The sequence below is a fragment of the Schistocerca cancellata genome, chromosome 6 (genome assembly GCF_023864275.1).
Source record: "Schistocerca cancellata isolate TAMUIC-IGC-003103 chromosome 6, iqSchCanc2.1, whole genome shotgun sequence".
In the NCBI taxonomy this organism is placed as follows: Eukaryota; Metazoa; Arthropoda; class Insecta; order Orthoptera; family Acrididae; genus Schistocerca; species Schistocerca cancellata.
In genome coordinates this window covers 505,679,956-505,752,044 of record NC_064631.1, presented here as the reverse complement: position 1 = coordinate 505,752,044, position 72,089 = coordinate 505,679,956, and the positions used below count along the sequence as shown (strand labels likewise).

Sequence of the window (72,089 nt, the reverse complement as noted above, 5' to 3'; positions counted from 1 at the left end):
CCGCCGATTTGCGGGGGAGGAATGTGGTGTCACCGCCAGACACCACACTTGCTAGGTGGTAGCCTTTAAATCGGCCGTGGTCCGTTAGTATACGTCGGACCCGCGTGTCGCCGCTATCAGTGATTGCAGACCGAGCGCCGCTACACGGCAGGTCTAGTCTAGAGACTCCCTAGCACTCGCCCCAGTTGTGCAGCCGACTTTGCTAGCGATGGTTCACTGTCTACATACGCTCTCATTTGCAGAGACGACAGTTTAGCATAGCCTTCAGCTACGTCATTTGCTACGACCTAGCAAGGCGCCATATTCAGTTACTATAAGCACTATCTTCAAGAATGTATTCTGAACAGATAATATTGTGACTCATGTACCGTCAAGAGCGACGTTCATCATTAATGGATTAAAGTTAAGTATCAAACTAATTATGTCCGCTTTCTGAATTCTCATTCCTTGTCATGTTCCAGACGTCATGTCAGTATAGTTCTCCCCTCCTCACGCCAGCCTGCGTGAGCTAAAACGCGTGCATTTCGGCCTCCACTCGTAACACGGTGTCGGCTCTTCTGCTAACACAAAAGTTTATTCATTGTGCTGAGTTGTGTGTTTCAGAATTATGATATAAAGAACAAACTGGTAGCGCAAACCTATGATGGCGCTCCATCTGGTAGAATAATTGAATGGTCTGCAAGCTAATGTCTTTGAAATTGCCCCAAACTCCTTTAACTCACTGTCTTGCAGGCCGTTTGGATTTAGTTTTCCAGCAGAGCTATTCTCATTTAAAGCCAGTAGGGATTTTTTTCTCCATACGTCAGGGCATTCCCGCTTTCTTCCACCGGTTTTCCAAGTGCACAGCAATTCTCGACAGTATTGTTGTTAAACGCATTCCTTCGAACAGTGGAACGAGACGGAACTGCAACGCCAGAGTAATACCTGCCGTTCACGAAAACCGTCAGGGGTCAATTGAGTTTTTAAATGAAATAATAGACGTTAGTTTATGTGGCCATTTTCCGCAGCAGCTGTTAACATGCTTTATTATAGGTTATCTGTCTTGAGTTGACTGCAATGTAATTAAAAAGAAATACCACAGAAGATGCTTTGTCATTAAAAGCGGAACGCGTCTGGTGTAATTCTTTTTAATTACATTGCAGTCAGCTCAAGACAGATAACCTATCATAACAGAAGTAATAGCAGTTTAGACTCCAGTGCAACAACTACAAGAGAAATATTTGATTTCAAAAATAGCCTCCTAGGCTTTGACTTTTTTCTTCTCTTTGTTTTCAAAAGCATATTTAAAGTCTGAAACGATTTTCATCATTCTTCAGAAATTTAAGAAACTGAGATAAATTGACCGACTTTTTAAATTCTACGATATGCTCGACTAATTCGCAAGCTGAAGCTTCAATGAACAAGCTGAAATGATGGCTGTATACAATGGGAATCACGTCAAAATACAAACCCGTGTACTTTGAGGTACTGTTCGACACTCCTGGAAACAAGATTTTCACATTTTGATAAACTGCTCTTCCTTAAATTAGGTGGTCCATTCAGTTCGCGAGTTATTCTCAGCATTTCCTGTAGACAGTGTCGATGCATTAATACAAACATATGGTGCGTCCTTCAGTCGCTTGCAGCTGCGTGTAGAATGGAGGCTGTTTTGTCATCCTAGCATAAAGAAACAGTTCATTCTGTCAGTTTTGGAGATGTAATCAAAAGAATGACCGAGAGTGAAATGGACCAAATTCTTCCAGAAGCTTTGAAATTATTTTGTATAATTGCTACCAAACCTGCAATGAGCGCTGCAGTTGGAAGGAGTTTTTATTGTCTTAAGCGTGTAAAAACGTATTTCAGGAACAGTATGGGCCTGGATCGCTTATCAACTCTTGCTTGTACCTCAGTCGAGAAACCAGTACTGCGAATACTTGAATGCCTAGACACATGGTAAGATGACGTCATGAAATGATTCGGGAAGAGGGACCACAGAGTTTACTTGTGTTACAACGCTCAAACACACAAGATTGGTTGTAAAAAAATGAGAGACGTTATTATTACACTAGCATTAGTAGTAGAAGTAGTAGTTTAGTAGTTGTCATTGCCTTAGTACTAGGAGCAGCGGTGGTGATGGTGGTGGTGCTGTTGATGGTGGTCGTTAGGTACGCTAGGTGCGCGTACGTTAAATAGGAAGGAAAGGCCATTTTCAGTTATGTTTCACCGAGCGAGGTGCTGCAGTGGTTAGCACACTGGACTCGCATTTGGGAGGACGACGGTTCAAACCCGCGTCCGGCCATCCTGACTTAGGTTTTCCGTGATTGCCTTAAAGTGCTTGGGGCAAACGCCGGGATGGTTCTTCCCCATCTTTCCCTAATCCAATGGGACGATGGCCTTGCTGTATTGTCCCCTCCCCCAAATCAACCAACCAATCCGATATGTTTCCTGGCCTCCCCAGAATTCAGGTCCATGATCCGCCACCGCCTATCACTGAACCGTACCCAGTAACTTTCCTAATCATGACGAAACCTACGTCCTACAACTTAGTGCTTTGCAAACAGATTTCCAAGTTTTTCATATCATTTGTACTTGGCGGAAATGGCTCCAGTGATTCCCAAAACTCAACGAAGATCTCGGTTAAAAAAAAATTTCTGCTGACAACGATGTCATGGACGCTGTCGAATAGCGGTCGTAACTACTGCAGAAAACGTTATTACAGAGTGGGTGGAAGAAGTGCGCTGATATCAACAGGAATCGTTTTCAGTAAAGGCAGTAAGAATTTTCGTTATGTCAATTGGGGAGCCTCGTACCCATTTCCGAGTGCGATAGCAATATTCGCTTTATTGAAAATTATATCGTAGCATGGTGTCTAATAAGTTGTATTTGCACTAGTGGATGTTTCTTTTTGGATCATATATTTTTTGTCGGCTAGTGAATTCCGACTGATCACTAATTTACTGTCACACATATTTACGTTCCACCGAATATTTCTTGCAGTGTCGGAGGTTTCGTTATATTTAATGGATCTTGTTATTTCGACCATTAAAGTAAAGTACAATTTTATTGAGTTTTAAAGAAACCCTCCTGATAATTTTTTACCGAAAGAGAAATAAATGTTATACCATGACAACTGTTATAGATCATTACAAACTTGAAACTTTCCCAGCATATAGATTGTTCCGGCACGTCTTCCAAAATTCATGGAACTGCCGCAGTTCAGGTTAGCAGTTTAAGGCCCCATGAAATATAATCAGCAGCTTTGTAAGTAGACGGAAAAAATGCAGATGTCGTAATGATTAAAACAAATGCAAAAAATAAAATCTGAAGTGCATTATACTGTTTGTGTTGAAAGCTGTTCGCAGGCTACACATAGAATAATATAAAGACGCATAATTCCTTATGAGTCATGAATTAGTGTGATAATGGCAGAATCATGTGATAGAAGTAGTTCGACATAGTCCGTTTCCGACGATTTACATACAGTAAGGACAGTCTAATCGGCCATCTTGTTTGCATCTGACCATTTCCATTGAACTGACGAATGCTGCTAAGAATACTATCGAAGCACTCTGAAGTGTTTATCATCTTATCCATATATACGGATAACACTGTAGTACTGCCAGACAAATTTTCATAATCTATTTGTATATAATGAAGCAGACTGTACGCACTTGTACGTCCAGGATCTCCTCAAAATCCCTGAATTGATTTCAACCAAATTTGGCACACAAACAGCACACGTCACGAGTATCAGTCCTGTGGGGATTAATTTCTCGCCTCTAATATGAGTGGAGATGCAGCAAGCACATTCTTTCAGCCTGCGACGTAGAGGCTGCCCGGCGCGGTGGTCTCCTTGTCTTGTGCTGCAGTAGTACCAGCCCACTTCATCGACCAGTTAGGGAGGGGCTAGGTATGAGGGTGGTCATGGGTGGGGGAATGTTGAGTTTGTTAACCAGTCATGTACATTTCCCCTCTTTGGGTCAGGTTGGCTGCGGTCAAATTGTCATTCTCCAGCCATTACGTTGTAAAATTTTTCAGTTTTAACATAAAACATTTTAGAAGGTGAAATAGACTGACGGAAAAAATCAAAACATCAAAAAGGAGTTGTGCGACGTAAACGTAGACTATGGATGTAGATGTAGAGAGATTAGAGCCCACGCAGAGGCATACCGACATCTCTCTTACCACGAACAATACGGGAGTGGAATAGAAGGGAAAACCGATAGAGGTATTCAAGGTACCCTCGGCCACACACCGTCAGGTGGCTTGCGGGAGTATCGATGTAGATGTAGAAACGAAGTTGGTAGAATTGTTTCTACATCTGAAAGATGACGTTTGTTCAAACTTCACGAATTCGCATAAGAATGTTGCTAGTAGCGCCACTATGAGGATTCAGATCAGGTTTGCTTCAAATACATGCGGTAATGGTTGTGAGCGTTAATAACCTTTGAGACTGCACGTGGTGAATTGGTGTTAGTTAGGAATGTTAGTTACGGTGACAAAGACACCATTATCTCCAACTCACCGAGTTTGAACAATGTCGTGTAATAGGACTAAGAGCCGGCCGTAGTGGCCGAGCGGTTCTAGGCGCTACAGTCTGGAACCGCGCGACCGCTGCGGACGCAGGTTCGAATCCTGCCTCGGGCATGGATGTGTGTGATGTCCCTAGGTTAGTTAGGTTTAAGTAGTTCTTAAGTCCTAGGGGACTGATGACCTCAGAAGTTAAGTCCCATAGTGCTCAGACCCATTTGAACCAGCCAATAGGGCTAAGAGAACCTGGATGTCCCTTCTGCGATACTGCAGAAAGACTTGGCAGGAATGTACATGACTGTTGGAGGTGGTGCTCTGTAGCGTGACTCCACTGACCACAAACAACCACCATTTGCAACTTCAGTGGTGTCAAGCGAGAGTTCATTGGAGGGCACGGTCGAGGTCTGTTGTGTTTTCTGGTGAAAGATGGTTCTGCCTCGGTGCCAGTGATCGTCGTGTGTTGCTTAGAAGGATTGCTTAGAAGGAGGCAATTTGAGGTCCTGCAACCAACCTACATCTATATTTACATCTACGTGATTACTCTGCTATTCACAATAAAGTGCCTGGCAGAGGGTTCGATGAACCACCTTCAAGCTGTCTCTCGTCCGTTCCACTCTATAACGGCACGCGGGGAAAACGAGCCCTGATTTCTCTTATTTTATCGCGAAGATCATTTCTCCCTATGTAGGTGGGTGGCAACAGAATGTTTTCGCAATCGGAGGAGAAAACTGGTGATTGAAATTTCATGAGAAGATCCCGTCGCAACGAAAAATGCATTTGTTTTAATGATTTTCACTCTAATTCACGTATAATGTCTGTAACACTATCTCCCCAATTTCGCGATAATACAAAACGAGCTGCCCTTCTTTGTACTTTTTCGATGTCATCCGTCAGTCCCACCTGATGCGGATCCCACACACCACAGCAAAACTCCAGAATAGGGTGGACAAGCGTAGCGTAAGCAATCTCTTTAGTAGGCCTGTTGCACCTTCTAAGTGTTCTGCCAATTAATCGCAGTCTTTGGTTTGCTCTACTCTCAATATTATCCATGTGATCGTTCCAATTTAGGTCATTTGTAATGGTAATCCCTAAGTATTTAGTTGAATTTACAGCCTTCAGATTTGTGTGACTTATCACGTAATCGAAATTTAGCTGATTTCTTTTAGTACTCATGTGAATAACTTCACACTGATCCTTATTTAGGGTCAATTGCCACTTTTCGCACCATACAGATATTTTATCTAAATCATTTTACAAGTCGTTTTGATCATCTGGTGACTTTACAAGACGGTAATTGTCAGCATCATTTGCAAACAATCTAAGAGGGCTACTCAGCTTGTCTCCTATGTCGTTAATATAGATCAGGAACAATAGAGGGCCTATAACACTTCCTTGGGAACGCCGGATATTACTTCTGTTTTACTCGAAGACTTTCCGTCTATTACTACAAACTGTGACTTTTCTGACAGGAAATCACAAATCCAGTGGCACAACTGAGGCGATACTTCGTAGGCACGCAGTTTGGTTAGAAGACGCTTGTGAGGAACGGTGTCGAAAGCCTTCTGGAAATCTAAAATTATGAAATCAATTTGACATCCCCTGTCGATAGCACTTATTACTTCATGAGTATAAAGAGCTAGTTGTGTTTCACAAGAACGATATTTTCTGAATCCGTGCTGACTATGTGTCAATAAATCGTTTTCTTCTAGGTACTTCATAATGTTCGAATACAGTATATGTTCCAAAACCGTACAGGAAATCGACGTTAGTGATACAGGGCTGCAATTCAGCGGATTACCCCTACTTCCCTTTATGGGTATTGGTGTGACTTGAACAATTTTCCAGTCTTTAGGTACGGATCGTTCTGTGAGCGATTGGTTGTATATAATTGTTAATTGTGGAGCTATTTTATCAGCATACTCTGAGAGGAACCTGACTGGTATACAATCTGGACCGGAGGCCGTGCCTTTATTAGGTGATTTAAGTTGCTTTGTTACACCGCGGATATCTACTTCTATGTTTCTCACCTTGGCAGTTGTTCTTGATTGGAATTCAGAAATATTTGCTTCGTCTTCTTTGGTGAAGGAGTTTCGCAAAACAGTGTTTAATAACTCTGCTCTAGTGGCACTGTCATCAGTGACTTCACCGTTGTTATCGCGCAGAGAAGGTATGCTACACATAGAATGAAATTTTCACTCTACAGTGGAGTGTGCGCTGATATGAAACTTCCTGGCAGATTAAAACTGTGTGCCGGACCGAGCCTCGAACTCGGGACCTTTGCCTTTTGCGGGCAAGTGCTCTACCAACTGAGCTACCCAAGCACGACTCACGTCCCGTCCTCACAGCCTTACTTCTGCCAGTACCTCGTCTCCTATCTTCCAAACTTTACAGAAGCTCTCCTGCGAACCTTGCAGAACTAGCACTCCTGAAAGAAAGGATATTGCGGAGACATGGCTTAGCCACAGCCTGGGGGATGTTTCTAGAATGAAATTTTCACTCTACAGCGGTGTGTGCGCTGAAGGTAGGAGACGAGGTACTGGCAGAGGTAAAGCTGTGAGGACGGGGCGTGAGTCGTGCTTGGGTAGCTCAGTTGGTAGAGCACTTGCCCGCGAAAGGCAAAGGTCCCGAGTTCGAGTCTCGGTCCGGCACACAGTTTTAATGTGTCAGGAAGTTTCTTATGCTAGACATGTTCGACCTACACGTGGAGTTATGGTCTGGTGTGCGATTTCGAGTGACAGCAGGAGCATTGTCGTGGTCATCCCACGCACCCTGTCTGCAAATCTGTCTGTCACCTGGTGATCTGACCTGTTGGGCTGCCGTCTATGAACAGAGTTCCAGGGGGTGTTTTCTAACTGGATAACGCTCTCTCACATACCGCTATTATAACCCGACATGCTCTGCAGAGTGTCAACATGTTGCCTTGATGTGCTCGATGACCAGATGTGTCTGCAATAGAGCATACATGGAGCATCAACGGACGACAACTGCTGCGTCATCGACAGCCAGCATGAACTGCTGTATTGACCAACCAAGTGTACCAGGCATGGAACTCCATTCCACAAACTGACCCCTGGCACCTGCACAACATAATGCAGGTACGTTTGCGCGCATTCAAAAGTCTGGCGGTTACACTGGTTTTTAATGTAGCAGCGTTCCACATTTTCAATGGCTTATCAAGCACTTAGATTACCCTGTGATCTTTTAATGTTAATTACTTAACTATGTTACCTAGACAAATGTATTCTCGAAGAATGTTGTTGTTGTGGTCTTCAGTCCAGAGACTAGTTTGATGCAGCTCTCCATGCTACTCTATCCTGTGCAAGCTTCTTCATCTCCCAGTATCTACTGCAACCTACATCCTTCTGATCTGTTTAGTGTATTCATCTCTTGGTCTCCCTCTACGATTTTTACCCTCCACGCTGCCCTCCAATACCAAATTGGTGATCCCTTGATACCTCAGAATGTGCCCTACCAACCGATCCCTTCTTCTAGACAAGTTGTGTCACAAATTTCCCTTCTCTCCAATTCTATTCAATACCTCCTCATTAGTTATGTGACAATGTTGACTGGAATACTCTCTTTCAAATTCTGAAGGTGGCAGGGGTAAAATACAGGGAGCGAAAAGCTATTTACAATTTGTACAGAAAGCAGATGGCACTTATAAGAGTCGAGGGGCTTACAGGGAAGCAGTGGTTGGGAAGGGAGTGAGACAGGGTTATAGCCTCTCCCCGATGTTATTCAATCTGTATATTGAGCAAGCAGTAAAGGAAACAAAAGAAAAATTCGGAGTAGGAATTAAAATCCATGGAGAGGAAATAAAAACTTTGAGGTTCGTCGATGACATTGTAATTCTGTCAGAGACAGCAAAGGACCTGGAAGAGCAGTTGAACGGAATGGACAGTGTCTTGAAAGGAGGATATCAGATGAATATCAACAAAAGCAAAACTAGGATAATGGAATGTAGTCGAATTAAGTCGGTTGATGCTGAGGGAATTAGATCAGCAAATGAGACACTTAAAGTAGTAAAGGAGTTTTGCTATTTGGGGAGCAAAATAATTGATGATGGTCGAAGTAGAGAGGATAGAAAATGTAGACTGGCAATGGCAAGGAAATTGTTTCTGAAAAAGAGAAATTTGTTAACATCGAGTATAGATTTAAGTGTGAGGAAATCGTTTCTGAAAGTGTTTGTATGTAGTGCACCCATGTATGGAAGTGAAACATGGACGATAACTAGTTTGGACAAGAAGAGAATAGAAGCTTTCGAAATGTGGTGCTACAGAAGAATGCTGAAGATTAGATGGGTAGATCACATAACTAATGAAGTGGTACTGATTAGGATTGGGGAGAAGTTTGTGGCACGACTTGACTAGAAGAAGGGATCGGTTGGTAGGACATGTTCTGAGGCATCAAGGGATCACCAATTTGGTATTGGAGAGCAGCGTGGAGGGTAAATATGGTAGAGGGAGACCAAGAGATGAATACACTAAGCAGATTCAGAAGGATGTAGGTTACAGTAGGTACTGGGAGATGAAGAAGCTTGCACGGGATAGAGTAGCATGGAGAGCTGCATCAAACCAGTCTCAGGACTGAAGACCACAACAACAACAACAACACTATAAGCGAACGAACTGGACGTGTGTCCGCCAGGCACAAATTTCCTTTTTATATATATGTATATATATATATATATATATATATACACTCCTGTGGCAGGTGAGCGCCACAATCAGGACTGCATACGACCGAGGCACACAGGGCCAACACCCGGCATCATGGTGTGGGGAGCGATCTCCTACACTGGCCGTACACCACTGGTGATCGTCGAGGGGACACTGAATAGTGTACGGTACATCCAAACCGTCATCGAACCCATCGTTCTGCCATTCCTAGACCGGCAAGGGAACTTGCTGTTCCAACAGGACAATGCACGTCCGCATGTATCCCGTGCCACCCAACGTGCTCTAGAAGGTGTAAGTCAACTACCCTGGCCAGCAACATCTCCGGATCTGTCCCCCATTGAGCATGTTTGGGACTGGATGAAGCGTCGTCTCACGCGGTCTGCACGTCCAGCACGAACGCTGGTCCAACTGAGGCGCCAGGTGGAAATGGCATGGCAAGCCGTTCCACAGGACTACATCCAGCATCTCTACGATCGTCTCCATGGGAGAATAGCAGCCTGCATTGCTGCGAAAGGTAGATATACACTGTACTAGTGCCGACATTGTGCATGCTCTGTTGCCTGTGTCTATGTGCCTGTGGTTCTGTCAGTGTGATCGTGTGATGTATCTGACCCCAGGAATGTGTCAATGAAGTTTCCCCTTCCTGGGACAATGAATTCACGGTGTTCTTATTTCAATTTCCAGAAGTGTATATATATATATATATATATATATATATATATATATATATATATATATATATATATTCATTTTCTAACTATGCCTATCAGTATTTAGTGCCTTCAGTAGTTAGAATCTTTTATTTAGCTGGAAGTATTGGCGCTCGCTGTATTGCAGTAGTTCAAGTAACGAAGATTTTTGTGAGGTAAGTGAGTCATGAAAGGTATGGTTATTGTTAGTCAGGGCCATTCTTTTGTAGGAATTATTGAAAGTCAGATTGCGTTGTGCTAAAAAATATTGTGTGTCAGTTTAGTGATCAGAAAAAGTAAAGAGAGAACTGTTTGAGTACGTTCAAATAACCTAGAATTTTATCAGTATAGTCATTCATAATTATTCTAAGCGGACGTTTCAAACACTGTAGTACTCAAAAAATGGCTCTGAGCACTATGGGACTCAACTGCTGTGGTCATAAGTCCCCTAGAACTTAGAACTACTTAAACCTAACTAACCTAAGGACAGCACACAACACCCAGCCACTGTAGTACTGCCAGACAAATTTTCATAATCTACACTCCTGGAAATGGAAAAAAGAACACATTGACACCGGTGTGTCAGACCCACCATACTTGCTCCGGACACTGCGAGAGGGCTGTACAAGCAATGATCACACGCACGGCACAGCGGACACACCAGGAACCGCGGTGTTGGCCGTCGAATGGCGCTAGCTGCGCAGCATTTGTGCACCGCCGCCGTCAGTGTCAGCCAGTTTGTCGTGGCATACGGAGCTCCATCGCAGTCTTTAACACTGGTAGCATGCCGCGAAAGCGTGGACGTGAACCGTATGTGCAGTTGACGGACTTTGAGCGAGGGCGTATAGTGCGCATGCGGGAGGTCGGGTGGACGTACCGCCGAATTGCTCAACACGTGGGGCGTGAGGTCTCCACAGTACATCGGTGTTGTCGCCAGTGGTCGGCGGAAGGTGCACGTGACCGTCGACCTGGGACCGGACCGCAGCGACGCACGGATGCACGCCAAGATCGTAGGATCCTACGCAGTGCCGTAGGGGACCGCACCGCCACTTCCCAGCAAATTAGGGACACTGTTGCTCCTGGGGTATCGGCGAGGACCATTCGCAACCGTCTCCATGAAGCTGGGCTACGGTCCCGCACACCGTTAGGCCGTCTTCCGCTCACGCCCCAACATCGTGCAGCCCGCCTCCAGTGATGTCGCGACAGGCGTGAATGGAGGGACGAATGGAGACGTGTCGTCTTCAGCGATGAGAGTCGCTTCTGCCTTGGTGCCAATGATGGTCGTATGCGTGTTTGGCGCCGTGCAGGTGAGCGCCACAATCAGGACTGCATACGACCGAGGCACACAGGGCCAACACCCGGCATCATGGTGTGGGGAGCGATCTCCTACACTGGCCGTACACCACTGGTGATCGTCGAGGGGACACTGAATAGTGTACGGTACATCCAAACCGTCATCGAACCCATCGTTCTACCATTCCTAGACCGGCAAGGGAACTTGCTGTTCCAACAGGACAATGCACGTCCGCATGTATCCCGTGCCACCCAACGTGCTCTAGAAGGTGTAAGTCAACTACCCTGGCCAGCAACATCTCCGGATCTGTCCCCCATTGAGCATGTTTGGGACTGGATGAAGCGTCGTCTCACGCGGTCTGCACGTCCAGCACGAACGCTGGTCCAACTGAGGCGTCAGGTGGAAATGGCATGGCAAGCCGTTCCACAGGACTACATCCAGCATCTCTACGATCGTCTCCATGGGAGATTAGCAGCCTGCATTGCTGCGAAAGGTGGATATACACTGTACTAGTGCCGACATTGTGCATGCTCTGTTGCCTGTGTCTATTTGCCTGTGGTTCTGTCAGTGTGATCATGTGATGTATCTGACCCCAGGAATGTGTCAATAAAGTTTCCCCTTCCTGGGACAATGAATTCACGGTGTTCTTATTTCAATTTCCAGGAGTGTATTTGTATATAATGAAGCAGACTGTACATACTTGTAAGTCCAGGATCTCCTCAAAATCTTTGAATTGATTTCACCCAAATTTGGCTTTGTAATTCTGTCAGAGACAGCAAAGGACCTGGAAGAGCAGTTGAACGGAATGGACAGTGTCTTGATAGGTGGATATAAGATGAACATCAACAAAAGCAAAAGGACAATAATGGAATGTAGTCGAATTAAATCGGGTGACGCTGCGGGAATTAGAAGAGAAATTCCCGAAGAATACTCTACATTTATTATTTCTTGGTGTTGCAGTGTAGTTGTACGTCTGTGTAGGTAGTGATATTTGTGACAAGGTGGTGGTGTCATGATGTACTTTCTCCTTATTACTAATAACTGTGGGTATTACTCGTAGCTGTGGGTAGATATTGGGATGTGAAAAGTATTAAGCTGGATGTTATATGGAACAGAATGTCGGGTCTGTGTGGAAAGTAACTGATAGCTACGGTACTGGTGGTAGTCTCCTCCATTGTTACGTGGCTCAACCATAAATTTCTGGGTCGCTTGTAGTAATCATTTCTTTATTTTATTTTCACTTAAACCTATAACGGTGGTTTTAAATTCTGGTCACATGTATTAGTCCAACACTAAATATTTAAACTATTGTAGCTGTCCACTTGGCGCTGCTTCCTAGCTGTAGGCGCGCCCAGGCCGTTCCGCAGACAGTGCGTGGTGCGTGTGACCAACACCGACCAACACCGACTCAAAGGAAGGCCCCGGCGCTTGTTAGTGACGTCACGTCAGCTAGGCACGGCGAACGCCAGGTCTGTTGCAGGCAGAAACGCCTGGGCGTGCTTATCACTATAAATCTCTTATTTCTGGACAAGATGTTTGGTATTGTTTTGGATTTTGCAGTTTTATTTAGATGAAAGATTTTCTTACTATAGTAAAGCTACAAATGAAGATCACAGTTCTGTATTACTGAATCCTGTCGAAACAAACGTAAATCAACATGAGAAGACGCTTTGCCCCATTGCAAGCTTCGGAAATTTTACATTCAAGTAACTATATTTACTTGATCCATTTTGTTATCGAAACTTACCCCAACCCCCCTACAATGAACTCGTTTCTTTTATTTATTTTCGTTTGACATCGTCACTGTAATTGTGAACGAATTTACATGTGTAAATGTTTAACTGTTGTCAGTCATTAGATTGCAGTCGTTTTCAACGAAAGGAATTCTAAACAGGAAACAAAATAGCTTCATACATCGAAAATACTGCTGAGCTTAAACTTTATTAAACATGCACATTAGAAAAGATAAATATTCCCCTCTTGCAACTGAAAGGAGACACTTTATAAGATAAAAAAAAATTTTATTTGATAAAACAAGTATCTCTCTTTTGCCTCTTCTTCTGTCCCCCACCCCCTCCCCCAACGTGTACAATCGCAAGATATTTCATTAACATTCAGTGCTCCTCACCCCATAGTCAACCAAGATACCTAAAGAAGAGCACAAATATGTTCACAGTTACTTGTAAAAGCAACCCAGTACAATGGTAACTTCCTCAGATTTACAGATAAGGTAAAGAAGCACGAATTCTGTTGCTGCTGGACCATGAAGTTGTTTTTGTATGTCAATCCTTAAAACAGGTGGAAATTTAAGCTCAGGAGTACACTATTTGTTAAGAAGTGTAATGAATTGCACAATTAATTGAGTGCAGAAATCTCTCAGAACAATGTGTGTTGGTCAACTACCGCCAATAGTTTCACATTTTCCTGTGTCAGGGAGGGAGACACCACCATTATGAGTATGCCTGCAACAGACATGGCGTTCGCCGTGCCTAGCTGACGTGACGTCACGAACAAGCGCCGAGGCCTTCCCTTTGAGTCGGTGTTGGTGTGACGGGGGCGGTTCACGGCCGCCTCCTGGTGGGCACTGGAGAGGCGGCGATCCGCTGCGAAGGGTCCCTGGGGGCGTGCGGGAAGAGGCCGAACTGCGACGTGGAGGCGCTGGGCCGCACCAGGTCGACGCCTCCGGGACCCAGCCGGATGCAGTCGAAGGGGATGACGAGCGCCGGCGTCGAGAAGACGGTCGCCTCCAGGTTGGCGCACACGTGCAGCGCGCCGTCCTCCCAGTGGATGTCGTAGACGCGCACGCACAGCGCTACCGCCGGCAGCATCGGCAGCGGCACGCACAGCGGCGGCGGGTTGCGCGCTGCGAGACACACACGCGCCGCTTGCAGTGCTGCGTTTCTGCCGCGCTAGCAGCTCTCCTCCGAGCAGTCTAGTGTTACTAACAAGGGAACCTCCCCATCGCACCCCCCTCAGATTTAGTTATAAGTTGGCACAGTGGATAGGCCTTGAAAAACTGAACACAGATCAACCGAGAAAACAGGAAGAAATTGTGTGGAACTATGAAAAAAATAAGCAAAATATACAAACTGAGTAGTCCATGTGCAAGATGGGCCACATCAAGGATAGTGTAAGCCCAGGAGCGCCGTGGTCCCGTGGTTAGCGTGAGCAGCTGCGGAATGAGAGGTCTTTGGTTCAAGTCTACCCTCAGGTAAAAAGTTTATTTTTGCAAATTTATGATCTGTCCGTTCGTTCATTGACGTCTCTGTTCATTGTAATAAGTTTAATGTCTGTGTTTTGCGACCGCACCGCAAAACCGTGCGATTAGTAGACGAAAGGACGTGCCTCTCCAACGGGAACCGAAAACATTTGATCACAAGGTCATAGGTCAACCGATTCCTCCGCAGGAGAACACGTCTGATATACAAACGACACTGGTGACGGCATGTGCGTCACACGACAGGAATATGTTGTCGAGCCACCTAACTTGTACACTTGGCGAATGGGTAAAAAGATTCTTCTGCCTTGCCCGATTTAGGTTTTCTTGTGGATGTGACAATTGTCTGAAAATTAAAAAAAAAAAACTAAACTTTTCACTCGAGGGAAGGATTGAACCACGGACCTCTCGTTCCACAGCTGCTCACGCTAACCACGGGACCACGGTGCTCCTGAGCACATACAATCCTTGATGTTGCCTATCTTGCACATGGACTACTCAGTTTGTATATTTTGCTTATTTTTTTCACAGTTCCACCCAACTTCTTCCTGTTTTCTCGATTGATCTGTGTTCAGTTTTCCAGGCCTGTCCACTGTGCCAACTTATAACTAAATCTGAGGGGGGTCCGATGGGGAGGTTCCGTTGTAAGAACAGAGTGGTCGAACCGTGGGGGGGGGGGGGGGGGGGGGTGACTGCCCTTGAGAGAGGGAGGTCTCAGATCAACATCTAAATCTACGTCATTGTTCTGCAAATCACAATTGAGTGCCCCGACGGAAGGGTCATCGAATGATCATCACGCATAAAATGCATGTCTGACCATCAGCTGCTTTTATTTTAATCCCAAATATCGACCTGTGACAAAAAATAAAAACACCTACAGCCGTCTTTATGATTTTATTTTATTTTGTTGCTACCAGTTTCGACGCTTCATTGCGTCATCTTCAGGCTGTTTTGATGCGGTACAGGTTGATACGATCCCCACAAATAACCCATCAGTTGCCAGCATTACTGGATTCGCAGATAATGTGTCAGCACTCCAACCCTCAACTGTCAACTGAGTTGACAGTTCACTGAGTTGATAGTTGGAGTGCTGACACATTATCTGCAATTCCAGTAATGCTGGCAACTTGATAGTTGGAGTGCTGACACATTATCTGCGATCTTATCTCAGCTGTCAACTGAGTTGACAGTTCACTGAGTTGATAGTTGGAGTGCTGACACATTATCTGCAATTCCAGTAATGCTGGCAACTTGATAGTTGGAGTGCTGACACATTATCTGCGATTCCAGTAATGCTGGCAACTTGATAGTTGGAGTGCTGACACATTATCTGCGATCTTATCTCAACTGTCAACTGAGTTGACAGTTCACTGAGTTGACAGTTGGAGTGCTGACACATTATCTGCGATTCCAGTAATGCTGGCAACTGATGGGTTATTCATGGGGATCGTATCAACCTGTGCCGCATCAAAACAGCCTGAAGATGACGCAATGAAGTGTCGAAACTGGTAGCGACAAAATAAATAAAATCATAAGGACGGCTGCAGGTGTTTTTATTTTTTGTCACGATAGTAAACGGCCGTCGTTCCAAATACGTCCTGCTAAAAGCACGGACATACAAAAGCAAATATCGGCCGGTTTCAGTCACAGACCATTTCACGGATTACGGCTAAAACAGTTTCAGCCACAACACCACATCTGTCATTACTTAAATAATGGCCTCGTTTCATGTGTAGAGCATGTCACAAATTCCAGTATACAACACAGCACTTTTAGAAGCAGTACTGAAGAGATCTTGCCCGCCGGCCGTAGGTGGCCGAGCGGTTCTAGGTGCTTCAGTCTGGAACCGCGCGACCGCTACTGTCGCAGGTTCGAATCCTGCCTAGGGCATGGATGTGTGTGATGTCCTTAGGTTAGTTAGGTTTAAGTAGTTCTAAGTTCTAGGGGACTGATGACCTGAGATATTAAGTCCCATAGGGCTCAGAGCCATTTGAACCAATTTTTTCATCAGTGCCCTAGAACGTAGAACTACTTAAATCTAACTTACCTAAGTACATCACACACATCCATGCCCGAGGCAGGATTCGAACCTGCGACCGTAGCGGTCGCGCGGTTCCAGACTGTAGCGCCTAGAACCGCTCGGCCACTCCGGCCGGCTTACTATTAGTGTGTCCTGTGTTGTATACTCGAGTTCTAAATATGAGACGTGGCCATTATTTAAGTATTGACAGATATGGTGTTGTGGCTGAAACGTTTTTAGCTCTAATCCGTGAAGATGGTCTGTGACTGAACCCGGTCGATATTTGCGATTAAAATGATAGCAGCTGATGGTCAAACATGCATTTCATACAACGACTGTTTATAGTCACGTTCCAAAAATATTTTCAATACTCTTCAAGTCACTTCTCCATCGTTCCACTCCCGAACAGTGCTCGGGAAAAACGAATGCTTAAATCTTTCCTTGCTATTTGTCTTATTTTATTATCTCCCTATGCATTTATTGTCTCCCTATGTAGGTAGGCGCCAGCAAAAAGTTTTCTCACTCTGAGGAGAAAGTTAGTGACTGAAATTTCGTAAGAAATTCTGCCGCAGCGAAAAATGCCTTTGTTTTAAGGACTGCCACCCCAATTCGTGTATCATGTCCGTGGCACACGCTCTCCTAATTCGCGATGGTACAAAACGAGCTGCCTATTTTTGTACTTCTTCGATGTCCTCCGCGAATCTTGTCTAATGCGGTTCCCACACTTAACAGCAGTACTCTCAGAAGAGGGCGGACAAGCGTAATCTAATCAGTCTCTTTACTAGGGTTCTTACATTTTCTAACTGTTCTGTGAAAAAATCGGAGTCTTTGGTTTGCTTTACCCACGACATCCGCTATGTGATCGCTCCAACGTAAGTTACTCGTAATTCTAATCTCTAAGTATTTAACTGAGTTAACAGCCTTTACACCTGTGTGATTTATCGTGTAACCGAAATTTAGCGGATTCCTTTTAGTACTCATGTCACTGACTTCACACTTCTCATTATTTACACTTTACATTAAAAAGACACTGTTTTCTCCATACAGATGTCTACTCATCTGGTCACTTTACATTATGGTAACTGACAGCACCATCTGCAGGCGATCTAAGAGAGCTGCTCAGACTCCTAAATCATTTATGCAGATCAGGAACAGCAGAGGGTCTATAACACTTTCTTTTGGAACACCAGATTTTACTTCTGTGCCGTCCGTTGTGGCCGAGCGGCTCTAGGCGCCTCAGTCCGGAATCTCGCTGCTGCTGCGGTCGCAGGTTCGAATCCTGCCTCGGGCGTGGATGTGTGTGATATCCTTAGGTTAGTTAGGTTTAAGTAGTTCTAAGTCTAGGGGACTGATGACCTCGGATACTAAGTCCCATAGTGCTTAGAGTCATTTTAACCATTTATTACTTGTGTCTTACTTGTTTAGTTTCCGTCAATTACCACGAACTGTGACCTTTCTGAGAGGAAATCGCATATCCACTCACACAATTGACACGATACTCCATAGGCACGTAATTTGCTTAGAAGTCGCTCGCGGGGAACAGTGTCAAAATCTAAAAATATGGAATCAGTTTGACGTCCCCTGTCGATAGGACTCATTACTTCGTGAGAATAAAGAGCTAGTTGTGTTTCACAACGTCGATATTTTCTGAATCGTGTTAGATGTTTGTCAATAAATCGATTTCTTCGACATAACTCATAATGTTCGAACTCAGCACATGTTCCAAAAACGTACTGCAAAATCGACGTTAGCGATATGGGTCTATAATTCAGCGTATTACTCCTTTCTGGAGTATTGTTGTGATTTGTGCAGCTTTCCAGTCTTCAGTTACGGATCTTTCGACGAGCGAGCAATTGTACTGTATATGGTTGCTAAATATGGAGTGATTATATCAGCATACTCTAGATTCTGTTGTCTTTTGCACATGTCGTGACTAATGAATATCGAAGCTCAGTCGTATACAATTAGTGCTTTCTGTTAGTGGCAAGAAAGAACCAGATCGTTTGGTGTCGGCGCCAAGTTGAGTAAAATTAAATGCACTAACACTACTACAAATATATGAATCTGACAACCACTTCGAAATTTATGTTCTTGAAATCATGTCACTAGAACTTATATCCCTGTAACATGACTGTTCAGTAGCCGGCAACTTCTCTCATGCATTCAACAACGCAGCTAAAGCAAGTGTTGAGTAACAATCGGACGGTAAAGCTTCAACTTGTTTTTTATTGAAGCGGTTGGTGGTGTCTGAATAATTCTGAGTATTTTGTACAAGATGTACACGATAAATTTTTGGCCCTGTGAAAAAGACAAATTATAAAACCATTTTCGTCAACTGAAGATACCGCTCGAGCACTGCCGTGCCTGAAAATGATGACCGTCTGTTATCGAAATGTTGTATGTCTCTGCCACATTTCGGCTGACTGCCGTAGAACTTTCAGCGTGCCATGTACGCTGACAAAAATTGAAAAATTACAGTTCTGTGACTTTTGGTTTGTTAAATATAATCTCAAAATTTAATCATTTTTGTGTGCACTAATAGTTTAGCTGAATGTTTTTCACGACTTGTGTATATTGTAGTGTTCAAATGTGTGTGAATTCCTAAGGGAGCAAACTACTGAGGTCATCGGTCCCTAGACTTACACACTACTTAAAGTAACTTCAACTAACTTATGCTAAGAACAACACACACACCCGTGCTCGAGGGAGGACTCGAACCTCCAGGGGGAGGGGCCGCGCAATCCGTGACATGGCGCCTCTAACTGCGCGGTCACTCCGCGCAGCTATTGTAGTGCATTTCACCCTGTATAGACACACATACATACAGAAGTTTCTAACATGTACACTTTACCTGAGAGTCCAGTCCGATATATACTCTTGTCATTTACTAACAAGTCCAGTTTAACCGAGAGGTCTTTCAGTGCGACTGTGAAGTTCATACATCCTGAAACAGAGGTAAGATTCGTTTGGTTAGTTTCTGAATCCGAGCATACATATACTAAAAATGCACTACGTGACCTAGAAATGAGTTGATCAGAATTCTTTCTTGTGTTAAGTGTGAGTGACAAAGTTTTTGTATGAACAATGAAAAATCCAGGATGGAATAATGCAAAATTATGAAAAGGACAGATCACTACAGCGGAGATGCTGTGTCGCAGATTGGCCCAAGAAAAATACTGTCAAAGAAGTAAGCTTTCAGTCAAAAAGGCCTTCATCGGGTTAGATAACACACACACACACACACACACACACACACACACTCAAAGAAGGAAACTTGTCTAGCTTGAAGGGGAAACCAGATGCTGTGGTTGGCCCGCTAGATGGCGCTACCATAGGTCAAACGGATATCAACTGCGTTTTTTTTAAATAGGAACCCCCATATTTAATTACATATTCGTGTAGTACGTAAAGAAATATGAATGTTTGAGTTGGGCCACTTTTTTCGCTTTGTGATAGATGGCGCTGTAACAGTCACAAACATATAGCTCACAATTTTAGACGAACAGTTAGTAACAGGTAGGTTTTTTAAATTAAAATACAGAACGTAGGTACATTTGAACATTTTATTTCGGTTGTTCCAATATGATACATGTACCTTTGTGAACTTATCATTTCTGAGAACGCATGCTGTTAGAGCGTGATTACCTGTAAATACCACATTAATGCAATAAATGCTCAAAATGATGTCCGTCAACCTCAATGCATTTGACAATACGTGTAACGACATTCCTCTCAACAGCGAGTAGTTCGCCTTCCGCAATGTCGCACATCCATTGACAATGCGCTGGCGCATGTTGCCAGGCATTGTCGGTGGAACACGATAGGAAATATCCTTCAACTTTCCCCACAGAAAGAAATCCGGGGACGTCACATCCGGTGAACGTAATGGCCATGGTGTGGTGCTTCGATGACCAATCCACCTATCATGAAATATCCGCTTCAACCGCACGCGAGCTATGTGCCGCACATCCATCATACTGGAAGTACATAGCCATTCTGTCATGCAGTTAAACATATTGTAGTAACATAGGTAGAACATTGCGTAGGAAATCAGCATACATTGCACCATTTAGAGTGCCATCGATAAAATGGGGGCCAATTATCCTTCCTCTCATAATGCCGCACCATACATTAACCCGCCAAGGTCGCTGATGTTCCACTTGTCGCAGCCATCGTGGATTTTCCGTTGCTCAATAGTGCATATTATGCCGGTTTACGTTACCGCTGTTGGTGAATGACGCTTAGTCGCTAAAGAGAGAGCGTGCAAAAAATCTGTCATCATCCCGTAATTTCTCTTGTGCCCAGTGGCAGAAGTGTACACGACGTTCAAAGTCGTCGCCATGCAATTCCTGGTACATAGAAATATGGTACGTGTGCAATCGATGTTGATGTAGCATTCTCAACACCGACGTTTTTGACATTCCCGATTCTCGCGCAATTTGTCTGCTACTGATGTGCGGATTATCCGCGACAGCAGCTAAAACGTCTACTTGGGCATCATCATTTGTTTCAGGTCGTTGTTGACGTTTTGCATGTGACTGTACATTTCCTGTTTCCTTAAATAACGTAACTATCCGGCGAACGGTCCGGACACTTGGAAGATGTCGTCCAGGATATCGAGCAGCATAAATAGCACACGCCCGTTGGGCATTTTGATCACAATAGCCATACATCAACACGATATCGACCTTTCCCGCAATTGGTAAACGGTCCACTTTAACACGGGTAATGCATCACGATGCAAATACCGTCCGCACTGGCGGAATGTTACGTGATACCACATACTAATACGTTTGTGACTATTACAGCGCCATCTATCACAAAACGAAAAAAGTGGTCCAACTAAAACAGTCATATTTGTTTACGTACTGCACGTATATGTCATAAAAATGCGGTTCCCATTTTAAAAAAACGCAGTTGATATCCGTTTGACCTATGGCAGCGCCATCTAGCGGGCCAACCATAGCGCCATCTGGTTTCCCCCTTCAAGCTAGACAAGTTTCGTTTTTTTAGTTTTTTCGTTTGATGCTTATTTCGTTAGGTATTTGGCCTGGTGGCCTGGTCACTATCAATGGATCACCCTATATATATATATATATATATATAATGTGTGTGTTTAACACGGATGATGGCCTTTTTGGCAGAAAGCTAAGTTGTCCGCCGGTCTTTTTGATGGGTCTATCTGCGACTCAGCATTTCCACTACATCGTGAGTATTAATCTACCGTTCTCGTAATAGTGCAAAGTTCTCGTACTTTAGTCTGCAGGTGGTGTGAAGCCTGACGCTTCACATAAGCTCAGGTCTGTAGTGTGGGCTGAGAGGGCGACAAACCTTTCTCGCTGAAGTTGATGTAGCTGAGGTCTATGCTGGCGCAGCAGCCGCAGGTCTCGGCGGCGCAGGAGCACGGCTGCCGCTCCAGGATCCTCAGCGCTGGCCGCGGCAGCAGGATGGGCCGCGCCTGACCAGCAGCTGCTGCAAGCCAACACGCAGCGCGTCACAACACCAGTCCCGCGTTACTCTGTTACTGCTAGCAGGTGACGTCACAGCCACCCCACAACCATGTTACATAGCGAGTTGCACCCATCAGCCTCCTCCCCCCCCCCCCAACTATGTTACGTAGCGAGCAGGACCCATCAGCCTCCTCCAGCACGAGATATTGAATATACACTACTGGCCATTAAAATTGCTACACCAAGAAGAAAAGCAGATGATAAACGGGTATTCATTGGACAAATATACTATACTAGAACTGACTTGTGATTACATTTTCACGCAATTTGGGTGCATACATCCTGAGAAATCAGTACCCAGAACAACCACCTCTGGCCGTAATAACGACCTTGATAGTCTGGGAATTGAGTCAAACAGAGCTTGGATCGCATGTACAGGTACAGCTGCCCATGCAGCTTGAACACGGTACCACAGTTCATCGAGAATAGTGACTGGCCTATTCTGACGAGGCAGTTGCTCGCCTATCATTGACCAGACGTTTTCAATTGGTGAGAGATCTGGAGAATATGCTGGCCAGGGCAGCACTCGAACATTTTCTCTATCCAGAAAGGCCCGTACAGGACTTGCAACATGCGGTTGTGCATTATCCTGCAGAAATGTAGGGTTTCGCAGTGATCGAATGAAGGGTAGAGCCACGGGTCGTAACACATCCGAAATGTAACGTCCACTGTTCAAAGTGCCGTCAATGCGAACAAGAGGTGACCGAGACGTGTAACCAATGGCACCCCATACCATTACGCCGGGTGTTACGCCAGTATGGCGATGACGAATACACGCTTCCAATGTGCGTTGACCGCGATGTCGCCAAACACGGAAGCGACCATCGTGATGCTGTAAACAGAATCTGGATTCATCCGAAAAAATGACGTTTTGCCATTCGTGCACCCAGGTTCGTCGTTGAGTACACCATCGCAGGCGCTCCTGTCTGTGATGCAGCGTCAAGGGTAACCACAGCCATGCTCTCCGAGCTGATAGTCCATGCTGCTGCAAACGTCGTCGAACAGTTCGTGCAGATGGTTGTTGTCTTGAAAACGTCCCCATCTGTTGACTCAGGGATCGAGACGTGGCTGCACGATCTGTTACAGCCATGCAGATAAGATGCCTGTCATCTCGACTGCTGCTGATACGAGGCCGTTGGGATCCAGCACGGCGTTCCGTATTACCCTCCTGAACCCACCGATTCCATATTCTGCTAACAGTCATTGGACCTCGACCAACGCGAGCGGCAATGTCGCGATACTATAAACGGCAATCGCGAAAGGCTACAATGCAACTTTCATCAAAGTCGGAAACGTGTTGGTACGCATTTCTCCTCCTTACACGAGACATCACAACAACGTTTCACCAGGCAACGCCGGTCAACTGCTGTTTGGGTATGAGAAATCGGTTGTAAAGTTTCCTCATGTCAGCACGTTTTAGGTTTCGCCACCGGCGCCAACCTTGTGTGAATGCTCTGAAAAGCTAATCATTTGCATATCACAGCATCTTGTTCCTGTCGGTTAAATTTCGCGTCTGTAGCACGTCATCTTCGTGGTGTAGCAGTATTAATGGCCTGTAGTCTAAATATACTGACAGAAAAAAAATTCTCAACGCCAAGAAGAAGCTATGCGACATAAACGAAAGTTGTAGACGTGTTTCGACATCTGAAACAGGATGTCTGTTCAAATTTCGCAGCAGTCGCCCCACTAAGAGGATGCAAATCAGCTTTGCTTTAAATGTACGCTGTAAGGGTCGTGAGCGTTAGTTTCGTGGGGGCTTTGAGAAGTTCTCCGAAAGGAATAGAAAAAAAGTACTTACATCACTCAAACTTTTTTTTTTGTTTTTCGATCTACTCTCCTTGTAAATTAATGCATCTGGTCCAATGATGTTCCAGTGCCTTGATCCCATCTCGAAAATGAGTTTCCTCCAGGCCTGCAAAATAGTTGTCATCTCCGGCTATCAGTTCTTCGTTTGAAGTGAATCTTCGTACACCAAGAAAAATTTTCATTTTTGGGAAGAGATGGAAGTCTGACGGAGCCATATCAGGTGAATAAGTCGGGTGTGGTAACAATTCGTACCTTAGTTCGTGTAATTTTGCCATGGCGCGCATTGTCTTGATGGAAGATGACTTTCTTCCTTGCTAAATCTGGCCTTTTTTCACGTATCTTTTGTTGGAATTTGTCCAGGAGGTTAGTATAGTATTCTCCAGTAATTGTTTGCCCAGTGGGGATGTAATCTACAAACAGATTCCCCTTCGCATCTCAGAACACTGATGCCATGATCTTTCCCGCCGAAGGAATTGTCTTTGCTTTCTTTGATAGCGGAGAATCAGCACGTTTCCATTGATCTAACTGTTGTTTCGTCTCTGGGGTATAACAGTGCACCCAAGTTTCATCTGTGGTCATAAACCGGCGGAAAAAATCTTGTTCGTTTCTCCTAAAACGGGCCAAAAATCATTCCGATATGTCCATTCTCATGTGTTTTTGATGCAGCGTCAAGAGTCGCCGCACCCATCTTGCAGATAATGTTTTCATTTTTAATTCTTCAGTTACAATGAGATGACGTCTGGAAAGTGTGAGCAATTTCACGCACTTTCAATGAGCGATCCTCCATGACCATGTTGTGCACTTTTGCAATGATTTCGGGAGTAGTGTCACATCTTGGCCGACCACTGCGCGTATCATCATCTAAGCTCTCCCGACCAAATTTAAATCCATTTGTCCACATGGGAGCAGATGAATATAAAGCAGAAGAGTCCCCCAGTAAATTATGGAAATCGGCGTGTACGTCCTTTGCTTTCAAACCTTTCTTTATGAAGATATTTAATCACTGCTCGAATCTCGTTTTTTTCCATCTTCGCAAATCACTACACGGGAACAACAACAGAGCCACATCACAGCAACAGCTCTCTTCCAAGAGCACTGATATGCCACGTGTTCACAGTCCAATGAATCACCTCTCGTGGTGATTACGACAACTTTTCAAACTACCCTCGTACCTCTGAGATTGAGCGTGGTGAGTTGAAGTTAATAAAGAATGCCTTTAAGGCGGCAAATACGCCGTTATCAACACCTTACTGAGTTTGAGCAATGTCGTGTAGTAGGGCTAAGAGACGCTTCTGCCATACTGGAGAAAGACTTGGCAGGAATGTAGCTCCTGTATGTGATTGCTGCAGCGTTGGCCACGAGAATGTACAGGCGCGAGAAGATCGGGCACCAGGCGGCCACGTGGCACAGCCGAGAGGGAAGGCCATCGTGTTTGTCGCATGGCTCTGGTACTACAGCAGAAATCTGAGCAGCAGCTGGCACCACAGTGACACGACGAACTGTTGCAAATCGGTTACTTCAAGAACAGCTCCGAGCCAGACGCTATGTAGCGTGCTTTCCACTGGCCCCAAGTCACCGCCATTTGCGATTTCAGTGGCGTCAAGCGAGAGCTCGTTGGAGGGTAGGGCGGACTGTTGTACACTCCTGGAAATGGAAAAAAGAACACATTGACACCGGTGTGTCAGACCCACCATACTTGCTCCGGACACTGCGAGAGGGCTCTACAAGCAATGATCACACGCACGGCACAGCGGACACACCAGGAACCGCGGTGTTGGCCGTCGAATGGCGCTAGCTGCGCAGCATTTGTGCACCGCCGCCGTCAGTGTCAGCCAGTTTGCCGTGGCATACGGAGCTCCATCGCAGTCTTTAACACAGGTAGCATGCCGCGACAGCGTGGACGTGAACCGTATGTGCAGTTGACGGACTTTGAGCGAGGGCGTATAGTGGGCATGCGGGAGGCCGGGTGGACGTACCGCCGAATCGCTCAACACGTGGGGCGTGAGGTCTCCACAGTACATCGATGTTGTCGCCAGTGGTCGGCGGAAGGTGCACGTGCCCGTCGACCTGGGACCGGACCGCAGCGACGCACGGATGCACGCCAAGACCGTAGGATCATACGCAGTGCCGTAGGGGACCGCACCGCCACTTCCCAGCAAATTAGGGACACTGTTGCTCCTGGGGTATCGGCGAGGACCATTCGCAACCGTCTCCATGAAGCTGGGCTACGGTCCCGCACACCGTTAGGCCGTCTTCCGCTCACGCCCCAACATCGTGCAGCCCGCCTCCAGTGGTGTCGCGACAGGCGTGAATGGAGGGACGAATGGAGACGTGTCGTCTTCAGCGATGAGAGTCGCTTCTGCCTTGGTGCCAATGATGGTCGTATGCGTGTTTGGCGCCGTGCAGGTGAGCGCCACAATCAGGACTGCATACGACCGAGGCACACAGGGCCAACACCCGGCATCATGGTGTGGGGAGCGATCTCCTACACTGGCCGTACACCACTGGTGATCGTCGAGGGGACACTGAATAGTGCACGGTACATCCAAACCGTCATCGAACCCATCGTTCTACCATTCCTAGACCGGCAAGGGAACTTGCTGTTCCAACAGGACAATGCACGTCCGCATGTATCCCGTGCCACCCAACGTGCTCTAGAAGGTGTAAGTCAACTACCCTGGCCAGCAAGATCTCCGGATCTGTCCCCCATTGAGCATGTTTGGGACTGAATGAAGCGTCGTCTCACGCGGTCTGCACGTCCAGCACGAACGCTGGTCCAACTGAGGCGCCAGGTAGAAATGGCATGGCAAGCCGTTCCACAGGACTACATCCAGCATCTCTACGATCGTCTCCATGGGAGAATAGCAGCCTGCATTGCTGCGAAAGGTGGATATACACTGTACTAGTGCCGACATTGTGCATGCTCTGTTGCCTGTGTCTATATGCCTGTGGTTCTGTCAGTGTGATCATGTGATGTATCTGACCCCAGGAATGTGTCAATAAAGTTTCCCCTTCCTGGGACAATGAATTCACGGTGTTCTTATTTCAATTTCCAGGAGTGTATGTTCTGGTGATAGCCGATTCTGTGTCGGTGCCACTGACGGCCGCGTTTTGGTTAGAAGGAGGCTAGTCGAGATCCTGGAACCAATCTGTTTGCGTGATAGACACTCTGCACCTTCGGCCGGCCGCTGTGACCGAGCGGTTTTAGGCGCTTCATTCTGGAACCGCGCGACCGCTTCGGTCGCAGGTTCGAATCCTGCCTCTAGCATGGATGTGTGTGATGTCCTTCGGTTAGTTAGGTTTAAGCAGTTCTAAGTTCTAGGGGACTGGATGACCTCAGATGTTAAGTCCCATAGTGCTCAGAGTCATTTGAACCATTTTGAACTCTGCACCTACGCCTGCAACTGTGGTCTAGTGTGCGATTTCGTACGACGGTAGGAGCTCTCTCGTGCTAATCCTACACACCCTGACTGCAAATTTGTACGTCAGCCTGCTGATTCGACGTGTTGAGCTGCAGAGGGTGTCCTCCAAACTTTCGCCCACATACTGGTTTTAGCACAACATGGTCTACAGAAATTCGACTTGTTGCCTTGGCCTGTTCGATCACCAGATCTGTCTCCAATCGAGCACATATGGGACATCATCGGAGGACAACTCCAGCGTCGTCCACAACCAGCATCGACTGTTCCCGTATCGATCGAGCAAGTGCAACAGACATTGAACTCCGTCCCAAAAGCTGACATCCGGCACCTGTGCAACACAGTGTATGCATGTCTGCGTGCTTACATTCACCATTCTGCCGGTTAAACTGGTTATTAATGAACCAGCATGTCCAATTTGTAATGGCTCATCTCGCGCTTACATTAAACTGTGATCTTGAAATTTTAATCGCTTGAATATGTTATCTAGGCAAATGTATTCGAGAAAAAAATGAGATGTACATACCGTTTGCACCCTACTGTAATGAGTCATTACTACAGTACAGTAGTGCAGTACGAAGAAAGACTATAAGCATAATAGCAGGTACAAACCTTTCTGGGCAGATCACATACTCAACTGAATGGCATGTAAACAAACCTGTAGTGGGCTTGGGACATTAGGTGATCGGTGAATGATGTACGTAATACCCTAGTCAGTGGCACCGAAAACGTAGGAGGTTTCATCGTGTGATTTCCGTGCATGAGTTGCAGTGCTAAACTTAACCCCGTGATCGTCAATACAAGTTCTCAACATCTGTAAAGGGAATTCAGTTACACCCTGTATAGGACGTTAGGTGCAAATGATGCTCTGAGATGAAGAGACTGGCACGGAAGAGGAAGTCGTGGTGAGCCACATCAAACGCGTCTAAAATTGACGACCTACATTCAAAATACTTTAACATATGCTATATATTTAAAAGGAGTAGACCAGTGACAATCTCCTTAAAAAAGTTATCCACTTGGGTTCTTTAGTAGCAAATGACGCGAACTTCAGTGACTAATTTTGTGAAGTGTTCTCAGCTAAATTATACTCTCAACGTTACTGTAAGCATTTTTAGTTTACGGTTTAGTCAACATTTAGCATTTCATTAATTATTTTGTAAATAGGTCTTTTAAAATGTAAGTATGTGGCACTAAATTTGTGGAATTAGTTCTGTTAAGAACTGTGTACAGGAAGAAAAATTGGGTTGTAATAATTGTAGTCATAAACAACCGAAAATTCGAAAGTGCCGGAAAAACGTGCTGATGTCAAGAAATAACTTCTTGAATGGACACCGAATCTATACGGGACAGGTGAACTTCGAATAGGCTGTTGTTGCAGAGTTGTGAATAGTGAAAGTCAGTTTTTTTTATTTGTTGCTATTTCTGGTCATATTCCGATGGAACAGCCAACATTCAAAAAGAACAAATAGGCTGGTGAGAAATATAACTAACGATACAAGATGTCGAAAAATTTTCATTAAAAGTTACCTCAAAGCTACAATTTAAAATTTTGTTTCAGCTGTATTGCAGTGACCTTCCTCAGGGTGTATATACTGGTTGGGTTGAAGAGAGATCCCGGAGTCACAAAGCCACCGCCATTTTTCTTTTCCCCTTTTGGCGCCGCGGGATCGATTAGTCTTCGGATTGGTTTGAAGCGACACGCCACAGCTTTCTCTCCAGTGCCAGCCTCTTCATTTCAGAATAGCACTAACAATCAACGGTCTCAATTATTTGTTCGATATATTTCAATCTCTTGGCGCTGCAGTCCGGAACCACGGGACTGCTACGGTCGCAGGTTCGAATCCTGCCTCGGGCATGGATGTGTGTGATGTCCTTAGGTTAGTTAGGTTTAAGTAGTTCTAAGTTCTAGGGGACTGATGGCCTAAGATGTTAAGTCCCATAGTGCTCAGAGCCATTTGAAGATATCAAGGCCTGGCCACTAGGAAAGTCTGTAGATGTTATTCAACTGGAAAACACACTCCATGAGAGTTCGAACTTAAGTACACCCGCCAATGAAGCTCCGGTGAGGGGATGCCCGCATCTCATTGACAGCATCGTAATCGTTCGTGATAGCGCGCTCTCGCCGCAGGGCGGTTGTAGGAAACACGGTGTCGTAATTGGCGGCGACCGGATAGCAGCCGATACCGCATTTACCAGCTGCTTATAAAACATTATCAATAATATTACTTAATAGGGTGTAATATAACACTTGACAGTCAACTAGGTGAATGTCAGTGTTGGTTCAGTAATGGAAGATCCTACTTCGAACAGATTTTCAACCTGGAATCAATAAATCGTCACGGTTTAATGAACCTCACAGACACAGTTATAACATTTACTAATTTTATAAATAAGCTTTTGACACTGCTGTCAGAGAAACAGTAGGTACAGTCGTCCGTGAATTTGGAGTTAAATTTCAACTAATAAACTTTAGCCGTGAAGCTCTTACACACAGTCTCAGAGTAAAATTTATGGGTGAAGTATCTCAGCCTTTCAAAATACATGCAGGTGCCAGACAAGGCGATGGCTTATCTCCACTTCTTTTCAGTATCATACTGGGAAAAAAACTGAGAATTTGGAAAAAAATGCAAAAAGTACTCATGCTGGGAAGAAAGAATGAAGGTGTTGCAATAAACTGCCTACATTTTTCCTATATTTTCTGAAAGATTGTCGAGTACAGACACAACAAACCACTCTAGTGGAAGAGAAAAGCAACATGACAGACTAAAGAATCTCTGCAAATAAAACAAAATTTATGACAAATACAAAAAGTTCTTAAAATTGTGAGAGTAGATGTTAACCCAATACAAAATTCAAATATTTTATGGAAACAATCCAGGCAAACTGTTTGGAAAAATCTTGTGTGAAGGAAAGGATACATAATATACACTCCTGGAAATTGAAATAAGAACACCGTGAATTCATTGTCCCAGGAAGGGGAAACTTTATTGACACATTCCTGGGGTCAGATACATCACATGATCACACTGACAGAACCACAGGCGCATAGACACAGGCAACAGAGCATGCACAATGTCGGCACTAGTACAGTGTATATCCACCTTTCGCAGCAATGCAGGCTGCTATTCTCCCATGGAGACGATCGTAGAGATGCTGGATGTAGTCCTGTGGAACGGCTTGCCATGCCATTTCCACCTGGCGCCTCAGTTGGACCAGCGTTCGTGCTGGACGTGCAGACCGCATGAGACGACGCTTCATACAGTCCCAAACATGCTCAATGGGGGGCAGATCCGGAGATCTTGCTGGCCAGGGTAGTTGACTTACACCTTCTAGAGCACGTTGGGTGGCACAGGATACATGCGGACGTGCATTGTCCTGTTGGAACAGCAAGTTCCCTTGTCGGTCTAGGAATGGTAGAACGATGGGTTCGATGACGGTTTGGATGTACCGTGCACTATTCAGTGTCCCCTCGACGATCACCAGTGGTGTACGGCCAGTGTAGGAGATCGCTCCCCACACCATGATGCCGGGTGTTGGCCCTGTGTGCCTCGGTCGTATGCAGTCCTGATTGTGGCGCTCACCTGCACGGCGCCAAACACGCATACGACCATCATTGGCACCAAGGCGGAAGCGACTCTCATCGCTGAAGACGACACGTCTCCATTCGTCCCTCCATTCACGCCTGTCGCGACACCACTGGAGGCGGGCTGCACGATGTTGGGGCGTGAGCGGAAGACAGCCTAACGGTGTGCGGGACCGTAGCCCAGCTTCATGGAGACGGTTGCGAATGGTCCTCGCCGATACCCCAGGAGCAACAGTGTCCCTAATTTGCTGGGAAGTGGCGGTGCGGTCCCCTACGGCACTGCGTAGGATCCTACGGTCTTGGCGTATATCCGTGCGTCGCTGCGGTCCGGTCTCAGGTCGACGGGCACGTGCACCTTCCGCCGACCACTGGCGACAACATCGATGTACTGTGGAGACCTCACGCCCCACGTGTTGAGCAATTCGGCGGTACGTCCACCCGGCCTCCCGCATGCCCACTATACGCCCTCGCTCAAGTCCGTCAACTGCACATACGGTTCACGTCCACGCTGTCGCGGCATGCTACCAGTGTTAAAGACTGCGATGGAGCTCCGTATGCCACGGCAAACTGGCTGACACTGACGGCGGCGGTGCACAAATGCTGCGCAGCTAGCGCCATTCGACGGCCAACACCGCGGTTTCTGGTGTGTCCGCTGTGCCGTGCGTGTGATCATTGCTTGTACAGCCGTCTCGCAGTGTCCGGAGCAAGTATGGTGGGTCTGACACACCGGTGTCAATGTGTTCTTTTTTCCATTTCCAGGAGTGTAGATACTGCTTACAGTATAACAAATATCTACAACAAAGGCCGCTTATCCGAAAAACTTGGAATAAAACTAAAGAAAAAAGCAGGGAAATAGGAATGCTTGTACGCCAGCGAATGCAGATACTGATTTGTAAGCTAGAAAAATTATAAGTAATGGATATAAGTAATATAAGGAAAACGTTAGACCCTATAAAAATTAAGAATTTTTTAAATTTAGAAGTAGTAATGTAACATATCAGAACATAGAAAATATATCGAAAACAAAAAGAAAGAGAAGATCGTTATTCTTTGGATATATTTGCAGAATGGATGACAATCGGCTAATCAAAATAATCCTGAAGTACATTTCGGAGAAAGTCAACAAACATCATCAAGTTAAATTCGGAGACAAATAACATAAGAGGAGACGTAATGGCAAGAAACATGTTTAAGTTCATAGTTTTAAAAATGAAATATTTCCTAAGGAAGAAAGAAAGAAAAGGCACAAATTGACCTGAAGAAAGGAAAGGGAAACACCGTGAAACAGGGACTATTGAAAGAAAAGGGAGGAGAAAGAGAGATAAAGCAGTGAGACAGGAATGCGGCCTCTAGAAGGTCCTAAAGAAGAAATAAGAAAAATAGAAAGCTGTTTCAGATACGTTTTAATAAAACGTGAAAGACTTCTCGAGATTTTAATGAGATACAAAAGGTTAACGTATAATCAGTCCGATGAGAACAATAGTTTTAAAGAAGTTACGGAATGTTCCATGCATCGATTACATGCTATGTAAGAGAGAAAATAGTAGTCATTTAAACCACAAAAATTACCTGAAACTCTCAGTTCGTTGTCAATGGTACCTTCATCAGCGACGACCACACTGAAGAAAACGAATGATATCAGTACTCCAATCTGTACCTGAAAGTAGAAACGAACATCGATAGGCAAAAGGTAAATGTATAGTTTTTTTTTGAGCTAATATGAGTATCTCTTCGTCCTTGATAAGAAATATAGAAAAAGTAATCGAGGGCATAAAAGCAATGATCAAGTCACGCAGATGACCTACACAAATTAGTACTATTTAGAACTACACACCATGTCAAAAATTAAGGAGCAAATGTCAAATTATGGTGCACATGATTCACAGAGAACTGCATGAACGTTATTTATAGACAGTCAATCGATGGTAGCAAAAAGCCGAATTTATAATATGTCAACTGCACTGACCGCTGAGAACGTCTCTCTGTGAGGTTTCATGAGATGTTTCTCTCACAGAACTTAGGCGAATAATCCACTTAGCCTGTAAAACATTTCAAACATAATGGACTACAACTGAATAGATAAAACAGAGCAATTTTCTACTTCTGTAACTCATTGTCTTCAGTCCTGAGACTGGTTTGATGCAGCTCTCCATGCTACTCTATCCTGTGCAGGCTTCTTCATCTCCCAGTACTTACTGCAACCTACATCCTTCTTAATCTGCTTAGTGTATTCATCTCTTGGTCTCCCTCTACGATTTTTACCCTCCAATGCTAAATTGGTGATCCCTTGACGCCACAGAACATGTCCTACCAACCGGATACTTATCCTTGTCAAGTTGTGCCACTAACTCCTATTCTCCCCAATTCTATTCAATACCTCCTTATTAGTTATGTGATCTACCCATCTAATCTTCAGCATTCTTCTGTAGCACCACGTTTCGAAAGCTTCTATTCTTTTCTTGTCCAAACTATTTATCGTCCATGTTTCACTTCTATACATGGCTACACTCCACACAAATACTTTCAGAAACGACTTCCTGACACTTAAATCTATACTCGATGTTAAAAAAATTTCTCTTCTTCAGAAACGCTTTCCTTGCCATTGCCAGTCTACATTTTATATCCTCTCTACTTCGACCATCATCAGTTATTTTGCTCCCCAAATAGCAAAACTCCTTTACTATTTTAAGTGTCTCATTTCCTAATCTAATTCCCTCAGCATCACCCCGACTTAATTCGACTACATTGCATTATCCTCGTTTTGCTTTTGTTGATGTTCATCTTATTCCCTCCTTTCAAGACACTGTCCATTCCGTTCAACTGATCTTCCAAGTCCTTTGCTGTCTCTGACAGAATTAAAATGTCATCGGCGAGCCTCAACGTTTTTATTTCTTCACTATGGACTTTAGTACCTACTCCGAATTTTTCTTTTGTTTCCTTTACTGCTTGCTCAATATAGAGATTGAATAAAATTGGGGACAGGCTACAACCCTGTCTCACTCCCTTCCCAACCACTGCTTCCCTTTCATGCCCCTCGACTCTTATAACAGCCTTCTGGTTTCTGTCCAAATTGTAATAGCCTTTCGCTCTCTGTATTTTACTCCTGCCACCTTTAGAATTTGAAAGAGAGTATTCCAGTCAACATTGTCAAAAGCTTTTTCTAAGTCTACAAGTGCTAGAAACGTAGGTGTGCCTTTCCTTAATCTATTTTCTAAGATAAGTCGTAGGGTCAGTATTGCCTCACGTGTTCCAACATTTCTGCAGAATCCACCTGCTTTCTTTGGGATTGGAATTATTTTTATTCTTCTTGAAGTCTGAGGGTATTTCGCCTGTCTCATACATCTTGCTCACCAGATGGTAGAGTTTTGTCAGCACTGGCTCTCCCAAGGCCGTCAGTAGTTCCAATGGAATGTTGTCTACTCCCGGGGCCTTGTTTCGACTCAGGTATTTCAGTGCTCTGTCAAACTCTTCACGCAGTATCGTATCTCCTATTTCATCTTCATCTACATCCTCTTCCATTTCCATAATATTGTCCTCAAGTACATCGGCCTTGTATAAACCCTCTATATACTCCTTCCACCTTTCTGCTTTCACTTCTTTGCTTAGAACTGGGTTTCCATCTGAGCTCTTGATATTCATACAAGTGGCTCTCTTTTCTCCAAAGGTCTCTCTAATTTTCCTGTAGGCAGCATCTATCTTACCCCTAGTGAGATAAGCCTCTACATCCTTACATTTGTCCTCTAGCCATCCCTGCTTAGCCATTTTGCACTTCCTGTCGATCTCATTTTTGAGACGTTTGTATTCCTTTTTGCCTGCTTCATTCACTGCATTTTTATATTTTCTCCTTTCATCAATTAAATTCAATATTTCTTCTGTTACCCAAGGATTTATACTAGCCCTCGTCTTTATACCCACATGATCCTGTGCTGCCTTCACTACTTCATCCCTCAACGTTACCCATTCTTCTGCTACTGTATTTCTTTCCCCCATCCCTGTCAATTGTTCCCTTAGAGAAGAGGTATAGATAGGGTATTATTAGATAGAAAAATACCCCCCCCATTATGCAAATTCCATTTGCAATACTCTTACACTAGAACCTATAAATATAAGCGGTCGCCGTGAGCTCTGAGGCAATCGTCCCACCAGCGCACCAGCCTGGATATAGCCGTTTGGTACGACACTGTGTCAAAACCTTTTTTAATGGACCGAAGGTTTGATAATCGCACGACAAGAGATCAGGACTACAGGGTGGGTGCTCGAGCGTCTCCCACTGGAGATGGCGTAACTCCTGCACCACGACATTTGCGATTTGGGGAACGCGCGTAATCGTGAAGCAGCAGCAGCCCTCGTCACAGTATTCCCGGACGTTTCGCCGTAATTGCCCCATACACATTCTTCATTGTCCGACCGAGCTAGGTGGCGCAATGGTTAGAAAACTAGATTCGCATTCAAGAGGACGACGGTTCAAACTCTCGTCGGTCCATCCTGACTAGGTTTTCTGTGGTTTCCCTAAATCGCTTCAGGCAAATGCCGGGACGATTCCTTGAGAGGAGGCGGCTGACGTCCTTCCCATTTCTTCACTAACCCGATGGGACAGATGACCCCTTTATTTGGTCTCCTTCCTCAAATGAACCAACCAACCGTTCTACAATGGATGTCTACCGGTGTTTGTCCTTCGCCAGCCATGTAAAGAATAACAGCACGATCCTCCTCTCTGGACGCATTTGGTCATAAAGTCACCATAGTTCACGTTTCCGCATTTCTAGCACACGCTTCTAAAAAGCATGAATGCCACACTAATCCCTTACCTACATGACGATGCTTGTATACCAGTATTTGAGTCGCGCTGCTTTCATGCACCCTGTAGCAACACTCTCAACGGATACATTGTGTCGCTCCTTATAGTTTCGATTTTTTTTAGCATTCTGCGAAGTTTATTTGTAGTGACCCCCTCTATGACCGAGGATTTGTCGAACAGACGGTCGCAACAAATTTAAAATTGCCTAATCAATAAATTAATAGAGTTTTAAAAAATATAGTTACGTCTGCCAAATGATGGTCGTTGACCTAAACCACACATACAATTGAAATTGTCATCAGAAACAGCAACTTTTATCCCAGTGAAAACTGTATCAATGTCGCTACAGTAGTTATTGAGAATAAGCTTGAAATTTAGCACGGAATTCAATGCGAGATGCTAAAAATAGTTTCCACAACGAAATTTTGCCTCGAGACCTGGCAGAAAACCCAAAGATATTCTGGTCGTATGTAAAGTATGCTAGAGGCAAGACACAATCAATGCCTTCTATGCGCGATAGCTATGGAGATGCTATCGAAGTCAGTGCTGCCAAAGCAGAGTTACTAAACACAGCAATCCGAAATGTTATACAGGGTGGTCCATTGATCGTGACCGGGCCAAATATCTCAAGAAATAAGCATCAAAAGAAAAAACTACAAAGAACGAAACTTGTCTAACTTGAAGGAGGAAACCAGATGGCGCTATGGTTGGCCCACTAGATGGCGATGCAATAGGTCAAACGGATATCAACTGCGTTTTTAAAAAATAGGAACCCCCATTTTTTATTACAAATTCGTCTAGTACACAAAGAAATATGAATGTTTTAGTTGGACCACATTTTTCGCTGTGTGATAGATGGCGCTGTAATAGTCACAAACATATGGCTCACAATTTTAGACGAACCGTTGGTAACAGGTATGCCTTTTAAATTAAAATACAGAACGTAGGTACGTTTGAACATGTACCTTTCTGAACTTATCATTTCTGAGAACGCATGCTGTTACAGCGTGATTACCTGTAAATACCACATTAATGCAATAAATGCTCAAAATGATGTCCGTCAACCTCAATGCATTTGGCTATACGTGTAACGACATTCCTCTCAACAGCGAGTAGTTCGCCATCGGTAATGTTCGCACATGCATTGACAATGCACTGACGCATGTTGTTAGGCGTTGACGGTGCATCACGAAAGCAAATATCCTTCAACTTTCCCCACAGAAAGAAACCCGGGTACGTCAGATCCAGTGAACGTGCGGGCCATGGTATGGTGCTTCGACGACCAATCCACCTGTCATAAAATATGCTATTAAATACCGCTTCAACTGCATGCGAACTATGTGCCGGACATCCATCATGTTGGAAGTACATCGCCATTCTGTCATGCAGTGAAACATCTTGTAGTTACATCGGTAGAACATTACGTAGGAAATCAGCATACATTGCACCATTTAGATTGCCATCAATAAAATGGGGGCCAATTATCCTTCCTCCCATAATGCCGCACCATACATTAACCCGCCAAGGTCGCTGATGTTCCACTTGTCGCAGCCATCATGGATTTTCCGTTGCCCAATAGTGCATATTATGCCGGTTTACGTTACCGCTGTTGGTGAATGACGCTTCGTCGCTAAGTAGAACGCGTACAAAAAATCTGTCATCATCCTGTAATTTCTCTTGTGCCCAGTGGAAGAAATGTACACGACGTTCAAAGTCGTCGCCATGCAATTCCTGGTGCATAGAAATATGGTACGGGTGCAATCGATGTTGATGTAGCATTCTCAACACCGACGTTTTTGAGATTCCCGATTCTCGCGCTATTTGTCTGCTACTGATGTGCGGATTAGCCGCGGCAGCAGCTAAAACGTCTACTTGGGCATCATCATTTGTTGCAGGTCGTGGCTGACGTTTCACATGTGACTGAACACTTCCTGTTTCCTTAAATAACGTAACTATCCGGCGAACGAACCGGACACTTGGATGATGTCGTCCAGGATACCGAACAGCATATATATAGCACACGCCCGTTGGGCATTTTGATCACAATAACCATACATCAACACGATATCGTCCTTTTCCGCAGTTGGTAAATGGTCCATTTTAACACGGTAATGTATCCCGAAGCAAATACCGTCCGCACTGGCGGGATGTTACGTGATACCACGTATTTACACGTTTGTGACTATTACAGCGCCATCTGTCACAAAGAGAAAAAAGTGGTTCAACTAAAACATTCATATTTCTTTACATACTACACGAATATGTAATAAAAATGGGCGTTCCTATTTAAAAAAACGCAAGCGGGCCGTCCATAGCGCCATCTGGTTTCCACCTTCAAGCTAGTTTTTTTTTTTTTCTTTATTGAATTTCAATTCCCCCCGAAGGGGGCGGGCTGGCAGCAGCTTAGTATGCCGCTCTTCAGCCTACAGATTTTGTGACAAAGATCAGGAGAACAAATAATAATAAAAAATAGGCGATAAAATCGGGGACTTAGAGAGTAACAAGGCGAAAAGAAATCGTGGAACTTAAAACAAACAACAGAGGGATGATGATGCTAATAAAAATACATACGGAGCAGACAGGGAAAACAATAGACAATTAAAAAACACGGCGACAGTCTGGATTCTGTTCGCGAAAGACATAAAATTCACACCCAGCGACAGCATGGTTTCTGTTTGCAACACGAGAAAGACAAACAACACTGAATAGCCACTGGAACACTGCACGAAAAAGTTGGCAAATGTGACACCACAGTCGAGAGCAGGTGGGGGGAAACTGTACAGAAGATGGGAAAACAAAAAAGGGGGGAAAGGAGAGTAAAAGCGAAGGGGGGGAACCGGGAAAGGAGCTGATGGAGGATGAGGACCCATAAGAGGGGTGGGGGGCAGACGCGACAGGGAGGGGGGTAGGCAGAGGAGGGGAATACAAAAGGACTGGGGGGGGGGGAGAAGGGAGGTAGAGAGAGGTTTAGTGGGGAGGAAACAGGACGGAAGGGGGGGGGAAGAGGGAGCCCAGGGAAAGGACAGTGGAAAGGAGGGGGAGGGAGGATCAGAGTTGATAGGAAGGATAAATGGAGGGAGAGAGGGCATCATCCGGGAGGGGGAGTTGACGGAAGCCACCTTGGGAAAGGAGATGGAGGGTGTAGAGATGGAGGGTAGGGGGGACACAACGGTGAAGACGTGGCAGGGGGCGGGGATGGGAGAGGAGCAACCGGGGGGTGAGGGGGTTCAAGACGGTGGGGGGTGTAGAGGATGCGGATATGTTCGAGGAATAGGAGCAGATGGGGGAAAGGAATGAGATCATAGAGGATCCGCGTGGGGGACGGGAGGCGGATACGGAAGGCGAGGCGGAGTGCATGACGCTCAAGGATCTGGAGGGACTGATAGAATTTGGGGGGGGCAGATATCCAGGCAGGACTGGCATAACAGAGGATGGGACGGATTAAGGATTTGTAGGTGTGGAGGATGGTAGAGGGGTGCAACCCCCATGTCCGGCCAGAGAGGAGTTTGAGGAGTCGGAGGCGGTTGTGGGCTTTGGATTAGATGGAGCGGAGACGAGGTATCCAGGTGAGGTGACGGTCAATGGTGAGCCCAAGGTAGGTGAGGGTGGGGGTGAGACGGACAGGACGTGCGCAGACAGTAAGGGAGAAATCCAGGAGCCGGAAGGAGCGAGTGGTACGACCTACGATGATTGCCTGGGTCTTGGAAGGATTGAGTTTCAGGAGCCATTGGTTACACCATGCAGCAAAAAGGTCAAGGTGATTATGGAGAAGGCGTTGGGACCGTTGGAGGGTAGGAGCGAGGGCGAGGAATGCGGTGTCATCAGCATATTGCAAGAGGTGTACTGGAGGGGGGGGGGGTTGGGGCATATCTGCCGTGTACAGGAGGTAGAGGAGAGGGGAGAGGACAGAGCCCTGGGGCACACCGGCAGAGGGGTAGAAGGTGTGGGAATTGGCATGATGGATGGTAACATAGGAGGGGCGGCGGGAGAGGAAGGAGGCCACCAGACGGATGTAGTTGATAGGAAGGGCATAGGTTTGGAGTTTAAACAGGAGACCGGGATGCCAGACACGGTCGTAGGCCTTTTCGAGGTCAAGTGAGACAAAAATGGCAGAGCGACGGGAGTTAAGCAGGAGGGAGAGGAGATGAGTGAGGCGGAGGAGTTGATCATCAGCAGAGAAGGAAGGTCGAAAGCCACATTGGGTGTTTGGGAAGAGGTGGTTTTGATGGAGGTGGAGATGGATGCGCCGGGAAAGGATGGATTCCAAGAGCTTGCTGAACACCGATGTGAGACAGATAGGACGATAGGAAGAGGCATCAGATGGAGGCTTATTGGGTTTGGAGAACATCAGGATACGGGAGGTTTTCCACAGGTCGGGATAGAAGCCAGTGGCAAGGATGACATTGTAGAGGGTGGCAAGGAGGGAAAGGAAGGAGGGAGGGCAGTGTTTGAGGTGGTGGTAGGTAACGCAGTCGTGGCCGGGAGCAGTGTTGCGTTTAGTGCGGAGTGTGAGGCTGATGTCCTGTGTAGTGATGGGAGTGTTAAGTGCAGATGGTGGGGTGTGGCCCAAGTAGTGGAAGCTAGGAGCAAGGGGAGGAACAGAGGTATTTGTACGGTCCGTGATATCAGGGAAGAGGGAGTAATCAAAGTGGGGATCATCTGGGATGGAAAAAACATCAGAGAGGTGGGAGGCAAAATGGGTGGCCTTACTGAGGTTGTCAGGAAAGGGACGGTCATTAAGGAGGAGAGGGTACTGGGGGGTGAGGCGGTTCCCAATAAGGCGGTGGAAAGCAGACCAATACTTGGAAGAGTTGATGGGGAGCGTGGTGTTGAGTTGTGTACATGTCTGGCGCCAGGCTCGGCGTTTCTTCGCAACAAGCAGGTTGCTGATGTGTTGCTGTAATTGCCGGTGGCGGGTAAGTGTATCCCGGTCACGAGTGCAGAGAAAAGAGCGGTAGAGGCGGCGGGACTCTCGAAGGAGAAAGACGGCCTGTGGAGGCAGGGCGGGACGGTGAGGGTGGATGGCTTTGGTGGGGATATGGGTGGCGACGGCGTCAGACAAGGTCTGGTGCAGGAAGGCAGCAGTGCGAGAGATGTCATCAGGAGACTGGAGGGTAAGGTCGTGGCCGTCAACCTGGGTGTGAATGGAATCCCGGTAGGCATCCCAGTTGGCACGAGAGTAATCATGGACAAGTTTAGGAGGGACGGCAGGGCGAGGAGCGTGGCGGGGATGGCGACCATTAGAGATAGTGAGGAGGACAGGAGCATGGTCACTGCCAATGAGGTCAAGGACATCCGCGGTGATGCGCCCAAGGAGGTTGGGAGAGGCAAGGACCACATCAGGAGTGGTGTTGGATTCGGGCCGGGTGTGCTGAGGCAGGGGAACCAGGTCTCCCTGGAGAGTGGTGAGAAACTGATGCCACCACCGGAGGTCGGCAGGATCACGGCTGTGGATATTGAGGTCGGCGGCAATCACGTAGGTGGAGAAGGTGCGGTCAATGTGGGCCAGGAAATCGTACGGGATGGGGGTGCGAGGGCGGACATAAATGGTGGCACAGGTGATGGTAAGGGTGGGGAAGAAGAGGCTGAGGGTGAGATGCTCGGCAGGATTGTTAAGGAGAGGTTGGGGCCGGACAGGGAGGTGCTTGAGGTGGCCTATAGCAACTCCGCCACGCGCGAGAGGGTACGGGTTATCGGTGCGGTGTAGAGTGTAAGGAGCCGTGGAGACGGAGATACGGGGTTGAAGGAAGGTTTCATTTAGGACGAAGGCATCCACGCGGTGCTGACGTAGGGTGTGGAGGAAGAGGAGTTTGTGGGTGGACAGGGAGCGAATGTTGTGGTACAGGATACGGTACGGTTGTTGTACCATGGGAGTGGAGAGTTAGACAAGGGTGGTGAGGGGGGGAAGGTGAAGTGGGCCTGGTTGTGGGAGTATGTGGCATAGGTGGTAAGATGGAAGATGGAACGGGCAGCGAGGGCGATTTGGGAAAGAGTGTGTGAGCGCTGGAAGGGGTGGATGTTTTGGAGCACAATGGTGGTGAAACGGATGATGTCCTCAGCAGTAGGGGGAGGGCGGAGCGAGTTGTTGGGGTGGATGGGGTCATCAACAGGACAGACAGGGACGGTGAGCTCAGGGGTTACTGGTGGAGGTTTCGCTTTACACTTCGAGGAGTAGGTAGGATGTGGTTCATTGCAAGTGTTGCAGGAGGGGGGAGAGGTGAGGTTGGAGCAATGCTTGAGGAAGTGTGAAGCTTTGCAGTGGGGACAAGTAGGGGGGTTCTTGCAGGCAGAGGTAACGTGGTCGTTGTAGGTGAGACAGCGTTGGCAGCGGTAGGATTGGACTGGGGAACAGGAGGGGTCCACCTTATGGCGCTGATTGTAGATGAGGGCTCCCTCGGTGAGGAGGCGGTCAATGGAGGAGGAGGATTCAGTGAATATCCGCATGAGAAAAGTCGGCCCGGCATCATTGAAGATGCGACGGGCCGAGCGGATTTCAATGTCGGGCCGGGAGTTGAGTTCTGCCAACACCTCAGCCTCCGTGATCACGGGGCTAAGCTTCGTGATCACAGTGGTGAAGGTTGGCGGACGTCGGGGAGGTTGAGGCTGACGGGGAGAGGACGGGGTGTGGTAGGGGGTGAGGGTTGCACGTTGGCCAAATTGGATACGGGGGATGCGGGGAGGAGGTCGGTGTGGAATGAAGCATTGGGGGATTTAATGAGGACAGAGTCCTTGCGAGGAATCAGTTGGGAGATGGGAGCATTGGGGTAGTATTTCCGGATGGCGAGGGTGAGGGAGCGGGCATCAAGGAATTGAGGGTCAGGATTGGAGAGGACAAAGGTGTGGGTGGCAGGCGTGGCGGGGGCGGGGGTCGGGGCCGCGTCCATGGGAGTGGGTGGATCACGGGGAGTGGGGGTTTTTTTGGAGGAGACTTCGGGGGAAGGGTCAGCATTCAGGCGCTTTGAAGGTTTCGTGGTCACCACTGGGTGGGGAGGGGGCAGGGGGACGGGTTGCAGGGGGAGATGGTGGGGGGCAGGACCACCCTGAGCAGCGGATGACGCAGACGGTGGGGGCGTGGGTGTCACTGAGACTGTGGAATGTCGAGCAGAGATCCGTGCTGGCTTGGAGCCTGTCGGAGGCGGTGCGGGGAGTGGCGGAAAGTCAGTAGCTGTCGATGGGGCGACAGTCATAGGGGAGGAGGAGGTGGAGGTGGTTACAGCCGAAAGTGGCGCAGGGGTGGGGTGGACAGGGAGAGAAGGAAGGACGGGAAGTGGGTGGAGGATGAGCTCCATGTGATGGTGGTTGGAGCAGCGGAGGGAGAGGTGAAAATGATAGTGGTGGTGGTGGTGGGTTGGGACATGGTGGCGGCGCGGGAGAAGGGCGGCGGCGGCGGCGAACAGACGGCGGCGGCGGCGACCGGCAGGCGGCGGCGGCGGCGGCAGGCGGCGGCAGCGGCGGCGGCAGGCGGCGAGAACCGGCAGGCGGCAGGCGGCGACCAGGCGGCGGCGGCGAGCACAGGCAGGCGGCGACCGGCAGGCGGCGACCAAACGGCGGCGGCGGCGAGGACCGGCGGGCGGCGACCAAACGGCGGCGGCAGCGGCGGCGGCGAGCACCGGCAGGCGGTGACCAGGCGGCGGCGGCGGCGGCGGCGAGCAGTAGTGACGGCGAGCAGACGACACGGCAAGGAAACAGTGGGGAACTTCCACGTCGAAGTTGCACCCTGAGAGTAGCCCAGGCAGTGAAACTCTTCGATGAAGAAGAGAGGGAATCCAACCCTCGAATGTCGTTGTTCAAGCTAGACAAGTTTCGTTCTTTGTAGTTTTTCCCTTTGATGCTTATTTCGTGAGATATTGTAAGGTGTCAGGCAAATCCACCACCTTCCATGAAAACCCTGACATGGTAAGCAAATCCAGTAGTAAAGTGGTAGGGAGACACGATATACACTCCTAGAAATTGAAATAAGAACACCGTGAATTCATTGTCCCAGGAAGGGGAAACTTTATTGACACATGCCTGGGGTCAGATACATCACATGATCACACTGACAGAACCACAGGCACATAGACACAGGCAACAGAGCATGCACAATGTCGGCACTAGTACAGTGTATATCCACCTTTCGCAGCAATGCAGGCGGCTATTCTCCCATGGAGACGATCGTAGAGATGCTGGATGTAGTCCTGTGGAACGGCTTGCCATGCCATTTCCACCTGGCGCCTCAGTTGGACCAGTGTTCATGCTGGACGTGCAGACCGCGTGAGACGACGCTTCATCCAGTCACAAACATGCTCAATGGGGGACAGATCCGGAGATCTTGCTGGCCAGGGTAGTTGACTTACACCTTCTAGAGCACGTTGGGTGGCACGGGATACATGCGGACGTGCATTGTCCTGTTGAAACAGCAAGTTCCTTTGCCGGTCTAGGAATGGTAGAACGATGGGTTCGATGACGGTTTGGATGTACCGTGCACTATTCAGTGTCCCCTCGACGATCACCAGTGGTGTACGGCCAGTGTAGGAGATCGCTCCCCACACCATGATGCCGGGTGTTGGCCCTGTGTGCCTCGGTCGTATGCAGTCCTGATTGTGGCGCTCACCTGCACGGCGCCAAACACGCATACGACCATCATTGGCACCAAGGCAGAAGCGACTCTTATCGTTGAAGACGACACGTCTCCATTCGTCCCTCCATTCACGCCTGTCGTGACACCACTGGAGGCGGGCTGCACGATGTTGGGGCGTGAGCGGAAGACGGCCTAACGGTGTGCGGGACTGTAGCCCAGCTTCATGGAGACGGTTGCGAATGGTCCTCGCCGATACCCCAGGAGCAACAGTGTCCCTAATTTGCTGGGAAGTGGCGGTGCGGTCCCCTACGGCACTGCGTAGGATCCTACCGTCTTGGCGTGCATCCGTGCGTCGCTGCGGTCCGGTCCCAGGTCGACGGGCACGTGCACCTTCCGCCGACCACTGGCGACAACATCGATGTACTGTGGAGACCTCACGCCCCACGTGTTGAGCAATTCGGCGGTACGTCCACCCGGCCTCCCGCATGCCCACTATACGCCCTCGCTCAAAGTCCGTCAACTGCACATACGGTTCACGTCCACGCTGTCGCGGCATGCTACCAGTGTTAAAGACTGCGATGGAGCTCCGTATGCCACGGCAAACTGGCTGACACTGACGGCGGCGGTGCACAAATGCTGCGCAGCTAGCGCCATTCGACGGCCAACACCGCGGTTCCTGGTGTGTCCGCTGTGCCGTGCGTGTGATCATTGCTTGTACAGCCCTCTCGCAGTGTCCGGAGCAAGTATGGTGGGTCTGACACACCGGTGTCAATGTGTTCTTTTTTCCATTTCCAGGAGTGTAGAACAAACAGACACCACGCAGAATGTTTAGAATATTTGGCCCGGTCACGATCAATGGACCACCCTGTATAATATATTGTGTTCGAACGTGATGAATTACCTAGAATAGAACGGTCTATTGACACAGTCAACACGGATTTAGAGAACATCGTTCGTGTAAAAGAGAATTAGCCCTTTACTCTCACGAAGTGTTGAGTGGTGTCGACAAGGGATTTCAAATTGATTCCGTAATTCTAGATTTCCAGAAGGTTTTAGACACCGTGCCTAGCGAGTAGCCTGTAATCAAATTGCGTGCTTATGGTATATTGTCTCTGTTATGTGATTAGATTCGTGATTTCCTGTCAGAGAGGTGACAGATCGTAGTAATTGACGAAAAGTCATCGAGTAAAACAGAAGTGATTTCTGGCGTCACAGGGTAGGGTTATAGGTCCTCTTCTGTTCCTTATGTATATAAACGACTTAGCAGACAATATTAGCAGTCGTTATTTGCAGATGATGCTGTCATTTATCATCTAGTAAAGTCATCAGAAGATCAAAACAAATTGCAAACCGGTTTAGAAAAGATATGAGTATGGTACGAAGATTGGCAGTTGACTGTAAATAACGAAAAATATGAGGTCATCCACATGAGTTGTAAAAGGAATCCGTTAAATTTCGGTCGCACGATAAATCAGTCAAATCTAAAGACCGTAAATTCAACTCAATACTTAGGAATTACAAATGCGAACAATTTAAATTGGAAAGAACTCTTAGAAAATGTTGTGGGGAAGGCGAGCCAAAGGCTGCGTTTTATTGTCAGAACTCTTAGAAGATGCAACAGATCTACTCTACTAGAGAGACTGCCTACACTACACCTATCCGTCCTCTTTTCAAGTACTGATACACGGTTTGGGATGCTTACCAGATAGGATTAACGGAGTACATCGAGAAAGTTCAAAGAAGAGCAGCATATTTTGTATTATCGAGAAATAGGGGAGAGAGTGTTACTGACATGATACAGGGTTTGGGTCGGACACCATTAAAACTAGAACGTTTTTCGTTGCGGCGGAATCAGCTCACGAAATTTCAATCACCAACTTTCTCCTCCGAATGCGACAATATTTTGTTAACGTCGACCTACATAGGGAAATCAGATTTCGCATGGGAAGATACAGGTGTTCGTTTTCTCTGCGCGCTATTTGAGATTGGATTAACAGAGAGTTATTGTGAAGGTGGTTCGATGAACCTTCTGCTAGGCACTTAAGTGTGATTTGCGGAGTATCCTCCTAGATGTAGATGTGGATGTAACTTGAACACACAGGCAGGAACCTCGGTAAGAGACTTCAATTAATAATACGTACAGATATATCAATGAGTGACCTAAATCTCTTTTTCCAGTAGGTCTAACTGGAAGCAGTAGTTTAAGATGAACTCGCTGTTTGGACCTCAACAGATTTAATTGTAAACTTATTTTAAGACTAATGTACTATCACCAGAAGATGTAACTGGTGATGCCAAATATTTTAGAATTTTAGAACTGAAAGTAGATGACAAGATTTCTTTTAAGTATCGCACTTAGGATCAAATGTACAAGTAATTACAACTAAATACAAATACAAGTTAAAAAATAACGAAATTAAATAATAAATAAGATACAGTAGCCTGCATGTAGCATTAGTCAAGGCAATTTCTTCACCTTAGAATGTAGTTCGAGGGTTACTAGCTTCATCATCGAAATATTTTGTGTAACAGTGGCGGGACGTTTTAGCTTCAGTCTCAGATACTTAAATAATTTCGCTACACACATCGTTTGATCATCTACATCTACATCTACATCTACATCCATACTCCGCAAGCCACCTGACGGTGTGTGGCGGAGGGTACCTTGAGTACCTCTATCGGTTCTCCCTTCTATTCCAGTCTCGTATTGTTCGTGGAAAGAAGGATTGTCGGTATGCCTCTGTGTGGGCTCTAATCTCTCTGATTTTATCCTCATGGTCTCGTCGCGAGATATACGTAGGAGGGAGCAATATACTGCTTGACTCTTCGGTGAAGGTATGTTCTCGAAACTTTGACAAAAGCCCGTACCGAGCTACTGAGCGTCTCTCCTGCAGAGTCTTCCACTGGAGTTTATCTATCATCTCCGTAACGCTTTCGCGATTACTAAATGATCCTGTAACGAAGCGCGCTGCTCTCCGTTGGATCTTCTCTATATCTTCTATCAACCCTATTTGGTACGGATCCCACACTGCTGAGCAGTATTCAAGCAGTGGGCGAACAAGCGTACTGTAACCTACTTCCTTTGTTTTCGGATTGCATTTCCTTAGGATTCTTCCAATGAATCTCTGTCTGGCATCTGCTTTACCGACGATCAACATTATATGATCATTCCATTTTAAATCACTCCTAATGCGTACTCCCAGGTAATTTATGGTATTAACTGCTTCCAGTTGCTGACCTGCTATTTTGTAGCTAAATGATAAAGGATCTATCTTTCTGTGTATTCGCAGCACATTACACTTGTCTACATTGAGATTCAATTGCCATTCCCTGCACCATGCGTCAATTCGCTGCAGATCCTCCTGCATTTCAGTACAATTTTCCATTGTTACAACCTCTCGATACACCACAGCATCATCTGCAAAAAGCCTCAGTGAAGTTCCGATGTCATCCACCAGGTCATTTATGTATATTTTGAATAGCAACGGTCCTATGACACTCCCCTGCGGCACACCTGAAATCACTCTTACTTCGGAAGACTTCTCTCCATTGAGAATGACATGCTGCGTCCTGTTATCTACGAACTCCTCAATCCAATCACACAATTGGTCTGATAGTCCATTTGCTCTTACTTTGTTCATTAAACGACTGTGGGGAACTGTATCGAACGCCTTGCGGAAGTCAAGAAACACGGCATCTACCTGTGAACCCGTGTCTATGGCCCTCTGAGTCTCGTGGACGAATAGCGCGAGCTGGGTTTCACATGACCGTCTTTTTCGAAACCCATGCTGATTCCTACAGAGTAGATTTCTAGTCTCCAGAAAAGTCATTATACTCGAACACAATACGTGTTCCAAAATTCTACAACTGATCGACGTTAGAGATATAGGTCTATAGTTCTGCACATCTGTTCGACGTCCCTTCTTGAAAACGGGGATGACCTGTGCCCTTTTCAAATCCTTTGGAACGCTACGCTCTTCTAGAGACCTACGATACACCTCTGCAAGAAGGGGGGCAAGTTCCTTCGCGTACTCTGTGTAAAATTGAACTGGTATCCCATCAGGTCCAGAGGCCTTTCCTCTTTTGAGCGATTTTAATTGTTTCTCTATCCCTCTGTCGTCTATTTCGATATCTACCATTTTGTCATCTGTGCGAGAATCTAGAGAAGGAACTACAGTGCAATCTTCCTCTGTGAAACAACTTTGGAAAAAGACATTTAGTATTTCGGTCTTTAGTCTGTCATCCTCTGTTTCAGTACCATTTTGGTCACAGAGTGTCTGGACATTTTGTTTTGATCCACCTACCGCTTTGACATAAGACCAAAATTTCTTAGGATTTTCTGCCAAGTCAGTACATAGAACTTTACTTTCGAATTCATTGAACGCCTCTCGCATAGCCCTCCTCACACTACATTTCGCTTCGCGTAATTTTTGTTTGTCTGCAAGGCTTTGGCTACAAACTAAATATGCGGTATACAATGTGGTCTGGAACAGTGTGAAAAGCTTGTAAGGTTGTTGCAAGGAGAAGTGACAAGTCATATTCATTTCTTGGGCGGAGGAATGAATATAACTTATCACATCTCCTTGGATTCGTCGATTTTGAGAAACCATTTGATTTAATCTGAACGAAACCTGTGCTGATGATCCATTAGAAGCATGGCACTGATTTAAATGATGTTAGTATATTGCAGAATACACACATCAAAAAAAGTTCTGCATCAGCCCGGTTCCCAGAACTCCTGAAAACAGACGTTGACTGTGGATATTGTATCACAGGCACAGTCCCTTTGACTGTTCAGAGATGTCACTAATCCCGTCCAAAGACGTAAAAAACCATGTATGAGCAGGGCATATTAGACGTAGGGGGTCAGATAGCCGATCACTTCCAGTCCTTCCACCAGGAAGGAGGTACACGGTTCGTGTTGACGCGGTTCGATCGCGTCCGATTTGTTAATTTGTTCCAGGAAGGGCTCTCAACAAGGGGAGTGTCCAGGCGTGTCGGAGTGAACCAAAGCGATGTTGTTCGGTCATGGAGGGGATGCAGAAACAAAGGAACTGTCGATGACATGCCTCCCTCAGTCCGCACAAGGGCTACCACTGCAGTGGATGACCGCTACCTGCAGATTCTGGAGGAACTTTGCGAGCAACGTCACCATGTTGAATAATGCTTTTCGTGCAGCCACAGGACGTCGTGTTACGACTCAAACTGTGTGCAATAGCCTGCATGACGCGCAACTTCACTCCTGACGTCCATGGCGAGGTCGATCTTTGCAACCATGACACCATGCAGCGCGGTACAGCTGGGCCCAACAAAATGACCAATGGACTGCTCAGGATTGGCATCACGTTCTCTTCACCGATTAGTGTGTAGTTTTCATGAGCAATAAAAAGGGCGGAATTGATGTTTATGTTGATCTCTATTCCAATTTTATGTGCAGGTTCCGTAACTCTCGGAACAGAGGTGATCCAAAAATTTGTGATGTGTGTATGTAAGTCAGTTGTACAACTCCCGCTGGATATCATCAGGAGAGTAATAAAATCTGAAATTAAAGGAGACTCTATGTCAGCACAGCTGTTACCAGCAGCGCTAGAGGATGATTAAGACACCTGAACTGGAAAGAAGGAGGAATACATTTTGATGTGATATACTTGAACCACGTTTCTTTTGCCGATGACACTGAACAACGTCAACAATCAACGGAAGAAAGCAATAGAGCATGTCGGAAATTATAAATAAGAATAAAATCATATCCGAGACCCATCTAAAAGAAAATTTTACTAATTAAAAGTGATCAGGTAACCAATACACGAAGTTCAATTGTTAGTGCATTTAAAGAAAATGGATTGATGGTTAAGGAAAAAAAAATATACAGAGAATAATTGGGTAGGAGCGCTTTTGGTAAAAGAAATAAAGTTTTCAAAACTAAGCTTATGATTATGTCTGAAGCGGTAAGTTTATGATCATTGTGTGATATCGGGTATAACTTATAGCACCGAGGAATGAATTTTCAGTACGAAAACCAGTCAAACATTGACTATTGCTCAGGAAGCAATGAAGCTGTACAAGTTGGGAATTACTAGGAGAGTTAGACAAGCAAATGAATGTGTCAAAATAAGGCGTAATTATGACTGCAGTAGGAAATAAACGGCGCTGGGCTGGACATTACATCTACATCTACACCATACACCGCAAGCCTCCTAATGGTGTATGGTGGAGAGTACTTTCGGTACAACTATCTGATCCCTCAAACCCTGTTCCACTCGCGAATAGTGCGTGGGAAGAATGACTGTGGGTAAGCCAGACGAAGATCTACTACAAGCGTATGAAGGAAGAAAGCGCTTTGTTGTGTGACAAGAGTAAAGAAAAACCGAGAAGGCAATCAGATGGTAGGTGGGTAGATTGAATTGGACAGTATGGAAGAACTATATTGATGCGAGTAACTAAAGAACTGAATGCACGGAAAAGTTTGAGGGAGGCGCTTGTCCAGATATGAGCGTCAAATACGAGTAGTTGTTGCTATTGCTAATGACGGTGAACAAAATGATCTCCTCCCTTACAACGAGAATGTATTTCGAAAACATCGGTCATGAGAAACAAGAATACCGTTATTCACGTGACGTCCTGAAAGCCACGTATTAACGTTGACATGTGCAGTAACCAGTGACTTACGAAAAGCATAACACATCGGTTATTATTAATGAAAACAGGATCATATGAGCTTTGAAACGAAATTTGTGGCTGCGTTGAGAATTTCACGGCAGGAAGGATACAGCGTGCTATTTTGGTTGGTCATCGACAGATGCAGCAGTAACTTCAGGTATGCCACAGAGAAGTGTGTTTGGATCCCGGCTGTTCATACTTCGTGTAAATCTGTGCATTAATGATTAGCAGAAAATATCAACAGTAATCCCAAAACTTTTCGTAGATGATGCAGTAATCTAAAATGAAGTATTGTCTGAAAAAGCTGCATACATATTCAGTCAGGTCTTGACAAGATTACAGAATGTACAGATAGACAATCCTCTTTAAACGTTCATAAGTGTAAAATTATGCGTTTCACAGAACAAAATAACATTGCATCCTATGACTAAAATATGAAGAGCCACACCTGTAATTAGTCAATTGATACAAATAATTTGTGTAGCAATTTGCAGAAATATGAAATTGAATGACACACAAGGATTATTGTAGGCAAATGAGGTGGTAGACTTCGATTGGTAGGTAGTAAGCTGGGAAAATGCAACGTCTACAAAGAAGACTTCTTCCGAAAGATTCATGAGACCCGTCCTAGAACACCGGTCAAGCGTATGTAACCATACCGTGTAGGACTAACAGGGGATATTGAACGTACAAAAGAGACGGAACGAGTGGCGAAAGGTTTGATTTGAGTCACAGGAGAATGTCTCTGAAGTGCTAGAAAATATGAATTGGCATTTGCTTGAAGACAGACCCACAATTATCCTGATAAAGCCTACTCACAATGTTTCAAGAACCAGTACGAAGCGGGGAACTTAGCAATATAGTTCAAGCCTCTACTTATCTTTCTCGTAGGGACCGCGATGACATGTTCAGAGTTATAATAGCACGCACAGAGGCATTTTAGCAACCTTTCTTCCAGTTCTTCCTATGCGACTGGAACCAGAAGAAGCCCTATTAAGCAGTACAATTGGAAGCACCATGCAGTTCACCGTCACTTTGCTGAGTTGATACACAAATGATTGGCATGCGGCCCCTCGCGATAGGAATTTTGTTAAATAGCCTGTTAACTGATTTGCAGGACGTTGTTATGATACTTCGCTCAAACGATCCATAAAACCTGCAAGAATACACTTTCAAGGGAATTATCCAAGCCTATTTCTCGGAACATCCATTCAAATTTTTTGTACAGGAAGAATACACCGAACGAAAGACAATTTTAGCTCCTAATACGCACAGCAATCATTTTAAAAAATGTTAAAAATTGCCAAATCGGTAGCTAGCCAAGCGGTTCCAGAATTGCACACGCTTACCGGAGCTTGCGCAACAAAGCGGTCACGTGTCCTTGGTTGACAGCGCATGGGTAAACAGCTCTTCAGCTTTCGTGGATGTTTTCTCTGAAACAACTGTCCGCAGCTATTTCTCACTCAGATTTGCAAGTCATGTAATATCCATAATAATTATCATTTGATTTTGCCATAGCGTAAGTGTTAAGAATGGAAAGAAAACTGAATTAATATTCGTTGTTCGTACAACTTTATGTTAATCAGTGTGCAAAACTCGGTTTTGCTTCGTAAAATCTCACTGTGAACTGTATAAACGGAAGAAAAACTTACACGAAATAATAAATATGCGCCACAATGAAACTCGCAAAACTATGAAAGCAAAACTATCCGTAAAATATACTGCACAGTGTTCCCAGAAAGTACCTTTAACTCCATCAATAACAGACACAAATCCTTAAACCTGAGGGGCCGCGCGGGTAATAGCCGAGCGGTCTCGACGCTGCAGTCCTGGACTGTTCGGCTGATCCCGGCGGAGGTTCAAGTCCTCCCTGGGGCATGGGTGTGTGTGTTTGTACTTAGGATAATTGAGGTTAAGTAGTGTGTAAGCTTAGGGACTGATGACCTTAGCAGTTAAGTCCCATAAGATTTCACATAAATTTCATTTCATTTCCTAAACCTGAACAAATGTCAGGAAGAACAGTTCTTTTAAGGATTTTTTTTTTTTTTGAGTCGGCCGAAGTGGCCGTGCGGTTAAAGGCGCTGCAGTCTGGAACCGCAAGACCGCTACGGTCGCAGGTTCGAATCCAGCCTCGGGCATGGATGTTTGTGATGTCCTTAGGTTAGTTAGGTTTAACTAGTTCTAAGTTCTAGGGGACTGATGACCTCAGCAGTTGAGTCCCATAGTGCTCAGTGCCATTTGAACCATTTTTTTTTTTTTTGAGATATGAACAATATAGAGTTGCTCGTGAGAGGCAGTGCACCGTTACCAATGGAGATCTATCAGACTGGGCACTCGGAATGGCAACTGAAATGAACGTTGGTGGCTTTAAGTCTTCTTCGACCTAGTTAAGCAGATTCAAGAACTCATACAGTACGGGAAGTCACAAATCAACGAAGTTTACTTCAGATGAAAGTGTAGGGGAGATGTCATTACTTCATAGCTGACGCGGAAGCGAAGCTTGCTGTTATCCGCAAATCTGCTGTGTTTAACTCCGATCAGTCAGGTTTCTTGAAAAGACTGCGAGCAGACAGCACTTTACCATTTCGAGGCGAAAAAGTGCAGAGTCTGCTGTGTAATCGATTAGTGCCATGACACATTCATATACAACAATGACAGTGACAAGTATGAGTCGATCATTATTACTTGACATCGGTACATTTTATGAACTGTTTTCAGTACGCTCGGTATGCAGCTCAATAAGCAGAGCAACGGCCGCGACCATTTCTGACTCCACGTCAATTCTGTCTAAATAAAACTAGTAATTATCCTCACGTGCCTGAAAGCATTAATATTTCTTTTTTCAGGTGTGCCTGGTGTAAGGAAAATATTTATTTTCGTTATTCGAATGACACTGCACTTTACTGTGGCGACTTTGGGGAATGTACCAGAAACTGTTTCATTGTTAGTGAAATATACGTAATTCAAAAATTACTTAAGAACTGTGCTGCAGGAATTGTGATAAAATGATGTATGTTGAGAGTTGGCAATACTCTGTTAGGATTTAAAGGTTGGCTACAGCGCGCATACACAAGCTCTGAAATCTAAGATATGGTTGTCGCGCTTCGCAGCGCACGGATTAATTAGTGGCAGTTTGAAACCCAGTTTAGGAGCCCGCCTGCTGTGGTGCGCACGTGTGTTGGGCGAGGGGTCGTCGCCGAGCTGCCGTACTGCCGTGTCCGCCAGCAGCGACACAGGATTTGGTATTGAGTTGATAATTTTTATAATTTGCAGCGCGCTTATTAATTTAAAGAAAAGGGTTTGTGTATGTGCGTAGCAGCAGACGGTAATTTTGATAATGATAGGAGTTTAATTCTTAAGGGAAACCATTGTTAGATGAATAGATTAAGTATCGATTTTTGTCATTGATATCTTTTGTAATTGTCAGGGAATTGTTTCACTATGTATTTAATTGAGAAGTATTTCAGTCGGTCTCAAGAGTTTGATTAATTTGTAATATTGCTTTAATGCCACTGGAGGGAGATTTACATACGAAGCGATTGTTCAAAGAGCTTCTAGCGTTTTGTTAATTGAATGAGAAAGAATCGCTTTCAGAATATAGTTTTTGAAAAAAGGAATTACTTGTTTGGGTTATCATTTATTGAGTTTAGATTTGACCAAACCCTTTCTCTTGAGTTATACGTAGTTGTAGTAAGCAGCAGCAGCCGCAGCAACAGTAGGAGCCGCGATACAGAACATGCATTGCACTCAGCATGAATAATAGGTTTTTTATGTTTTTGTTAAATAATGGAATGCAGCATATCAAGCAGTGGCAGCAGAAAGACCAATAACTTATTTGTTGCGCACAGGACCGATAAAAAAAAGTCTAGGCGATCTCTGTAATAGTAAAGTTAACAAGAGTACAAGCACGAAATTTTCAGTAGAAAACACGAGACAAGAAGAAAGAGTTCCCGATTTTCAATGTGTAAGAAAAGCTTCATTTCAAAAAGTAAGGTCACAATTGATGTAACATCAAACACTGCCTTTTTTATTTTCCTCTGTTAGTCCCCTGTTGATAATGGTTCAAATGGCTCTGAGCACTATGGGACTCAACATCTGAGGTCATCAGTCCCCTAGAACTTACAACTACTTAAACCTAACTAAGGACATCACACACATCCATGCCCGAGGCAGGATTCGAACCTGCGACCGTAGCGGTCGCGCGGTTCCAGACTGTAGCGCCTAGAACCGCTCGGCCACAAAGGCCGGCCCCTGTCGATACAAATCGCCACTTGTTCAAAAAATTTATGATACGTGACATTTTTTGCACGGCGTAGGTGCTTCAGATCCACTTGTGTCACTCCGGACATTATCACGACGCGGCGCTATGCTCTCTTGTCACGGCCGATCGCGCGCTAGCTAGGAAGCGCTGCGATAAAAGCGGGTAAATTCAACAATTAACAAAAAGACTAGCAGTGCTTCTTAGCAATTATGGGCAGTATTTTAAACATAGTTGCACAACAGCAACGGTTCCACGTAATAAAATTATAAACATCCGACCAGTTGCAATGGACAAAGAAATCTTTACCTAGGTTTCAACAAATTTAAATTTGTCTTCTGTAGAAGGTGGCAATTTTACATTAGTATGGACTGATGTATCATCGTCGTTTTTACAAATATCTGCATAGATCCATTTGTGCAAATTAAAATATAGCCCTGAAAATAGGGTTTGTCATGTAAATGTAAATTAGTACATGGATGTTGCAGAGCTCACTAGCCCTATTTTCAGGGCTATATTTTAATTTGGACAAATGGATCTATGCAGATATTTGTAAAAACGACGATGATACATCAGTCCATCCTAATGTAAAATTGCCACCTTCTGAAGAAGACAAATTTAAATTTGTTAAAACCTAGGTAAAGATTTCTTTATCCATTGCAACTGGTCGGCTGTTTATAATTTTATTTAATTATGGGCAGTTTATTTCTTTCGTTGTAATATTCCTGCATAAAAAATTTCGGGGTGGGTGTTTCGACATACCGGACTGGACCATTGCTTTGTTAGTCGACGCGAAAGGCAGGAAGCGTTTGGCTTCAGAAGCTGACCTGCACAGTAGATTGCCAAGAAGTGGTTTCTCTGGCATCGGGCCCAGCGCGCACGCTACCTGCATCGTGTGTGCTGTCCGCGGCGCGGCGTCGGACGTCGGGCGTGTAGTCTAGTGAGCGGTGCGTCCCGTAGCGCCCTGGCGGACTGCGATCGCTGTCTGCGGCGCAGCCACGACCGGCGTCGCCTTTCGCCGCGGCGCGGCGCGGCGTCCGGTTGCGACGCCGTGCGCTGCCTACAAGCGGCGTCTTTTGCCTCGCTGTCCGCTTTCACGCGCCTGCCCTTCCGCCACTTCCTTTCCGTAAACTGCGCTGTGGACAGCCGACTGGCACGCGATGCTCGAGCCCGCTCCTATATCTGCTACCGCCGACGCTCAGTAGCACGCGCCACACAGTGAACTATTTGACTCCCAAAGGAGTTTCCAGACGAGGAACAGTAGTCGTTAATGTGAATTTTAACCAATACGCGATTACCGAGACTAATGGTGCCATTTGTAAACAGACACGGCTATTATGAAAAGTGAAATTTAATGAATTACGAAGGGAAGGGTAATAGGAAACACCCAGACTGTGAGTAGGCTGTTTAGGTTTTTATGTTGGTAACGCCACGTAGCGCTCTGTGTGAAAATCACTAACTGTGCTGTGTGCAGTCTGTGGCTGGTTTGCATTGTTGGAATATTTGCTATTGTAGTGTTGGACAGTTGGATGTGAACAGCGCAGTTGGAGGTGAGCCGCCAGCAGTGGTGAATGTGGGAAGAGAGATGGCAGAACTTTGAGAGCGGACGATCTGGACGTGTGTCCATCAGGAAGACTAAATTTGTAATACTATATATATATATATATATATGATGAAGTCCCATACTCCCTGACAGAACGTAGGTGACGATGCCGGAGACCCGCACCGCTGTACTAGGCAAGGTCCTAGCGGAGGTGGTTTGCCTTTGCCTTCCTCCGACCGTAATGGGGATGAAATGATGGTGGTGATGATGATGATGATGATGATGATGAAGACAACACAACACCCAGTCATCTCGAGGCAGGTGAAAATCCCTGACCCCGCCGGAAATCGAACCTGGGACCTCGTGGTCGGGAAGCGAGAACGCTACCGCGATTCCATTATATATATATATATATATATATATATATATATATATATATATATATATGATGACTTTTGAATATTATTAAAGTAAATAATTGTTTGTTCTCTATCAAAATCTTTCAATTGCTAACTATGTCTATCAGTAGTTAGTGCCTTCAGTAGTTAGAATCTTTTATTTAGCTGGCAGTATTGGCGCTCGCTGTTTTACAGTAGTTCGAGTAACGAAGATTTTTGTGAGGTAAGTGATTCATGAAAGGTATAGGTTATTGTTAGTCAGGGCCATTCTTTTGTAGGGATTACTGAAAGTCGGATTGTGTTGCGCTAAAAATATTGTGTGTCAGTTTAGTGTTGATCAGAATAAGTAAAGAGAGAAATGTCTGAGTGCGTTCAGTTCTGCTCAGCTGTTTGAAAATCAAATAATGTAAGAGGTTTATCAGCACAGTAATTCACTAATTTTTCTAAGGGGATGTTTCAAGACTTTAGAAGAGCGGCCGGAACTAATACAAATAGATCATTATCTTCATGTGGCGTACCACAGCCCTGAATCTGTTAAAGGACAGTGACATGGTTCCACTCGGCTGTTGCTTAATTAACGAGTATTTCCTTCGTTATGTTTCGTACGATTGGCCTATTCCAACCTTACTGGCCATTTTCAAGAGCTGTCTACTAATGAACAGATTGCAAATGCAGAGAATTTGTGTTTGGCTTGCTTAGAGGCAAAGTATTTTAAGTAGGACAGCTTACGGTTACTGAACTACCGTGTCCGCTGTTCGTAATCGGAGGTATTACGACGTGCTGTCAGTACCTGTAACTAACGAATTTTTAGACTGTCCCACTTAAAATACACCCTAAGACAAAAAAAAAAAAAAAGACGGACCACGAAGGAATTACCCGAATGGGACGGAAATCGGTAGCTCTTATGTACTGGGTGATCAGTCAGTATAAATTTGAAAACTGAATAAATCACGGAATAATGTAGATAGAGAGGTACAAATTCACATACATGGTTGGAATGACATGGGGTTTTATTAGAACCAAAAAAATACAAAAGTTCAAAACATATCCGACAGATGGCGCTTCATCTGATCACAATAGCAATAATTAGCATAACAAAGTAAGACAAAGCAAAGATGATGTTCTTTACAGGAAATGCTCAATATGTCCATCATCATTCCTCAACAATAGCTGTAGTCGAGGAATAATGTTGTGAACAGCACTGTAAAGCATGTCCGGAGTTATGGTGGCGTCGGATGTTGTCTTTCAGCATCCCTAGGGAAGTCGGTCGATCACGATACACTTGCGACTTCAGGTAACCCCAAAGCCAATAATCGCACGGACTGAGGTCTGGGGACCTGGGAGGTCAAGCATGACGGAAGTGGCGGCTGGGCACACGATCATCACCAAACGACGCGCGCAAGAGATCTTTCACGCGTCTAGCAATACTTCGTTTTTTTTTTTTTTTTTTGGTTCTAATAAAACCCTATGTCATTCCAAGCATGTGTGTCCATTTTTAACTCTCTATCTACATTATTCCGTGGTTTATTAAGTTTTCAAATTTATACTGACTTTTTGATCACCCAGTACATTGTAAGAGGTCCATGACTAAGGAATTTATTGCTAGCGCACTCGAGCAGATGTAACTTCGATGGATTGCTCACGCGCTGCCTGCGATATGTATGCTAGAATAGAATCGCAGACCAGAGAGCAGTGTCGGCAGTAGTGGTAGTAGTAGTCGTAGCTAGCAGTCGGGCGGTTGGGTCAGGTCGCTCTTAGAGAGCTTTTGTCTAGTTGTATAGCTCACAGAGAATATTGCGGGGCCCGGTCACGGAGAGCGATGGCGGAGCCTGTAGTGTAAGGTAAAACCAAAAATTACTATTTATAGCCGCGTGCATATATGATTTGTAACAACTGATTTTGTACTATTGTTATATCAAGTCCCATGCAAATATTTTTTCAAAAGAATCTTGTAATAATGATCTTTCTTATAAAAATAACTTTTGACAGTCATTCATGTGAATTTAAAGATTTTACTTTCTCCTATCCATGGTCATCCCGATTGTGTAAAGAATGATCAGTTGTTTCTTTTTATCTAGCGGCCAGCATTGCACTGGGCTGTGCCAGAAAAAATTCTTATAGGAGCAGATATATACGCGTTATCCGGCGACTTCATTGAGGTAAGGATTTTCAATTCATTCAGAATGATTTTTCAGGGCCATGACTCAGCGTTGCTGACGTCCAGATTTACAGTTTAGCTTCACAGTCAGTTAATTATTGAAAGGTTATATATGATTACGTTTTCATTGGGAGGTCAGCCACATTTTTTATTGGGAGGTTACAAAAAAAACTGTTGGGAGGTTACAAACTGTACAGACAAACAAATGATAACAATTTCCGAAAAATTGGATGATTTATTCGAGAGAAAGATCATCACAAATTGAGGAGTCAGTAACATATTGACTCGTGTCTCGCTCGTATTCTAAGTAGGCTGTTTAGGTTTTCTTAGCGCTGGGTATGAAAATCACTGGCTGTGCTGTGTGCAGCCTGTGGCTAGTTTGCATTGTTGTCTGCCATTGTAGTGTTGGGCAGCTGGATGTGAACAGCGCGTAGCGTTGCGCAGTTGGAGGTGAGCCGCCAGCAGTGGTGGATGTGTGGAAGGAAATGGCGGAGTTTTGAAATTACATATATTATGACTTTTGATGATATTAAGGTAAATACATTGTTTGTTCTCTATTAAAATCTTTCATTTGCTAACTATGCCTATCAGTAGTTAGTGCCTTACGTAGTTTGAATCTTTTATTTAGCTGGCAGTAGTGGCACTCGCTGTATTGCAGTAGTTCGAGTAACTCTTCAAAACTTCGACTGACTCTGCTGTGGGTTTGCTCTGTTGTGGCCCATTACCTATCAGCATGTCAAGAGTCAGCACTGTCTTTCCATTGGAAGGACAACACTACTTCTTCAAGACTCCATGGAAATCCACTACTTCCGTGTGCATTTTCTTTTACTGCTCAGACTTTGAGAAAAACACTGCAATTTTACAGTGACTGTCTTTATGGACTGTGAGAAAATTTTAGCTTTTGACCAACATTGTATAAATAAATGTGTGCATTTGATATCTTTGTTATTGTAATTATGAAAAATTTTATCAAATCATTATTGGCCACTGCCCAAAACAATTTGTAAAATTTTTTTGTGGGGAGCATGGGGGCTATGTAAGTAGGCTGTTTAGGTTTTCTTAGCGCTCTGTATGAAAATCACTGGCAGTGCTGTGTGCAGTCTGTGGCTAGTTTGCATTGTTGCCTGCCATTGTAGTGTTGGGCAGCTGGATGTGAACAGCGCGTAGCGTTGTGCAGTTGGAGGTGAGCCGCCAGCAGTGGTGGATGTGTGGAAGGAAATGGCGGAGTTTTGAAATTACATATATTATGACTTTTGACGATATTAAGGTAAATACATTGTTTGTTCTCTATTAAAATCTTTCATTTGCTAACTATACCTATCAGTAGTTAGTGCCTTCCGTAGTTTGAATCTTTTATTTAGCTGGCAGTAGTGGCGCTCGCTGTATTGCAGTAGTTCGAGTAACGGAGATTTTTGTGAGGTAAGTGATTTGTGAAAGGTATAGGTTAATGTTAGTCAGGGCCATTCTTTTGTAGGGATTTTTGAAAGTCAGATTGCGTTGCGCTAAAAATATTGTATGTCAGTTTAAGCACAGTCATGTACAATTTTTCTAAGGGGACGTTTCAGTATGCGAGCACTTGTTCGACTTGGCACTGAGAGAGTCGATGGGACATCGTGCCAAATTCTGTCCAAAATCCCGAGCTGGTTGGAGGGCCTCGCCCACAATGCTCCAAAAGTTCTCAACTGGAGAGAGATCTGGTGACCTTATTGGCAAGAGCGAAGACAAGCGGTAGAAGCTATCAGCGCGTGTGTGTGGGCATTATCTTGCTGAAATTTAAGCTCAGGATGGCTTGCCATGAAGGGCAACAAAACGGGAAGTAGAATATCGTCGACGTAGTACTGTGATGTAAGGGTGTCGCGGATGACAACCAAGGGTTCTTTACAGGACGGCGGGCCGTCGTCGATATTCTACCCGTCTATGATAATTAAATCACTGAAGACTAAGGACTCTCATGGTTATGATGGAGTGCCTAGTAGAATATTAAACTACTGTGCTGCATATGTTAGCCCTGTATTTAGCCACATTTGTAATTTTTCCTTTAGGTATAGTCAGTTTCCTGAACGATTAAATTACTCAGTAATAAAGATGCTTTGTAAAAGGGGAGAAAGGGATAATGTAGGTAATTTTAGACCTATTTCTATGCCATCAGTGTTTGCTAAAGTTATTGAAAAGGCTGTGCATGTAAGGATAATTGATCATTTTATATCACACTATTTGCTATCAAGTGTACAGTTCGGCTTTAGAAGTCGTTTAACAACTGAAAATGCTACTTTTTCTTTTCTCTATGAGGTACTGGATGGGATAAACAAAAGATTTCGAACTCTAGGCATATTTTTTGATTCAACTAAGGCGTTTGGTGGTATTGATCACAAAATATTGCTCCAGAAGTTGGACCACTACTGAATACGGGGAATAGCTCACAATTGGTTCACCTATTACATTTAGCAACAGACAGCAAAAGGTCATTAATCACAATGTTGAGAATGGCTGTGATGAGTGATCTGAGTGGGGTACAGTCAAATGGGGGGGTTTCCCAGAGATCGGTAATGGGGCCATTCCTGTTCCTTATTTATATAAATGATATGCCCTCTAGTATTACGAATAAGTATAAAATAATTCTGTTTTCTGATCACACTAGCTTGGTAGTAAAGGATGTTGTGTGCAACATTGGGCTGGTTTGAAATAGTGCAGTTCATGACCTAAGTTCATAGCTTGTAGAACATAAAGTAACGCTAAATCACAGTAATACTCCGTTTTTACAGTTTCTAACACACAATTCAACAGAACCTGACGTTTTAATTTCACAGAATGGGCATATGATTGGTGAAACTGAGAAATTCAAATTTCTAGGTGTTCAGATAGACAGTAAACTGTCGTGGAAAGTCCACGTTCAGGATCTTGTTCAAAGACTTAATGCTGCCATTTTTACTATTCGAACGGTATCGGAAGTGAATGATCGTTCGACACGAAAATTAGTCTACTTTGCTTATTTTCATTCGCTTGTGCCGTATGGTATTATATTTTGGGGTAACTCTTTCCATTCTAAAAGGATATTTTTGGATCAGAAACGGGTGGTTCGAGCAATAAGTGGTGTAAGTTCACGAACCTCTCGTCGACCACTGTTCACGACTCTGGGTATTTTGACATTGACCTCTCAATACATATATTCCTTACCGTCATTTCTTGTTAACAATATTAGCTTATTCCCAAGAATAAGCAGCTTTCACTCAGTTAATACTCGGCAGAAATGGAACCTGCATTTGGATCGGACTTCCTTAACTCTTGTGCAGAAAGGTGTGCAGTCTACTGCTGCATCCAGTTTCAATGAGCTACCGCTCGAATTCAAAAATCTTAGGAGTAATCCACGCGCTTTCAATCGAAACTGAAGAGTTTCCTAATGGGTCACTCCTTCTATTCTTTCGAGGAGCTCCTTGAAAAATCAATATGAATCTTGTTGTATTGTTGATTGCGTTTACTTAAGTTTATGGATACATTTTTTCGGGTTAATAAACATTTTATTTTTATCTGTTATTACTTTTATATTGTAATTTCATGTACTTACATGTTCCATGACCTTGAGGATTTGCTCGTCAATTTGTTCCTACGGAACTTGACCTTCAAATAAAAAATAAATAAAGTTTTGTTGCGCTTCACAGCAAGTCATACTTGGCTTACATTTCAGCAAGATAGAGCCCTGCTGCATACGGTGAAAGTTTCTACTGCTTGTTTTTTCGTGCTCGCCAAACTGTACCTTGGCCAAGAAGGTCGCCGGGTCCGTCCCCATCTGCGAACATTAGGAGCATTAAGGACAGGGCCCTCCAACCACCACCGTATTTTGACGATCTAACGCGCCAGTTGGAAAGAATTTCACGTGATATACTTCAGGAGGACGTCCAACAACTGTATCAATCAATGCAGAGCCGCCCAACGGCTTGCATAAGGGCCGAAGGTGGACCAACTCGTTATTGACTTGCTCAATTTGTGAAGCTTTTTTTCCTTGAAAAAATCGTCCAGTTTTTCTGAAATTGTAATCATTTGTGTGTCTGCATATGTAGATCACATCTACCGATTTTCATCCTGTTCGGATAATTTCTTCGTCGTGCGCCGTTTAACGACTTATGTTTTAAGTTGGACAGCCTAATAATTCGTAGTTACCGGTTACCGAACCACCATATCCGCTGCTTGTAGACGTATGTACTACGAATGACTTCGGTACCTGTAAGTATGAATTTTTAGGCTGTTCCATTAAAATACTTTTGTCTGACAGCAAGCCAAAGATGACTTCTTCGTGTTTGTGATCTGTTCTTTCATAGACAGCACCTGAGAATGGCCTGCCTAATCGAAACGAAATGAAGTAATTATCTGCTGACCAAGTAACAGGCGAAGTGGAGCCACGACACTGTCCTTTAATATAAAAAAGATTTAACAGAAGGACAGCACGGAGTTTATCACTGTAACACGATGCTCAGCCCCTGTAGATGATGTTTTAACGTTAATATTAACGGACATCAAAACAGTAATAGAGGAATAGTCACATAAACATACATGAACGAACATTACCGAGTAAACGCGAAAGCGCGCGCTGCCACAGCACGTTGCTGTTACGTGTTACGAATCTATCCCTGTTGGATAATAGCTTCAGTTGACGTATTTCGCCAGACGATTTTCTTACCGAGAAATAAAATGGTTACTGAGCTGAAAGCAGCATGTTAAAGTGGTCACTGATGCATGAGAACGATTTATTTCCGATGGATAAAGCGTCTGCCATGTAAGCAGGAGATCTCGGGTTCGAGTCCCGGTCGGGGCACACATTTTCACCTGTCCCCGTTGATATATATCAACGCCCGTCAGCAGCTGAAGGCATTAATATATAATTATAATTTCTGTAGTGTGGCCAGGGTGTCCCACTATATTTAGAAAACACCGTTTTTGCCCTCAAGATTCTTTTCCTGTCACCTCCTAAACATCTCTTTTTCTTCTGAAATACCCAGAATACTGAGTGCCTCACGTATTGTGGTAACCCTTAAAAAAACCATAAATGGTTAACGATATCGAGATAATTTTACCTCCAAGTGATGTCTTGCAAAGGGGTAAGTATTTAGCTGCATGCACAGTTTCGCTTAGGAATACACGGGAATATGTACGTTTACGTCAAACAGTACTTTTTAGATCGGAAGAAAAGAAAATCTGGGTTTAGTGGTGCAACTTTCCGTTGACTTTGTTAGAAACGGAGCACAAGCTCGGACTGGGCTACGACGTGTTCGTTTTAAAGGGAGCATTATGGCATTTTCCTCGGTTTAGGGGAACTATGGAAAACTTAAATTAGCATTGGCATATGGAGATTTGAATCCCGCTCCTTGACGAAGAAAGTCCAGCATTTTAACCACTGTGCCACTGTGCTGGTGGACAAAAAATACATCAACACAGTGGGTGTATGTGTGTATGTATGTGTGTGTGTGTGTGTGTGTGTGTGTGCTGTCGGAGAAGTAGCAGTGGAATTTGAAATAGCGGTGAAAGACGCAAACGTCTTGCATAACGCCCACTTTGACGTAATTTCTCGTGTGTTCCTCTGGGCAACTCGGATAACTGCTGCACAATTGCCGCTCGTTATATTCGACTGCTAATGCAACTGTGGACATCTTCGACGTACGTGGTCCTTTCCGTAATACCTCAGTTTTTAGGCTAATGGCATCATATCCATTTTACATTTGTTTACATCTTTTTGCAAGAATTATCATCTCTTTCTTTCCTTCCGTCTCTATTAGTGGTGTTCTAATTCTGTGTTGTCGATAGCTAATAATTATGCAATTGCTACATGAATTTCAGATCTTGTTTGTTATACAAGGACGGAATTTGTATGAACCGAACACGTTAAATCAATTCTCGATCGTACGGTGTCTTCCTGGTAGACAAACATCTTAAAAAGTAAAACAAATGAAAGCCTGAAGTACCAGTTCAGTCGCCCTACCGAGTCCCAGAAAGCGTTTTAGTTCCCCTCTCTGTACGTGTCTGGCTTCTCGCAGCCGTTGCTTGCTAGGTAGAGTGACATTCATTTCCGTCACATACAGCCGATCAGTGGCAACACTGCACGTTGCTGCTTGAAGTAATCGTATTGTATACTAACTTTACTTGTGCTGTATCAAACTGACACATTTACTTGTGCGTTTCCAACCCACCTCCGAAGCGAAAGTCGCTATTGCAGCTCGTTCAGTGGAACTCGACTCGGACGTATCCGGTTGGATTTCTGATGGTGGAAGAAATTTTCACCGCCGGTGTATGACCGGCAAGGGGAAGAGAGGTGGAGGCCTGAAGTTACTGGTCACCAGATTTTGCGCAGATGTCCTGCATTCAGTTGCAGGGTCTGTGGATTGACGGCGCGTGACACTTTTGATGGTGATCCAATCGTCCGAAGGGACGTTAATCTCGGAGTTCCCCTTGGCGTTGTTCTCCCTTCTCCCATCATTATACATCACAAAAAATGGCGCCACGCTATACATACATCCCTTTCAGCCAGCTACACTACGTCGGTCACTGTGGCCGAGCGGTTCTAGTCGCTTCAGTCCGAAACCGCGCTGCTGCTACGATCGCAGGTTCGAATCCTGCCCTGGGCATGGATGTGTGTGATGTCCTTAGGTTAGTTAGGTTTAAGTAGTTCTAAAGTCTAGGGGACTGATGACCTCAGATGTTAAGTCCCATAGTGCTCAGCGCCATTAGAACTATTCAGCTACACTAAAAAAATACACTTCAGACACAACTCTCACGTGCTGTGGGCAAAGGGGCCATTGCGTGTGGGTGAAGAAACCCGTTTCAGATTAAACAGGGTCTACCAGCCAACAATGCCGTACTACCATTCTTTCTTTTGCTCATTCCCAACATGTTTTGCATTCACGGATCTATTCTTTGTATGGAATCATGTTTGTTGTTGTTGTGGTCTTCAGTCCAGAGACTGGTTTGATACAACTCTCCATGCTACTCTATCCTGTGCAAGCTGCTTCATCTCCCAGTACCTACTGCAACATACATCCTTCTGAATCTGCTTAGTGTTTTCATCTCTTGGTCTCCCTCTACGATTTTTACCCTCCACGCTGCCTTCCAATACTAAATTGGTGATCCCTTGATGCCTTAGAACGTGTCCTACCAACCGATCCCTTCTTCTAGTCAAGTTGTGCCACAAATTTCTCTTCTCCCCAATTCTATTCAGTACCTCCGCATTACTTAAGTGATCTACCCATCAAATCTTCAGTATTCTTCTGTAGCACCACATTTCGAAAGCTTCTATTCTCTTCTTGTCTAAACTGTTTATCGTCCATGTTTCACTTCCATACATGGCTACACTCCATACAAATACTTTCAGGAACGACTTCCTGACAGTTAAATCTATACTCGATATAACAAATTTCGCTTCTTCAGAAACGCTTACCTTGCCATTGCCAATCTACATTTTATATCCTCTCTTCTTCGACCATCATCAGTTATTTTCTTCTCAAATAGCAAAACTCATTTACTACTTTAAATGTCTCATTACCTAATCTAATTCCATCAGTTTCACCTGACGTAATTCGACTACATTCCATTATCCTCGTTTTGCTTTTGTTGATGTTCATCTTATAACCTCTTTTCAAGACACTGTCCATTCCGTTCAACTGCTCTTCCAGGTCCGTCTGTCTCTGACAGAATTACAATGGCATTGGCGAACCTCAAAGTTTTTATTTCTTCTCCATGGATTTTAATTCCCAGTCCGAATTATTTTTATTTCTGAAATTTTTCGTGTTTTACACTATGGCTAAATTTCGTTACGTTCGGCACATCTACCTTTGAATTGTCGTTGGTATGTGATATTACTTAGATTTTTGGAGACTATTTTATCACTGTACAATTATTTCTCAATCCTAGTGAGACTTAATTTTGTTCATACTGGACTCATTATCTTCTATAATGTATTTCCATGTTCCACTGTTTGTATGCTCTTTCAGTTTCTGTTGTCTACTGCCTCTTCTAATGCCAAATTAACAGTTGCTATAAGTAGGAACACGAAAATTTCACGTAAGCAGTTACGCGAAAGTAGTAGGTCACTGAGCATTCTGGCAAAAAACGCTGACATCAGCATCAGAACTTTCTTATCGTTTAGGGCATGACATCATCGCTTCTCATGCAATTATGCTTGTTATATTCTGCTAACGTCAGTATCAGCAGTTTCTTATCATCGAGGCCATGAGCACCCCCCACACCACTGCCCCCCTGCAACCACTCAGCCAATGGTGTGCAGTTTTAATTTGCATGCGGTTCAGTTTTACCTCTGCTACATTAGAGAAAAGTTGTGTTCTGTCAAACCCTGCACCTGTGACATCACAAGAGTAACTTGATGTGTACAAATCGTAATGCCGACATTGGTGCCATCAGTCTGTATCCATGTCTAGATCTCATGTGTTCAATTAATGAGGCACTTACATTGAGCAAAGAAGAATTTAAAAAGTCTATTTATTTTAAAAATCTAACAGAGAAATACACTCACAGTTTTCTGCATCAGTAATGGAAAAGCTTGATATTGGAGGAGTGTATACCTGTAGGCAGGAATAGTATTGTTTAACAAATGATGCCAATGCAACAGAATTGCAAGAAGACGCATTGTGTGACTGGGACCACCAACACACTGTGGTGCATGTGCTGGACTAGTTTATCCTTCTTAAAATGACTATCATATCTCCCATTTTTTGGAACACAACCTACAACAAGCTTAGAGACAGAAGTGATGACAATTTCTGCAAGACCTGACCATCATTTCGCAGGACAATGCTCAAGCACGTACAGTGCAAGCTGCTACTGATTTGATCGACTGATGAGGCTGCTAAGTGCTATACCATCTACTGCACACCCCTGACTTAAGCTCTCGTGATTTAAACTCGATTTCTAAACTGAAGGAAACATTTCACGGCATTCGCTTCAGATTTGTTAGAAATTCGTTGGAGAATAGACCGCACCACTCGAACTGCCAACACAGCTGGCACGGCTAAGAATATTCTACTACTTCCACATCGCTGGCAACGGGTTATACACAATGCTGGTGACTACTTTGAAGGTCAGTAAAAGTTTGAAACACGTATCTATTTTGTACGAACTGTAAATAAATAGTTGCCACTATTAAAGCTCCAACCCTCGTATTAATTCATCTATGCCGCTGTACATGGGAGTTTTCATTATTTTTGCAGCGCTGGTAGACATGTTGAGAGGTGGCATGAGCCCCCTCTCATATTTCTATCTTACGATTTTCCTCTCTAATTGCATGCAGTGAAAAGTTGCTATTCCTTCACACGCGGACTTCCCACGCAGCGTCTCTCGTCACCCGGGTGGTCCGGTGACAGGCGGGCTCTGCTGACTTTGAAAGGGTAAGCCGACGGGTGTGAGAGAGTCGAGTGAATGCTTTCCAGACGCCGACATTGTCAAGAGGCACGCCCGCAGGAGCCTGAAGTAGCGGCTGGGCTAGAAGTTCCGTTACTTCGCAGAAACTTAGCGAAAACACTTTCTGGCGGGCTACCAGCGAGGCGTGGGAATGACTTGTGTACCCAGGCAGTTGTGGCGGGAAAATTCCCGCGCTTTCTGCAAAATAGTAACTGTGATTGGCTTGCTCAGGGCATAGCTCCGTGACGTAGCAAAATCAGCGCAGAAATTGGCGCCAAGAATCTCCATTGGTGGAATGGTAGTGCTCCGGCAATAGAGGGGAATTTTCCGCCGGTTTTCGAGTTGCTGATTGGAACGTTTAACCACGGCCACTGTCGTGGGGGCGGGAATGTTGTGTGTTCGGCCTGTACGGGTGCTCTAGGGAGTCGGCTCTCGCCTTTCGGTCGAGGACGTCGAAGCAACCAGCCATCGCCTCCGGTGCGCCAGATCGTGTTCTGGCAGTTAAGAAGACAGTTTGGTAAGGTATGTCCGCAGCACCGGCAGACAGGGATTTTCCTAGGTGATAGAGCTCAGCAGAGCGCGCCTGTTCGTCTTTTTCTAACTTTGTTCTGTCTTGGGTAGCAGCAATTAATGTTGGGTTGGCTATGTGTTTTCTCTAAGATTTGAGTTGCAAGGAATTGGCTGCACATACCACTTTGTCATAATCCTCACAATCTAGTTTAGGGACAACTTCACATTCACAGCGTTTGTTTGAGTATCCAATTTGAGCCAATTTGATGTATTGTAAATGTTTCATGTGTTTTTGTTTATTATTTTGTGTTTAGTCTTAATAAATCATATTGTTATTTTGGACATAACTTTCATTCTGTTAATCGGTAGAGCAACCCTATCATTCCTCACTATGTTAATGAAACCTTCATTTATTTAACTTATTTATCAAATTAAATTATTGCAGGTGCCAAACTCTCTTCTACTCCACTGGCAGGGTTGATTAGAGTCAGTTCGCGTATTTTTTTTATCCTTGTGCAACAGCAAAAGTCGGAGTTAGAATAGGGGGGGTTTGGAGCATCATTTACATATGTAGATTCTAGAAGAATTTAGTGTTAAATACACTGCTAGCCCCGGCACCTCGCATAAAATGGCGACCCTTAGCCTCGGATCTTTCCTGTGAATCGCTGATAAGCTAGTATTATTAGTAGTAGGGACATTCAGAATTTTTTTTGCTTAATTTTTTTTATTGATTAATACCCAAGTTTTTTTCTGGTAGTTCCGCGTTTAGTTTTAAGTAGCGGCGCATGATTACAGTTTTTGTTTTCAGTGTATATATTCTTTTGTTCATTGTTTTTGTGTTCCTTTGATGGTGTGTCCGTATCACATCACACTTTGTCGGGTTTCTGTACCACAACAAATCGTGCGTATAATTACAGCGTTGGAGAGGCGTTGTTGAAATTTTATGTCTATGTGTAAAAATATATGGAGTAGATTAATTTTATTGTACATTTTAGATAAATTTGTTTTTCATGAATGATAACGAGAAGTAAGGCACGTCTATTATCGAGTGAAGCTAAAACAAAAGAGGATAGCATAATGGATAAGGGGCAGTTTACTGACGGGGATAGGTTCGGATATGAGATGGGCACATTTTTAGCAGGACAGGACGCCAGGGTCTTTGAAGAGGAAGGTGATTTGGACGCGATTTCAGAGCAGCGTTGCGGCCGTGATTATGATAGTGAAGTAGAGGATGAAACAGAGACAGGCACACAGGTCGAGACGGTAGCAGAAGTTTATAATCAAACGAACGAGAGCAGACAGGGGCTAGCTCGGTCACGTCAGAACTCTAGCGCCCAGGTGTTCAGAGTTACATCTCCCATGTTTGAAGAGGATCAAAAAGATGACGTAAACCCAATACTGAGCTTCCTACGATCAATGAAAGAAGAAGCTGACGAACAACGCAAGAAGGAGAAGGAAGAAGAGGAGAAACAACGTAAGAAGGAGAAGGAAGAAGCTGACGAACAACGCAAGAAGGAGAAGGAAGAAGCTGACGAACAGCGTAAGAAGGACACTCAGGCAATAATTTCGCATATAGGGAAAATTCGTGGGGAATTACTAACAATAAAGAAAGAATGTGGAGAAGCAAAACAAATGTCAATGGTAGCACAAAAAGTAGCAGGCCTAGGCAAAACTGCAGCAACAGGGGCAATGAAAATCGCAAGAGTAACTTCTCAACTCGCAGGGAGCTTGCGACGTGCGACACAAGTGCACTCAAAATCCCTAGCGGCCTTCAAGACTCAAGGTAATATTGCGGTTACGAACATCACGAAACGAATGAAAGAAGTAGAGAGTCGGATAGCAAAACTAGAGCGAAACGGGCACACGAGCACTGCGCGTTCGGATACCAATGATGGAGTACACAGGATTGTGTCTCCGAGGAAAAGCCCGCCGTGCTCTAGCCCAGTGACAGCGTGCGGAACGAACAATGCACACGCAGAAACAGCGAGTAATAGCTCCAATAATTGCAGCCCACTTAGAAGAGTGAATGCTGAATGCCACTTCCACTGTGATACAGACGTAGCACATCACAGTTATCAGCAACATAGATCAGGACACTCAGCAGACGTGCAAGTATCGGAAACGAGTGACAACACCAGTGCGAGGATCGGACAGAATTTTGATCACAATCACTTCCTGTCGATACTAAAATTCCAGAAATTCTAAGATAATGGAGGGTCGATGCATCCGAAGAGCTGGGTGATGCAATTTACAAATTCATTACCGTCGTCATGGCCAACCCAGGCCAAATCAGAATTCATGTGTGGACACATCGAAGGCCAAGCTGCGGAAAAGATGCGGGGCGTGGCAGCGACGTGTCGGACTTATCAGGAATTTGTTGGTGCATTCCTGCAGACCTACTGGTCAAGGGAAACGCAAGACAGGATTAAAGAGGAAATAATATTTTGTCCTGAACAAGAAGTGTCCGGGCATAGAAGCGCAACCAAATTTTTTGATGATTTACTCAAGAAGAATCAGTTTTTAGATAGTCCATATAGCAACAGAGAAATCATTAAATTTTGCTTTTCCAAATTGCCAGTTAGGTATCAACAGACACTTGTCGGGAAGTGTGGATCTGACATAGATGCATTCAAGAGTCTACTGCGCGAACTCGAAGTAGTCATCGATAAACAAGTCGCAAAGGACAGGAAGAAGGCGCAAAATAACAAATACCACGGGCCAGCAAGGGAAGACGACAACAGATCGCATACTCGCACTGGTGAGTTAGGAAACCAGGGTTACGGAAATCAAGGTTAACGCTATTCAAGGTTATGGAAACCAGAGACACGGAAACCAGAACGTCAGGGAACAGGGTCAATCTAGACAAGTAATCTGGGACAGGAGGAATGACGAACGGCAAAGCGACCGTAATTGGAGAGAGCGAAATCAAGGACAACAGGAGAACCAGGAGATTGAAATTAGACCTCCAAATCCTAATGCACGTCAGAAGAGGGGGAGTCTAAGAAGGGATTGGCGCTAGTCCATAGGACTCCACCACTTCTCTCACACAAAGAAGTTCGTGGAATAATAGTAGTTTAAG

General features: G+C 45.0%; 1 protein-coding gene across 1 annotated transcript; it reads right to left on the bottom strand.

Annotated features, from left to right (window-relative positions):
- Positions 1–13,263: 13,263 nt before the first annotated feature.
- LOC126191507 (uncharacterized) lies at positions 13,264–55,980 on the bottom strand. The gene is made up of 5 exons (XM_049932402.1): positions 55,892–55,980; positions 32,299–32,386; positions 21,740–21,880; positions 19,260–19,352; positions 13,264–14,034 (listed from the first exon to the last, which is right to left on the bottom strand). The coding sequence occupies exons 1-5, from the start codon at positions 55,895–55,897 to the stop codon at positions 13,733–13,735; spliced, it is 630 nt and encodes a 209-aa protein (XP_049788359.1). The 5' UTR covers positions 55,898–55,980; the 3' UTR covers positions 13,264–13,732.
- Between the last annotated feature and the right edge of the window lie 16,109 nt (positions 55,981–72,089).

Coding starts and splice junctions, on each gene's coding strand:
- LOC126191507 (XM_049932402.1), bottom strand. Junction 19,353..21,739: donor CATCAACTTCAGCGAGAAAG/GTTTGTCGCCCT, acceptor CCTCTGTTTCAG/GATGTATGAACTTCACAGTC. Junction 14,035..19,259: donor ATATCGGACTGGACTCTCAG/GTAAAGTGTACA, acceptor TGTGTCTCGCAG/CGCGCAACCCGCCGCCGCTG.